This window comes from Panicum virgatum, chromosome 4K (assembly GCF_016808335.1).
Source record: "Panicum virgatum strain AP13 chromosome 4K, P.virgatum_v5, whole genome shotgun sequence".
Classification (NCBI taxonomy): Eukaryota; Viridiplantae; Streptophyta; class Magnoliopsida; order Poales; family Poaceae; genus Panicum; species Panicum virgatum.
Window position 1 is genome coordinate 30,433,519 of NC_053139.1, and position 72,089 is coordinate 30,505,607.

Genomic DNA, 72,089 nt, shown 5'->3' on the forward strand with positions numbered 1-72,089 from the left:
CTCCTAATCTGGCAGAAGTCATGGCCCTACAAACGGAGCTGATACGTCAACTAGTGCAGAGGCAACAAAATCAGCCACACTCTCAGCAGCGAGGACGTGAAGATCATGTTCCACCGGTAGCTGGATACCAGGAGTTCTTTGGTACCCAGCCCCCACTTTTCCACAAGACGGACGAGCCCCTGGACACAGATGCATGGCTTCGGACTATAGAGTCAAAGTTCGCCCTGTTGCCAGTACCATGCTCCGAAGCGAATAAGACCCTCTTCACCACCCAGCAGTTACGTGGCACTGCCCGTATCTGGTGGGACAATTATCGCGCCACGCTACCTGCTGACCATGTAGTTCTCTGGGACGGATTCAGGACCGCCTTCAGGGTGCATCATATTCCCGAAGGACTCATGGACCGGAGATGAATGAGTTCTTGGCACTGACACAAGGAACCCGCACGGTGCTACAATATGCACAGGTCTTTAATCACCTGTGCCAATACGCGGGCTATCATGCTGATAGTGATGCCAAGAAGCAGGATCATTTTCGTTGTGGTCTTAACACCAAGCTCAAGGAGCGTTTCAATCTTGTTCGCACCAACAGTTTCAATCAGCTGGTGAATATGGCCATCACTTAGGACAATTGCATTACTGCACATTGTGCTGAGAAAAAGAGAAAGGCATCGATTGGACCCTCTGGTGCGCAGTCACCGAGGTATCGTTTGATGCAGAATACAGTTCCCAGAGCCCCCCAGAGAAATCCTCCATCAGGCAGATGGGTTTTCAGGCCACCCCAGCAGCAAGGAGCCATTAGACCTCCTATGCCTCAACAGCAACAGTCTGGGCCAAGGCTAAGTTTTCCACAGCCCAATTGTTCAAATGGTAACAACTGTTGCTATACCTGCGGAAGTCCTACGCACTTCGCTAGGAATTGCCCCCGAAAACAGAAGCCTGCCGTAGGCCAGAATTCTAATCAGAACAACCAAGGCAAGGATAAGAAGCAAGTTATGCAAGTCAGGCAAGGGAAGATAAATTTTACTACTCTTGGTGAACTTTCGGAGGGCGCACCAATTATGACGGGTACATTCTCTATCAATCATAAACCTACAGTTATACTGTTTGATTCTGGTGCAACTCATAGTTTTATTAGTGCTAAATGTGGAGCAAGACTAGGATTGGATGCTAATTATGTTAAGGCACCATACATGATTACCACGCCTGGTGGTAAAATAGCTTCCAATCAAATCCTTAGATATGTGCCAATTCAATTGGGTAGCAAGTTGATTAAAACTTGATTTCTTTAAGTCTAGAAGGTATAGATGTTATCCTGGGTATGGACTGGATGACCAAACATAAAGTACTGTTAGATATCTCTTCCCGAGCTATTGAGATTGATTCACCATATCAAGGAGCCACTACCCTTTATCTTCCATCACAAGAGTACATCACTCCTTGTACCTTTGCCATGAACGATATCAAACTAGAAGACATTCCGGTAGTGTGTGAGTATGCGAATGTTTTTCTGGATGATTTGCCTGGATTGCCTCTGGATAGAGATATTGAGTTTGTGATTGAGCTAAACCAGGCACAGCTCCTGTCTCTAAAAGACCCTACTGGATGCCACCAAATGAGTTAGCAGAATTGAAGGTCCAGCTTCAAGACCTTCTGGACAAGGGTTATATTCGACAATGTGCTTCACCTTGGGGTTGCCCAGCTCTATTCGTGAAGAAAAAGGATGACAGCTTAAGGCTGTGTGTGGATTATAGACCCCTCAATGCGGTAACAATTAAGAATAAGTACCCTCTTCACCGCATTGACATTTTATTTGATCAGTTAGCCGGAGCTAGAGTTTTCTCCAAGATTGATCTTCTTTCCGGATACCATCAAATCAAAATTAAGCCATCTGACATACCGAAGACGGCCTTCTCTACCAGATATGAACTTTATGAGTATCTGGTGATGTCTATTGGCATTCCCAATGCACCGGCTTATTTCATGTATCTGATGAATTCGGTGTTTATGCCAGAACTAGACAAGTTTGTCGTTGTTTTTATTAATGACATTCTAATCTATTCCAAGAATGAATAAGATCATGCTAACCACTTGTGAGTTATTCTTCAATGACTATGAGATCATCGCTTATATGCTAAATTCTCAAAGTGCAAATTCTGGTTGGATAGTGTGAAATTTCTGGGACATACTATCTCCAGTGAAGGCATATCCGTTGATCCAAGCAAAGTTCAAGAAGTAATGGATTGGAAGCCCCCTACTTCAGTCCATCAAATCAGAAGTTTTCTTGGCTTAGCCGGATACTATCGCCGTTTCATCCCGGACTTCTCCAGAATAGCTAAACCTATGACAGAGTTATTAAAGAAAGGAGTTAAGTTTGTTCGGGATGACAAATGTGAAAAAGCATTCCACACTCTCCGAGCGGAACTAACCACTGACCCAGTGTTGGCTCATCTAGATAATACCAAGCCATTTGATGTGTACTGTGATGCTTCTGGCACCGAACTTGGATGCGTTCTTATGCAAAACAACCGGGTAATTGCTTATATCTTGAGCACTTCGAACTCATGAGAATAACTATCCCACTCACGATCTGGAGTTAGCAGCAGTTGTCCATGCTCTCAAGATATGGAGGCATCATCTTATGGGAACTCATTGCAATATCTACATTGACCATAAGAGTCTCAAATATATCTTCACACAAGCTAATTTGAACATGAGGCAAAGATGATGGTTAGACCTCATCAAAGATTATGATATTGAAGTCCATTATCATCCTGGCAAAGCAAATGTGGTTGTGGATGCACTTAGCCGCAAGTCACACTGCCATTGCTTAGAAGCGGAATCATACAACGAGACTCTATGCAATGAAATGAGGAAGCTGAACCTAGAAATGGTTCCACAAGGGAGCTTAAATCACATAGCTATTAAGCCTACGATTCAAGACAGTATTGTCTCGGCGCAACTGCGTGATAAAGGTGTCAAGATCATTAAACAAGAGTTAACCCAGGGCGAAGAAAAGTATAAGTGTTTTCATCTAGACCACAAGGGAGTTTTATGGTTCGACAATCACATTGTTGTTCCCAAAGACCATCAACTCCGAAGGCAAATTCTTGATGAAGCACACCTCTCAAAGTTTTCCATTTATCCCGGTAGCACAAAGATGTACCAGGATCTTAGATAGCATTATTAGTGGACCAGAATGAAAAGGGAAATAGCTAAATATGTTTCTGAGTGTGATGTTTGCCAGAGAATTAAAGCCAGCCATCTCAAGATTGCGGGAACACTCCAACCCTTGTCAATTCCATCCTGGAAATGGTAGGGCATTAGTATGGACTTCATCGTTGGCTTACCCAACTCATCCCAGAAGCATGACTCCATATGGGTGATCATTGACATACTAACTAAGACTACTCATTTTTTTTCCCCAGTACATACTACATACTCCGCTAAAAAGTATGCAGAAGTCTATCTTGATCAAATAGTTCGTCTTCATGGTGTACCCAAGACAATTATATCTGATCGAGGAGCACAATTTGTTGCACATTTCTAGGAGCAACTACAGGCTTCTCTTGGAACCAAGTTGATTCATAGCTCTGCATATCATCCTCAAATGGATGGACAAACCGAAAGGGTAAACCAAATCCTTGAGGATATGCTTAGAGCATGTGTTATCCAATATGATAAGAATGGGAATAAATGCCTAGCTCTAGCAGAATTCTCATACAACAATAGCTACCAGTCCAGTCTGAAGATGGCACCGTTTGAAGCACTATATGGCCGAAGATGCCAAACTCCTTTGAGTTGGTCACAGACGGGAGAACGCAAAATTTTTGGACCCGACTTAGTAGCCGAGGCAGAGAATAAGGTGAAAGTTCACTCAATCCAGACAAAAGAGTTATGCAGATAAAAGAAGAAATCCATTGCAATTCAAAGTTGGAGATCATGTATATTTGCGGGTATCTCCAACAAAAGGTGTTTAATGGTTCGGCTTAAAGGGAAAATTGGCACCTCGCTACATTGGATCCTTTGTGATCCTTGAAATATGTGGGCCCGTGGCTTACAGAATTCGACTTCCTTCTCGGCTAGCAGCTGTCCATGACGTATTCCACATCTCCCAGCTTAATAAATGCATTAAAGTTCCTGAAGAAATTATTGAACAACAAGACCTGGAAGTGGAACCAGATCTATCATATGTGGAGTACCCAATGAAAATCCTTGACAGCAAGGAAAGAAGTACCAGAAGGGAAAAAGTTAAAATGTATAAGATTCAGTGGAATCATCACACCGAGGAAGAAGCTACTTGGGAAACTAAGCACTATCTCCAACAAAACTTTCCCGATTTCCTTAGGACAAATCCAGGTTCCTAATATCCCAGACCATTCTTAATCTGGAATCTCGGGACGAGATTCTTTTTAGGGGGAAAGGTTGTGACACCTCAGGTGTCCCTTTTTGCAAAAGTTTTCAATTTAGGGAGCAAATTCAACTTTATGAAGGGCCTTCTTGCAAATATGCTAGTAATCATTACTTTGGACGCTTTATTGCAAATAAGTCCCACATTTGTTGAATTTTGCCATCAAAAAGTATTTTCTCTTTATTAATTCAAGTTCATTCAAACTTTTCAAAATATTTCAAAATTCTTTGATCTAATCAAAATTTGCACAACATGAAAGTTGTAGGTCTTGAAAAACTAAACAACTTTCATTTTGGGCACTTTTTCATTTGAGCCCTAGATCAGTGGGAAATTTTAGTTTATAGTTAGACCCCTGAACTTTTCTATATTTACAAAAGAACCCCTCCAACTCGTCTTCCACCTCCAGCTTCACCAGAGTCTCTGCGCCCGCACCGCCTCTGGCCTGCCACCTGGCCTCTCTAGCATCCCCTGGAACCACTTTCCCCCTCTGCTGGCTCCACGCGAGCAAGCCATGCCGCGCCGTCACTCGCCGCCCCTATTTCCCCACTCCAGCGAGCTCCCCGCCGCTGGATTCGCCTCCCCGAACCGCCTCGCCGCTTCCACGCGTCGCGCACACAGCTGCACCGCACCCAAACCGCCTCTACTTGGCCTCTTTTCCTCGCGCTACACCATCCCCGACGCCCCTCTGCACGCCACCTCGCCGGCCGCCGCGGAGAGGCTAGTGCCATCGCCGATCCGCCCTCCCCTTCTGTTAAACTTAATCCCCGGTCATTCCTTGTGCTCATCCTCCCCACTTTTGGCCTATAAAAGGCCAGACCGAGGCCCATCACTGGCAAACCCCACTCCGCCCCTTCTCCATTGCTAGCAAGCTCCTGCCTACCGTCGACCCGCTGCCACAGAGTTTCCCCGACCACCACAACCCTCGTGTGAGCTTCAGTGTGATCCAGTGAAGCTAAAACCCCACTCCCCGCCGCCAATCCCTCACCAGGAAACCAATCGCCGCCGTTCACCCCCGCCGCCGTCCGCACCTTCTCGCCGACGAGCTTCATCGTCGCCGGAATCGGCGGTCAACCCTTTCCCTCCCCTCTGACCCCGACCAAGGACCCAATTGCTGGGATTTAAAACTTCTTAGGGTCCTTTCTGCAAAAAGAACCTTTTTCTTTTATTCTTTTCTAGTGAACTTTGCAAAATCCTAGAAAAATATAGAAAAATCAGAAAAAATATCAAATTAATTTTGTTGTGTTCCTTTTAGTTAGCTCTATCATCTGATGTGATGAGTTTGAAAAATTTTCTTTTGTATCTAATTCTAAAAATAGGATTAGCATACAACTCTTTTTAATTACAACTTTGTTCTAGAAATAATCTTTGAATGAGCTTTGAACCATAGGTTCTAGAAAGTATTTCTAGCTCTTTAAAAATTTTGTAAACCCACCATCAAACTTTATCTTATGCTATTAAAATTTATTTTTGATGTATTGCTTATATTCTTCAGAAATGTTTTTAAAAATCCTTTTTGTGTTGGAAATAAAAACCCTTTTCCATGTTGTTTTATGAAATTCATTATGTTCACTTTTACTCTATAAACGATTGCCCAGTAAAATAAAATTATTAAGCTTAGTCTTAATATTTACTTTATTGGATTCCAACTTTATAGTGAAGGAAAGCTATACTCAAGCACTTCACTAATTTTCCAATCATTGCATTGCATATAGAAACGACATCGTTAGTCGACGGAACGTACGAGCTCATCCAGGAGCCTGACAGGGATTTCTCTGAAGCTCAAGTTAACACTGTTGAAATAACTGAAGTCCCGAACTCCGATTCGGAAGAACCCCAACATACTGACTCTATAGACACCTCTACAGGCAAGCTCCGGTGCATAAACCTATTATTTCAAATTATGCAACTTATTGTTATTATTTACTTGTGTATTTAAGTTATTGGAGTTGAATGAAAAACCTTAGATGCATAATTCTAGATTCCCATTGGTTGAACACTAGAACTTGAGTCCGAAATAGATGCTATGCTAATAGGACCGGTAAAAGTCGAGTGATTGCCTGTCACTCGCGAGCTTTATAGGAGTTGATTGTTTACTTCCTTGCCATCACTATATGGATCATGGATGGATTTGTTGAGGTCCGTTTGTGTTGATAATTTTGATAAGGCCGCAGTGTGTGGTAGTGTTGGTTAAGCATTTGAAAGTGATAGCCACATGCCGTAAATATGGTACACGGTAAGTCTAGTAACTGATCAGGTCCGGCAAATGGACATACCCCCCACTCTCTCTTAGAGATAAGAAAATAAATTATGTTGAAAGTTAAATTATGATGCATCACTACGTGTGCAGGGATGAGGGTTGTTCCCTGTAGTTGGGGAGAGTGGCACTGATCCATGAACCGGAATGACCAGCAAACGGTTGCTTGGGAGTGACTCAACAATGCTCCAAGCGTGTGTGTTAGGTTTACCTTGCAAGGATTGAAATTCAGTTCGAACTATTCTGCCGCTCACGGATATTGAGACTGCTTAATCTCTTTGCCACATAGAGTAAGAAGTAAAACAAAGATGATACTCAATTTTGTTGGACGAAATTAATTTCCTTCTACCATGTTTGTGTAGATAGGTGCTTATCTAGACTGGTTAATCCAACTAGAATCTGAAAGCTAAAATTTGAAAGTAAGGATCTACTCTTTGTTGCTTTTCAGCAAAAGAAACCCCAGAGCCTTCACAAACTTTGCATGTCTAGTTAAAGGGCTATGATATACCCTTAGATGAGTCAGTCTTGCTGAGTATTAGCATACTCAGTCTTGCTTGTGACCTTGTTTTCAGGAATGACTTGTGAGGAGTCAAACACTAGCTTGACTTGGCCTAGTGTGTTACCTACTGGTTGGTCCATGGAATGGGAACCGTCTCCGACCAGTAATGACTCGGCTGAATAATGTCATTCTTGGGCTTACGATGACATCTATCCTACGGCGGTTGTGTAATATCGTGTTTTACCTTTCCGCTGCAGAACATCTTCCTTATACTGAGTTTGTTAAACTTCTCTAGTTTCCTTTGAAATAAAACTTGTAAAAGCTAGAACTTCGGTTTACTAGCTTCAAAACTCTGATGTAAATTATACTACTTATCTATGTGATGTAACATATTGTTGAATTTTTGTATCTCTGACTCGCCTTCACGCGGGATGTATACTTGTGTTACGATCCGATATCAAGTGGTTTCATCGGGATTTTACCCGACAGACCAATGATTATACCGGTTGAAGTACGTTTAGTTGATTAGTGCATTCAAACTGGTGTAATTCAAATTAGTTCTGCCACAGAAACAAGCTCTCTCATCCTCCTTCTCCTTGTCAAGGTCAATACTCTCAACGAAGGTATTGCCATCAAACAGCTGGCTAACAGCCTCCATCTGCTCAGCATGAGACGGCACACCCTCGATGCAGACAAGAATGCTGTAGAACCAGTGGCAGAGCTAGCAAAAATTCCAAGGGGGGGGGGGGCGGAAGGCTAAGAGAAGGCGAGCTGATAGCCATGGCCGCAACGGCGACAGCGCGTGTGCACGGTGGTGTCGCTACCTCTGCACGCGGCACGCCTGAAGTAAGCCTCCGCGACCCTCCAGCTCCCCATTCCTGGGGCTGTCACAACCCGTGGTCACGTAAGCAGGGCATCGCCACCGAGCGAGACGGACCAACAGCTCATCGGAAAGATCCTTTGCGAAGAAGACGACCGAGAAAGGGGAAAACCCAATTATGGATAATTTCTGATCTGTTGTATCCTCGTGTTTTGTTGTTCCTCTAGTAGAGGTGGTTCTCTCTTGTTTGGGCCGTGGACTTGGTTATGAGTGGCATGATGGCCCATAGCACATACCCACCTAGATAGGCCGGGTGTTACAGGGGCCTTCTTCAATTTGCGGCTCCTATTGAAAAAGCTCTGACTGCAGTTTTTTTAACAGTAGTGAAGCCGGCAAGGAAGCTATGACAAACCGGCTCTCAGAATATTACTTCTTGCTTGCTTGTAGTTGTTGCCTCTTCAGCTATCTGTTGGAGTTTAACTGAAAGTCACGTGAACTATTAGACATTAGGCTTGCTGTAGAACTACTTAGCTAATTATTTACTACAAAGAAGAGAGGGGATTAAATTTTTTTTGGAGCGTTAGGGGGGGCCCTACTAGCCCCCCTTGGCTCCGCCGTTGGGTAGAACAATCTGCTGGAAGAAGCCCCAAAGTGCCTGGTGCAAGGCATGAGGTGCAGGCGTGAACGCCCAATGAGAAGCATCTGCCGCCCGAGAGCAGCGTTCCGCTGCGCCTCCTACTCCAGTGATACCTTGTTGGGCATGTTTAGTATTCATGTGGATAAATCACTGCTAGAAAAACTCTCATTAGTACAGGGCGGGAACCCCCGGTTAGTACCGGTTTTTCACCCGGTACTGCTCCTCCGGTACTAAGTGCGCATGCACTTAGTACCGGTCAGACCGCCCGGTACTAAACGGCCTGTTTAGTACCGGTTGGTAACACCAGCTGGTACTAAACTGCTGGTCACGCTAGCAGCTAGGCTGAGCAGTTTAGTACCAACTGGTACTAAAAGTAGTTTTTCTTCTTTTTGATCCTTAATATTTGTTCTCTTTTCCTTTCAATTTCAATTAATTAGTATTAGTAGTCATACTCGCAGTGGTTTGTGTATTCGTATTCATAATCGTATCTAGAATTCGTATTTGTATATGGAGCAAAGCAAATAAAAGAAATTATATACATACATGGATAAAAGAAATGTTAGAAATTATATACATACATGGATAAAAGACAATAATATTTACAAGTATGAATGCTCATAAGTTTTTTCTGACAAATTCTTCAATAATTCTAATCATCGTCATCGTCATCGGCACCGGCATCCTTCTTGCGGCGTTTCTTGAGTTCAGCTTGAGCCGCACTTATCCTTGGATCGGAATGAAATTCACCTTTTGGATTTATCACCTCATCCAATAGGAATCCACAGAGTCCTTCTTGAATTGCCCTGATTCTTTCCGGTTCGATGAGGTTCTCTTTCATATTCCAAATCTGTCAACAACAAATAAACACCAATATTTTAATTTAGTACCAGCATGGAATTAGATACAAGAAATTGTTACTAATGTTATACGTACTTCGAAGTTTTCTTGTGTCACCCTCTTGGTATCTCTGCAAAAAAAGTGCATGTGCTCACATACGTAGTATCCGCAGAGGTTGGTTTTTAGGTTCTGTCTCAAACACTATATACATATATACATGTTATGAAATATTCATGTTGTTTGAATAAATGAAAGTAGATGTGCGATATTTGTACCGGCTTGTTATGGTTGAATTCAAGTTCAGTCGGTGTTGACTGTGACTCCTAATTGTGTTTTGAGGAACCGAGACCATGCCCTTTGCATGATGTCTACGAGATTTTGATATAATTCTGGTGGCTTCTTCAAGGAGTCCCACACAGTAACTCAGGACCGATCGATTTCGATCACAAGTAGGATCCAGTAGAAACTGTTGATATATATATATATATATATATATGGATACAAGAAATGTTAGATATATACACTTATTGGCTAGTTGAAGTGACTCAAAAAGTCAAAGGACTCACTCGAAGTTATACGGAAACAGAATGAATGTGCGATCGTACTGCCCTTCCAAGGACATGAGTATATTATTCTCGGTCCGATTAGGATATTGGCGTACGCTCTCCTCATGTATAACATTCGGATCGATGAAGCCAACGTTGTAAATCCCGCTCTTCCGGCATTCTTGCATTTTCATCCTGCACGATTACAAATAAAAGGAGGGAATGAGAAATCTAAACGACTTAGTAGAGCTAGAGTATACAATTGACAGGAAATACTTACATATACCATACATTGACGAGGGACTTGTTTAGGGTGTCTTGATGGAATAGAAACAAAAAATGCTCAAAATCGATCTAAATGTCATCCACCCCCCGATAGAAATGGGTATGTTTAATTCGAGCGGCTATCATTATATACCCCTCTGCACATGCTTTCAAGTACCACTTATGGAACTCACGCATTCTTGTTGGTAGGGTGTCAATCAACTCTGGCCACATAAGAGGTTACCCAATTACAAATGGCTTTCTTCCTGCCCCTTGGTGAACCGGGATTTTTTTCATGACCTAGGAGCTGAGCTTTTGTGAGGTTTGTTTCCTTGACAAACTCAGCAGTAGCTTCATCCTCTTTTGAAAGCACTACTAGAGCGGGTACCATTTTTTTGGATTGTTCTCCGAGCTGGGGAACTCTCTGGTTCTCTTGCCGATTACTCTTCTTCTCCCATGACTTTATGGTCGAGCGGTCGTAGTCCGACATCAGTGGAGGCTTTGGTTGGCACATCATGGATAGAAAGAATTTCTTCGCTGCTGGATCCACTGGTTCCTTTGGCGGAGGCTTCTTTGGCTTCAACTACTTGCGCACATCTTCTTGCACCCAAGCAGTCAATTCCTCATTAGTCATTTCATAACCTGACTTCTCTGGCGCGGGCTTCTCTTTCTTCTTTTGTTCTTGGGTCTTCTTCGGCCTTGGAGGTGGCGGTGGTGGTACCCAAGTAGATTGTTTCTTCTTTACGGGGGGAGGAGATGGCGGAGGAGGACTAACACTAGGGGCCCGGGCAGCGGCCGGTGATGGCGATGGACTAACGCTGGGGTCCTGGGCAGCGGCCAATGACGGTGGATCCACGCTGAGGTACCCTTGAGCAGCTGGTGGTGACCTCGAAGACGGGCTAGGATCTCTTCCAGCAATTCTTATGTACTCTTTTTTCCAACAGATCCAAGTGTGGAGGGCCTGTCCTAGTTCCTCTTCTCCATCACCTCCAGGGATCTCGAGGTCGAGGTCTTCCCATCCTTTCTCGACACGGTCAACCATGACTCTAGCATATCCTTCTGGAATCGTCATGCCATGGATTGTCCCGCCTTGAACAAGGACTTCATCAACCCCGTGAGCGACTACTTTCAGTTTTTTCCTTAGCGGACATAGAAGCTCACAGGGGGTCCTCACGGCGATGTCATCCACAAGGTAGTGTTCCACAACCGTTTCCTCTTGACCTTGCGGCTGGGTGTTCCGTTGAAGCGACGCTGCGAGCCGACGGGGCTAGTCTCCAACTGAGCCGTTGATCTGGCTTCTGGTGGCTGCTGCTGGCTAGTTGCAAGTGCACCTTCGATCGAAGCAACCTGTTCTTCTAGGGCACGCATCTTCTCTGCTACTTCAGCCTTTCTTCCATGTTGTCTTCGATATGTCTCTATGTCGCCACTGAAGCCATGCTTCCATGGAACTATGCCCATGCCTCGCACACGTCTTGTGTGTTCCGGTGTGCTAAGAGTGTACGTCAGCTCGTCTTTCTCTCTGTCCGACTTGAAGCTGCCTTCGGACACGGCCTTTAATGCGACTTTGAGCATGTCGGCCACTTCCCTTATGGCATCGCTAGTGACGAACGACCCATCTTCCATATTCAATGAGCCTCCATGAGCGTAGAAGTAATGTTTTGCTTGCAACGGCTAGTTGAAAGTTGCTGGTACGATTCCTCTGGCATCGAGATCATCTTCCATCTTCTGCCATTTCGGAATCGCCGACGCATATCCTCCTTGCCCAAGATGATGGAAGTGCTTCTTTTTGCTCGCATTCTCTTTGGCTTGGGCTATCTTCTTCTCACTATCCTCGGACGACTTGTACTACAAGAATGCCTCCCAATAAGGATGTTGATTCTTGAAATCTTTCTCGAAGTCCGGCGTGAGTCCCTTTTTAACATAATCTTTGTTCAAATTTTTCTTGAACGTCTGAAAAGCAATAGCCATCTTCTTCATGACCCAATCCTTAAACAGTTGTTCTTTGTCCTCCGGAAAGCTGAAGTGCCGTTTCACATCTACCCATAACATTTCTTTCTCGGTCTCGGGGACGATGTTAGCATCAATATCTGTGGCTTTACTTTTCTTCCATAGCTTGAAGGTAATGGGAATGTGGTCCCTGACATAACATCCACATTGATTCACCACCGTCGTCTTCACACCCTTCGGAGACTTTGGTTCACCGTCAGGAATCAATGAAGTGATAATAATGTGCCCCTCCATGATTTTCTTCGATCCTAGTTTCTGTTTTGGTTTCCTAGTCGATCCGGATACCTAAAAAAATATGTATTTAGTATGCATTGTACTTACATACAGAATTAATGCGTATGTTTATATATATAAGCATGAATTGTATATACCTCTGTGCTGTCATCTTGCACAGTTGTTTGGTCTAGCTGGTTATCATCGCCATCGCCAGTATTGTTAAGGTATTGGCTGCCATCGTCCTCGGCAGCATCCTCTTCGTAGTGGTGCATGCCCGTACCAATTATGTCCTAAAAAAAGGCCTCGTCGTCATCACGGCGAAAGGGTTCCATTTCGTTTCCTATGTGAATCAACATATGTTTGATATGCAATTTTGTACTAATTGACAATGTATAAAAAAATTACAAGTGCACCTTCGATAAAGCCATACAACGCATACATGGACAAAATTTCTAAAATTTACATCATATACATCTTATATACAATGTGCCCTGGAATTTTATAAAATGTGCCCTGAATTTTCTAAGTTTTTCTAAGATTTTCTACTAATTACACTTGTTTATAGTATAGCAAACTAAAATTTACAAAGAAAATTAGAAATTCAATAGATAAAGCTGTACAAGACAAAATTTACATTATATACATTTCATAACATACACAATTCAACAATAACAAATAAAACAATAAATGTGAAGCTCGTAAAGACATGAAGTTTTCTACAATATACAAGATTTTTGTACAATATCCATACTTACTACAAGATATAAAGACATACTTTTGTACAATATACCTAAGCAATAATTTTCTATCGCTGAAGGTGTACAACACATACATGGAGACAATCTAAAATTATATATGTAGAAATTTTCTACAGAATTAACAAATTTCTACAATTTTCACTATTGCGTATCAATTCCTAACATTTTCCTACTATTTTCATTATTTCTACATATATATCTACCAAATTTTTTTACAAATATCTACAAATTTCAACAAATTTTCTACAATTTGAACAAATATCTATAATTTTCTACAAATGTTCTAAAATTTCTACAATTTTCACTATTGCGTATCAATTCCTAACATTTTTCTACTATTTTCATTATTTCTACGTATATACCTACCAATTTTTTACAAATTTCTACAAATTTTCTACAAATTTCAACAAATTTACTATAATTTGAAAAAATATCTATAATTTTCTACAAATTTTCTAAAATTTCTACAATTTTTCTTCAATTTTTAACAAATTATAATAATCCTTTAAACTAATTACAAAAAATGGCTGACATCAGCAAATAGTCGTGCTGACGTCAGCCCGAGGGCTCACGTCGGGGGCGACGATGGGGAGGAGGCAGGACTGTGGGAGGTGCTGCCGGAGGAGGATGCACAGCGAGCGCTGAAGGCGACGGCGCGGAGGAGGTTGTATGGCGGCGCAGCACAGAGGAGGGATGGGCGTGCGCGACGCTGTCGACGGAGGCGGCGACGGCGCCGTGGACGTACGGAGGGGCGGCGGCAGGGACGGAGGGCGGTGGCCGGGACAGAGGGCGGCGGATGCGACGGTGGACACCTCCGGAGGTGAATGCGCGGGGGAGGAGGCCGGCGCCGGAGGGGACGACGACGGGCGGCGGCGCGCGCGGGAGGGCGCGGGAGGGGGCAGCGAGGGGCCGATGGGAGCAGTGCAGGGCGGCGCAGAGGAGGTTGGCGCGGAGGATGGCACTGCAGAGGACCTCGGGCGACACGCGCGAAGGGGGCCTGACGGCGGTGGCGGCATTGGCGACCGGCGGCGCGGCTTCGATCGATCTCGCGTCGAGGGAAATGGCGATGAACGCTAAGTCCCCCCGATTATATAGAGGAGGCAGTTTAGTACCGGGCCATGGCTGCGCCCGGTACTAAACTATCAACTGCGTAGTTCAGTACCGGCTGGTGCCTCAGCTCGGTATTAAACTGCCCCGTTTAGTACCGGGCCATGGCACCAGCCGGTACTAAACGTTCCCAACAGGCGGGAAAATTTTGGGAGGCAGTTTAGTACCGGCTGCAACCATGGCCCGGTACTAAACGCCCGAAATGATTCTGCCTTTTCAGTTTTGTAATTATTTTGTAATTCATTTAAATATGTTTTATGTGCAATAAAATTTAACAAATGATTACAAAATAGATATATGTACTATTTTCACCATGCAAAATTATATTATTATTGTTAAACATACGTTAATCTTAATAAGTATTAGTCTTTGCATTAAATTCAAAGTATTGACACTAAATTTCAAATTTCAAATCGTTTAAATATGTTTTACTATTTAGGCACTTAATTTATCATATTGAGTTCAAAATTTGTTATATTAGTGTGTCAAATGTGTTTTTAGTGTGTAAAGTATTATACAAATGCATAAAAATGCATATATTTACTATTTAAGCACTTCATTTATCGTATTGAGTTCAAAATTTGTTATATTAGTGTGTCAAATGTGCTTTTAGTGTGTAAAGTATTATACAAATGCATAAAAATGCATATATTTATCATTTAAGCACTTAATTTACCGTATTGAGGTCAAAATTTGTTATATTAGTGTGTCAAATGTGTTTTAGTGTCTAAAGTATTATACAAATGCAAAAAAAATACTATTGTAACTATAAAAATTAATAGTTTTATACTTTACATCACAGCATAGGTTTACGCAGTGAACTCGTCATATTGAGTTCAAAATAAGTTTCAAATATATTACATCAATCACTTGGTCACATAAACATCAAAGTACAACATATTAATTACACATCATTGTTTAATGGAACATTGATAACCTTTCTTTTTGTGAATGTCCCTTGATCATGATCACGGCGCAAGTAAGGAGCGTCCTCTTTGGATAACAGGATGCTGGGGTCAACATCAACCGAGAATGGAGGACGGTCATCAAAATGATCAAAGTCTTCTGACTTTTCCGAAATGTTTTCAACTCCAATGATTTTTCTTTTTTCTGGAAGAACTATGTGGTGTTTTGGCTCGTCGTGCGACTTGCCTTGATTTTTCTTAGGTTTGCTTGCCATGTCCTTCACGTAGAACACCTGCGTCACATCCTTGGTGAGGACGAACGGTTCGTCTTTATATCCAATTTTTTTGAAGTCCACTATTGTCATCCCATACCGGTCTGTCGTTACGCCGCCTCCAACTCGATTCACCCATTGGCACCGAAACATAGGAATCTTCAAAGGCCCATAGTCTAGCTCCCATATTTCCTCTATGACACCAAAGTAGCCGTCCTTATTTCCATCATGGCCTATTGCATCAATATGCACACCACTATTTTGGTTCGTGCTCTTTTCATCTTGCGCTCTTGTATAAAATGTATATCCATTGATCTCATACCTTTGGTATTGGATGATTATGGCCGATGGCCCCCTAGCAAGCCATTGCAGTTGTACATCAATCGTGCTATCACCCATGAGTTTCCTTCTAAGCCAAACCGCAAAGCTATTTATATGATGACATGTAATCCAGGCCTCAGACTTCCCTATGTTTTCAGACCGGACAATATTCATATGCTCATCCATATATGGGGCCACGAGGGATGAATTCTGTAGAACGGTGAAATTTGCTTTGCGGATTTCACTTTCAGGGATGTGCATATTAGATTTCTTACCTAGTGTGCCCTTTCCTTTCAGTCGCCCATCATAGCATGATATGGGGACTCCAATCGGACTAAATTCATTAATGAAATCAACACAAAACTCAATGACCTCCTCTGTTCTGTAGCCCTTGGCGATACATCCTTCTGGCCGATAACGATTCCGAACGTACTTCTTTAAGACTGCCATGTATCTCTCGAAAGGGAACATGTTGTGTAGGAATACAGGGCCTAAAATGTTTATCTCTTTCACAATATGAATTAGGAGATGGGTCATAATATTAAAGAACGAAGGTGGAAAGACCAGCTCAAAACTGACAAGACATTGGACCACATCATTCTGTAGCCTTGTGAGCTTATTTGGATCGATTGCCTTCTGCGAAATTTCATTAAGAAAGGCACATAACTTCACCACTGCTAATCTTACATTTTCTGGTAGAATACCCCTCAGCACGACTGGAAGCAATTGGGTCATCAGAACATGGCAATCATTAGACTTTAAGTTTGTGAACTTTTTCTCTTTTATATTAATTCTTTCCTGCATATTTGAGGAGTAACTGGATGGTACTTTCATAGTGTTCAAGCAATCAAACATGCTTTCCTTCTCCTCTTTGCTGAGAGTGTAGCTAGCAGGATGTAAGTAGTGCTGTCCATTTTCTCTCTTCTCAGGACATAGGTCTTCTCGTTGTTTTATTTCTTTCAAATCATGTTTTGCTTCAAATGTATCTTTTGACTGCCCATACGTACCGAGGAATCCTAGCAGGTTCACGCAAATATTCTTCATCAACTGCATCACATCGATTGCGTTGCGGACCTCCAGGACTTCCCAATATGGACTTCTTCTTCCACATTGGGGCATGGCCATTTTCATCATTCGGAACTTGTTGGCTACCACGGCCCTTTCCAAACACGACATGGACATCCTTCACCATCGAGAAAACACGCTTCCCATTTCGGAACATAGGCTTAGCATGAGTTTCTGGTTCCCCTTTGGAATGTTTTCCTTTTCTTCTCAAGGGGTAGTTGAGGGGAAGGAATCGACGATGACCCATGTACATGACCTTCTTACAATTTTTTAGATACAAGCTGTTGGTTTCTTCTGGACAATGAGTGCATGCCTGGTATCCCTTATTCGACTGTCCGGATAGATTGCTAAGTGCAGGCCAATCGTTGATGGTAACGAAAAGCAATGCTCGCAGGTCAAAATTTTTCTGTTTGTACTCGTCCCAAACACATACACCTTCCTCCATCCACAGCAGCAATAGTATATCAACCAACGGTCTTAGGTACACATCAATATCATTTCCCGGTTGTTTTGGGCCTTGGATAAGCACCGGCATCATCATGTACTTCCGCTTCATGCATATCCAAGAAGGAACGTTGAACATACAGAGGGTCACGGGCCATGTACTGTGACTGCTGCCCCACTCGCCGAATGGATTCATTCCGTCCGTACTTAAACCGAACATTATGTTCCTTGGGTCGTTATTAAAATCTGGGAGTTCTCTATCCACATTTCTCCACTGGGACCCATCCGCAGGGTGTCTCAGCATCTGATCTTGCTTACGCTCTTCTTTGTACCACCGCATCAATATAGCATTGGATTTATTTCTGAAAAAACGCTTCAAACGTGGTATTACTGAGAAATACCACATCACCTTAGCAGGAACTTTTTCTTGACGGGCTCCCCGTCGACCTCACCAAGATCATTTTGCCTGATTGTGTACCGTTTTGCATCACAGACAGGACAAGCATCCAGTTTCTCATATTCTTCGCCTCGATAGAGAATACAATCTTTAGGACATGCGTGAATTTTTTGTACCTCCAATCCAAGAGGGCAAACAACCTTCTTTGCTTCATATGTTGTAGAGGGCAGTTCATTCTCCTCTGGAAGCATATTCTTTACGATTCCAAGTAGCTCCTCAAATCCCTTATCGGTGACACCATTAGCTGCCTTCCACTGCAGCATTTCAAGTGTGGTACCCAACTTTTTAAGCCCCTGCTTGCAATCTGGATACAATATTTTTTTGTGATCCTCCAACATCTTCTCAAACTTCTTTGACTCCTTCAAAGTTTCACAGTCTCTTTGTGAATCCACTAGAACCTGACCTAATTCATCAGGTGGTTGGTCTTCTGCTGCATTTTCTCTAGCCCCGTCCATTTCTTCAGCATTGTTCATGGGTTCATCTTCAAAGGCTCCCGCTTCATATAGATGAGCCCAGTCTGCAATATTATGATCATCACCTTCTTCACCATCTTGCATCACAACTCCAGGTTCACCGTGCTTGGTCCAAAGAGTATAGTTATCCATAAAACCCTTTTCATAAATGTGGGTGTGTAGAGTGCTTCTCTTACAGTATTCCTTTTTATTTTGGCAAACGCGGCACGGACAACACATAAAATCTTTCAATGACTTGTGGGCCTCCGAAGCATCGAGAAAAGACTATAGATCATTAATCCACGTCATGGTGCACCGGTCACCGTACATCCATTGTCGGTCCATCGATCTACAATTTTGAATTAAGTAATAACATTATTTTACTTGTATTCATATCATTTAATTTGGCACATAACATAATGAAATACAAAAGCCATTTTTGTGAATTTAACATTGAAATACAAAATTAATAGAAGTCCAAATTAATAGATACATTACACTACATGCTTAAATTACACAACATGATAAATAGATGTCCAAATTACACGACATGATAAATAGATGTCCAAATTAATATATACATTACACTACATGCTAGCTACCTAATACAAACTACTCATCATGAGATCTTTGAACCAATGCCTCGTGAACTGCCTCGCGAAGTCTTGACACGGAACGGTCATATTCCGCCAGCCCCGACTCTTCACGTCTTTCATTATATCAAGCCATCAACTCACGATCATCATCAGTACCATGCAACTCGACATTAAATTCACAATAAAATTTACGGCTTTCTTTGCCAAGGGAGAATATATGAAAAGCTTTATTAATCAAACGACGAATACGACCGCTAACAAGACCAACACGCTCTGCAGGATGGAACTCAAGCGAATGACCGATGCGCTCCAATTGATTGCGTATCGCCGCCCGAGCCGCAGCTCGACGCTCAAAGGCATCATGTTGCAAAGGCATTTCTAATAAGTAATATTAATAACATGTCAATTATATGTCTCATTAAGAAACAAAATCAATTTCAGTACACTAATCAAATAAATATAAAAATTTGAACAAATTATTAGAATTAAAATGAAAACATAAATTGTAAGCCATAATTATTTTGACACTCTTCAGTTCAACGCAAACACGTCGTTCCATGCCATAAGGGATGCGCAATCAATGTTCGCGGCTTTGTTTCAGGCTCACTTTCTCTAAAACCATCGAGAAGAAAAAATATTTGTTTCGAAACATGTCTATATTGTTAACCTTGATCCTGCGGTGATGATACTGACATTCGGGGCTAGTATTGACATCTACGACATAGTGCGGTACAATAGGACCCGATGAAGGAGTACGGCCTTGGTCCGGATAATTTCATTCTCAACTCGCTCAAAGGTGAGGATTTCATTATTGGGATCAAGACCGTACTCCTTCATCGCATCCTCATATATACCGCACCGCATCATGGATATTGATGCTAGCCCCGAATAGCAGTGTTTTCTCCGTAGGATCAAGGTTAATGACATATTCATGATCCGAAACATACATTTTTTAAACTTCTCGATGGTTTCCATATGAGCCCGAATAAATACATCATTAGAGTGCCAAAATAATGTAACTACATGCATAACAAATACCAAACTTAACCATGGCACTTGAAAAAATTTGAAAAAAATCCCTATAAATTATCCACATTGAATCTATCTAATACACCTTCTCCAAATTCAAGTAATGGGTTCTATACATCTCAAATCCATGCATAAATCAAAGAAATCGTGCTCATTCTTACTATTTATAATAATTAAAAATTTCTCTAACTATGGAGCATCAACTAAAGAATGAAGACCATCAAACAAGAGAGGATAAAGTTGTAAACCTTTGGTGCACTTGGATGAGTGAAATCCCCACAAAACTTGAGAAAATGGGCAGAACCTCCACTCTAGGTCGCCAAGGGGAAGAAGAACCTGAGCTCTCGGTCAAATGCTAGCTCGGGCTCGGGGAGGAAGAAGGGACCAGAATATATAGAAGAGAATTAGTACCGGCTAGAGCCACCAGCCGGTACTAAAGCTTCACTTTTAGTACCGGCTGGAGCCACCAGCCTATACCAAATGTCCTTGGAGCCATTTAGTACCGGCTGGTGGCTCGAGCCGGTACTAAATGGCCACTTAGCCATTGCACGCGGTGTCGGTGGAGTAGTTTAGTATCGGCTGGTGGCTCCAGCCGGTACTAAACAGCTCCCATGGCTACTGTTCCTTGCGCCCGGTACTAAATGTGTGCGTTAGTACCGGACGAAAGCGAGGCCGGTACTAACGCCCACGGATGAAAGAGCCATTTTCTGGCAGTGAATTATGGGCATCTTCCCTGTCATGACCCCAACTTTTAAACAGGATTAAAGTTTTGATAATTGCATCAGGAGCTACATTAGAGCCTAAGCAAGCATCCTCATTTTTGCTTGGGCAAGACCGGTCCGACCGACCGGTCAGACCAGTTGTAACCAAGCTGTTGTCCTTATCCTCTCCAAGTTGCTCTATTCCCCATTCTCTTCTCTTCTCACCGACCGGTCAGACCGGTTGTAACCAAGCTGTTGTCCTTATCCTCTCCATGTTGCTCTGTTCCCCATTCTCTTCTCTTCTCCAGCTCGATGAGCTGCGCCGAGCTCGCCCCCGTAGCTGTCTGGCCATCTCCGACCACCGTCCTTCGATTTTCTCCTCAAGCATCTTCCCCAACCTCTCCTCCATCTTCCCCAAACCCCGGCCTAGCTCCTCTCCGGCAGAATCGACACGGTCACCATTGGAACGGCCCGAAGCTCATGCTTGCTGTTGATCTGCTATCTCTGGCCCTCTTCCTCGCCTTCCAACCTTCAAAACCGATTCCCTAGAGAGTCCTTAACCTTCCCTACCCTTTTTCCCGCCCGTTCCCCTCGCCGGAGCACCGGCAATGGCAGCGCCGCGCGCTCTGGGCAGGGACAGGTCTGACCGGTTCCGTTGACCGGTCTGACTGGTGGTGCCGCCCGTCGTTCGTGACCGGTTTGACCGGTAGTTCCATCCGATTTGACCGGTGGTGGCAGATAGTCTAGCTTTGCTAGATGTTTAATTTCGTTGAACTATCTTCTTATGCATATCATTTTGTGCACAATCATGGCATCATGCTAATTCGTGCATCTTATTCATGCATTACAGCGACCGAACCATCGGAGACCGAACCCGTGGAGCCCGCCGAGTCCGTTGAGCCTGAACCCGGAGTCCAGTATGTGGTCGAGCCCGAAGCTAACCAAGGCAAGCAGCTAAACATGATTCCTTGCACCTATTTAATTGGTTTAGATTAGTTATCTCACCTGAATATTATTGGGTTATATATTATATATGTATTGCATTCCTGTACCAATTTTCCTGCATTATCCTTCCTTGAATTGTTATCCATGTCCTTGCCACTTGTTATCCAATTAATTACTCAACTTGACTAGTTCCTTAGCCCTGCTTAGAGTACTTATATTACTTGCTAGAAAGAATGGTTTGGAGTTATCACATTTACCGGTTATCTTTGATGGCACTTGAGCAACTGGGGTGAGGTTGGAGTGGTAGTATCGAGATTCGAGCGGAATGGTAGGGCCTAAAGAAAGAAGTCACATGGGCATTGTCCGCTTGGATCGTTTAAGGACCGTCCGTATGCCATCGGCTTTGAGCAACTTTCCGTGATACCACATATCCAAATAATGGTACAGATGAGCCAATTACCTTCTTTGACTTAATCATTGAGGCCCAGTCCTAGATGCGTAGCCAAGGGGCTATGTAGAGAGACCTAGGGGTGTCCCCGGTCGACCTAGATACTCTCCGCGCAAGCTAGACGTACCCTCAATGGTTGAGGCTTGTTGGGAATGGTTTACGTGAGTACCCCCTTCCCTGACGTGATCGGTAGGGTGAGACGCATGGTCCTTGCGTCATGTGGGTAAAGTAGTACACCCTTACAAGATTATAATCAATTCGAATTACCGCGCTCTCGAATATGAGCAAGCTCATTGTTCATCGAATTCCTCGTAGAAAGTTTCGGTTTTCTTGGAAATGGTTCATAGCACCTTTGTGAGTAATTATATTGTTCTCAGCATATTCAACTAAAACTTACTGGGGGTTTGGACAAGATCAATTAATTTTGCTAGAGAGGGTTAGAGAGATTATGCTTATGCAATAATTACTTAACCCTAAAGTCTCTTTTGATCCTTTTGCATAATCCTTGTCTATTTAATAGCGTAAGTCTTGCGAGTACCTTTGTACTCTGGTTGCTTTTTAGACTGAGTTGCAGGTGAGCCAGATGTGGTGTTCGGCCACTTCTAGCCCTCCGATCCTGGTGCGGAGGAGAAGTAGGTCATTGAGGCCGTGATGGTGTCCTTGAGCAAGATGCTATTGCTTTACTCTTTTGCTTAGTTATCGGCTGTGTAATCGAACTCTGTGAGAGCATGTAATAACAATAAACTTTAAGTTTCTGTATAATATGTCTTTCGTGAGCATAAGGCTTGTAATGAAGTTCGAAACCTCCTATATTGAACTTGTAATGTTAAGTGCAACTCTTGTAATGTTAAAACTGCTCTTTGCGGTTCGTCGGTGATGCATACGATTGTATAACGGTACGTGTGTTTAATCCTAGGCATGTGGCAAACACGTACCGGGACTACCGAATTTACTTTCGTTTTAGGTGAATTGTGTTGATTAAGTGCCTCTAAGATGTGGATTAGCACGCGGCGTGTCGAGAGACGGACACGTGCTAATCCTCACCTTAATAAATTAATCAATAATTTTACGTAAACCGAGTGCAAATTGGGCGGTTCTCACATTCCACACGGAACTCGTGTTGCCTTTGTAATCTGTCTTCGTTCGTCTACACTTTGCTTGCGTGCCTTTCATCTTTGACTGAGAACCAGTACTTGGACCTCTGGTGTGGTGCTGGGATAGTTTTTTACGCATCCAACTACGCTGGGAGAAAAATAAAACTATGATGTGCATGTGCTGTTGCAAATAAGACGAGCTTTCAGTCCAAAACAAAACTGAAACTAGGTGGGCACACCGAGTATCCAATGCGCTATCTGTACTGTACCATGTCTGAATCTGGGAGGCAAAAAAAAAAAAGAGAGGCCACTAGCCGTGTATGTTATCTGTCCTTTTGTACCTTGATACTCGCTTGCCAATCACAGACTTTCATGTTTGGACCGAAACACTGTACAATCTGTCTGAAGAACCAGAACAATGCCATGAAAACTTATCTCACACTATGCACTCTTTAACTTACATCAACAGGACTTCCAGGAGCCACCACTGCCAAGCCTCGCGAGTTGCACGCTTTGGCTGTGGTGTTGCAGCCCGGAAAGAACGTTGCAAAATGTAACTTGACAGGAAAAAACAAGGAACTAAACAAGTATGATTAGCTACACACAGCTGGATACACTCGCTGCCGGTGGTGACAAGGAGCGGGGGGTCCGTCTCTTCAACAGATCGCCTGTCTTCGTAGGGTCTTAGTCGAGTCCACCTAGATTTAGGGTTTGCTCGCTGTCGATGTTCGGCAGTGGAGTTAGGTTTTGCCGGAGGAGTGTGGCTCCTCTGTGGCTTGCTTTTCCTGGCGACGCCGGCGATGCAGAAGCGACGACGGCGCAGCGGAATAATTTCTCCCAGCCTCTTCCGTTCTCCGATGGCGATCTACTCCGACGTCAATGGAGAGGCTGGGGAGACCTGTCCAGGAGTCGAAGGGCCGGCGCATCGTCGTCTTCTTCAGGTGATGATGTTGTTGACCCTGTTAATCTCGAGGAAGATGATCTTTGTTGAAAATCTGAGCTTTGCTCGGGTTGCCGGCGGTGGAATCGAAGGATGCGTCGTGGGTACGGGAGTTGGCCGATGCGCCTGGGAGGCAGTGTACTCGGCTGATTCGCCTAGAAGTAAGCCCTCATCTGCGGCTTCCACCTTATGGAGATTGGCTCTGGTGCTCGACGACGATTGGGAAGCGGCTTCGGCGGCGGTGACGAACGGATCTCTAAAGACTTCGAGGAATATGAACAGGAGCTTTGGACTTCTTTGTAATTTTTCTTTTCTTTGGGAATTCTGTTTGTGAAAGGACCGGTGTAATGCGCTAAGATTAATACATTTTCCTTCTAAAAAAGCTGGATACACTCAGAATCCCGGGTCCGAACTCTGAGACTCGCTATCTCTGTACTGTCTCCACTTAATGTCTTCATCGCCTCGGAAGCACTGCACGGTCCTCTGCTCAGCAGATGGGCAGGGGCTCACCGTTCCACTCCTTGAGGCACTCGAGCACGGCGTCGATGTGCTTGCCCAGGTTCATGGCCACGAACACCTTGTCCACCTCCTCGCCGGGCGACCTCGCCTTCTCCCCGGTCAGGTACTCGGTGCCGAGCTCCTGGCGCACGAACCTGTAGAGCGGGTACGACCGGCACTCGGCGATCCTGTTCGGGATCGCGGCGGTGCCGTTCTCCACGGCCGCCCGGGCGGCCTCCACCTCCTGGGGCAGCGCCGCGCGGAGCTCCGCCTCGAACATGGCCACCTTGGCGAACACCGAGGTGTCCGGGTTGCGCTCGGCCTCGCCGTTGGCCAGCGCGTGCTCGATGAGCACCGACCGCATCTTCTGCATCAGCGGGTAGCTGGCGCTGCAGGGGTCGTCCGCGTACGCGAACACCGCCTCGCGGTCGATGGCCTGGAGCAGGTCCTTCTCGCAGAAGCGCGCGTTGTGGAGATCGCCCGTGGCGCTGGTGCTCAGGGTCTTCCTAGCCACCGTCGTCACGCAGCCCTTCACGGCGCTCTTGAGGTTCTCCTCGAGGTGGCGCAGGTCGATGGCCTAGCACAGCGCGATCAGGAACGTCGACGACATGAGCTTGAGGATCTCCACGGCCTCGGCGGTCTTCCTGGACGAGATGAGGCCGAGGGAGTTGACGTCCTGGTTGTGCTGCTCCGCGCTCTGGACATGATTGGTCACGGGGTTGGCCAGGAACTGGAGATCGGAGCAGTAGGAGGCCATGGCGATCTCGGCGCCCTTGAAGCCGTAGTCCAGGCTCGGGTTCCGCCCGCCGGACAGGTTGGAGGGCAGGCCGTTGTTGTAGAAGTCGTTCACGAGCTCAGAGAACTGCGCGAACATGAGCTTGCCGATCGCCGCGATGGCAAGCCTGGTGTTATCCATGGACACACCGATGGGGGTGCCCTGGAAGTTGCCGCCGTGGAGCGCCTTGCCGCGGGAGACGTCAATGAGCGGGTTGTCGTTGACGGAGTTGATCTCGCGCTCGATGGACTTGGTGGCGGCGCGGATGACCTCGATCTGGGGGCCGAGCCACTGCGGCGACGTGCGGAGGGCGTACCTGTCCTGGTTCGGCTTCATCAGCGGGTCGAGCTCGCCGAGCTTCTTGGCAAGCATCATGTAGGAGCTGCCCTCCAGGATGTGCTCCATGATGGCGGCGGCCTCGATCTGCCCCGGGTGGTGCTTCAGCTTGTGGGTGAGGCGGTCGGTGTACTCGGACTTGCCGTTCATGGCCTCGCAGAACACGGCGGACAGGACCTCGGCGAGCACGGCCAGGACGTTGGCCTCGAAGAGCATGATGGAGGCGAGCCCGGAGCCCACGGCGGTGCCGTTCACCATGGCGAGCCCCTCCTTGGGCTGCAGCTCGAAGAAGCCGTGCTGGATGCCGGCGATCCCGAACGCCTCCGCGGCGCCGACCTTCCGGCCGTCGGGTGCCACCGCGACGGAGTTGGGGCGGCCGGTGACGAGCCCCGCGATGTAGGAGAGCGGGACCAGGTCGCCCGACGCGGTGATGGTGCCCCTGAGCGGGAAGCACGGCGTGACGTTGGCATTGAGCAGCGCGGCGATCGCCTCGAGGATCTGGAAGCGGATGCCGGAGTAGCCCTGGAGCAGGGTGTTGATGCGGACGAGCATGGCGGCGTGCGTGGCGGCCGCCGGCAGCACGTGGCCGTCGTCGCCGGTGCCGAACGCGCCGGCGTTGAGGAATCTGCAGTGGCAGCAGACAGGAAACGCGCGAATCGCATCAGGCTCGCTCCCAGGATGCAGGAACCCATCATTTTCTTGCTCGTCGTTATACTATTAGCGTGGCTTTTTTTGCTTACCGGATGAGCTCCCGCTGGAGCGCGCTGCCCTCCTTGGTGCGGCGGTGGGAGGTGGCGCCGAAGCCGGAGGTGGCGCCGAAGCCGGTGGTGACGTTCATCAATCATCATGCTGTCCATGACCCAGCCGCTGCTGGCCTTCACGCGGGCGCGGGCGGACTCGTCGAGCTCGACCCGGGCGTCGCCGGCCGCGGCCACGGGGCAACTGGGAGAACTGTCCAATTTGCACTTGATTTAGGTAAAATTATTGATTAATCCATTAAGATGAGGGTTAGCAAGTGTTCGTCTCTCGATATGCCCCATGCTAATACACATCTTAGAGGTACTTAATCAACACAATTCACCTAAAACAAAAGCAAATCTAGTAGTCCCGGTACGTTTTTGCCACATGCCCAGAATTATGCACACATACCATTATACAATCGCATATATTACTGATGAACCATAAAGAGCAGTTTTACATTATTAGAATTCAACACATAATATTACAAGTTCAATATAGGAGGGTGCAAACCTCATTTACAAGTCTTGGGCTCACAAAGGCATATTAAACAGGAACTTAAAGTTTATAATCATTACATACTCTTACGGAGTTCTACTACGGTAAAAACAGACTAAGATAATGGTGTCTTGCTCAAGGAGACCTCGACGACCTACTCCCTGGCACCAGGATCGGCGTGGTAGAAGTGGCCGAACACCACTTTCGGTTCACCTGCAACTCAGTTTAAAAAGAAACATGAGTACAAAGGTACTTGCAAGGCTTACGCGATTAAATAAACAAGGATCATGCAAAGGCTCAAACAAATACTTTAAGGTTAAGTAATTATTGCATAAGCATGAGCTCTATAAACTATCATCTAGCAAAATTAATTAATATTGTCCAACCCCTAATAATTTTAGTTGGTTAAGAGTGTAATATAAAATATAACTTATCATAGAGGTGATAAGCACCAATTTCAACAAAACCGGAACTTTTTACGAAGAGTTCAACGGACAATGAGCTTGCTCATAACCGAGAGTGCGGCAATTTGAATTGATTATTACCTTGCAAGGGTGTACTACTTTACCCACACGACGCAAGGACCATGCGGCTCACCAAACCGATCACGTCGGACAAAGGGGTACTCGTGTCAACCATTCCCAACAAGTCTCGACCATTGAACATCACGCCTAGATTACGCGGAGAGTTACCTAGATCCACCGGGGACACCCCTAAGCCTCTCTACATAGCCCCTTGGTCACATATGTAGGACCGCGCATCAATGGTTAAGTCAAAGAAGCTAATTAGCTCATCTGTACCATTATTTTGGATATGTGGTAGCACGGAAAGTTGCTTAAAACCGACGTCATCCACGGACGGTCCTTAAACAATCCATGAGGACTATGCCCATGTGACTTCTTTCTCTAGGCCCTACCATTCCACTCGAATCTCGTTACTACCATTCCAATAACATCCAAGCCGAACAAGTGTGGTCAAGGATAACCGGTATGTGTGATGCTCCAAACCATTCCTTCCTAGCAAGTAATATAAGTACTCTAAGTAGGGCTAAGCATCTAGTCATGTTAAATAATTATTTGACTAACAGGTGACGAGGACATGGATAGCAATTCAAGGACCGATAATGCATGAAAGTAGGTACAACAATGCAATACATACATAATATATAACCCAACAATACCCAGGTGAGATAACTAAACTAAATCAAATTAGATAGGTGCAAGGAATCATGCTTAGCTGCTTGCCTTGGTTAGCTTCGGGCTCAACTACGAACTGGACTCCGGGTTCGGGCTCAATGGACTCGGTGGGCTCCACGGGTTCGGTCAGTACAATGCATGAATGAGATGCCAGAATTAGCATGATGCCATAATTATGCATAAACTGGCATGCATGAAATAATATGCATGAAAAGATATGCATGAAATCATATGATAGCTGAATTTATCATCTAGCAACATTAGGAAGGCTGTCACAACCGGTCAGACCGGTTGGAACTATCGGTCAGACCAATCACAGATGGCACGCGACCCCACCGGTCAGACCGGTCAAAGGGGCAATTAGACCGGTCTCCACCACCTATCAGACCGGTTAACGAAACCGGTCAGACCGATCTCTGCCCAGAGCAAAGGATAGCGACGGCGGCGCGGCCGGTGCCAGCGCTCCGGCGAGGGAACGGTCGGGGAAACAAGTGGAGAAGGTCGAGGGCTCACCGGAAAATCGATTTTGATGCTTTGAAGGCGAGGAAGAGGGCCGGAGGTAGCGGATCGACGGCGAATGTGAGCTCCAAGCGGACTCCAATGGTGGCTGGCCGGAGGACAGTCGATTCCGGTCGGGGTTGGGCTCGGCCGGACTCGATGAGGAGAGGGGCAGGCCCAGGTGCGCGGAATTAGAACGAGGTGCGGCGGGGGTGGTGGTAACGGCGACGGGGGCGAGCTCAGCTCGACTCGGCTCGAGGAGGAAGAAAGGAAAGGGAAACGGGTCAACTGAACGGGGTTTAGATCCATGGCTTGGACGCAGATAAGCACATGCGTGTGCGGTGAACGAGGATGGCCGGCGGCGAGGCTGACACGCGGCATGCCGCGATGCGCGCCACGGCAAGCTCAACCCGCGAACAACCGATCTGACCAGTCGATCTCATCGGTCAGATCGGTTCTGACCGGACAAACAAATTTGAGGCTGTGACAACTCTCCCCCCTAATGAAAATCTCATCCCGAGATTTAGATAGATAGAAAGGAAGGGACAAAACTCCGGGTGGATTGTGGTCATATTCACCTAGACAAGACAAACATCTAAAAGATGAGATACAAAGGCATGGGTGAGGTGGTGTGATGAGACATTCCTAGAGTTTCCTTGATGGTGATTGTGTCCACATATAACAATATCTAGAAAGATGAACTTCATTAAGAATGTGGGGTGTGGTAGATAGAAAACTTACTCATCGGAAAAGAATTCAGGGTATTCTTGACGTAATCGATCCTCACGCTCCCAAGTGGCTTCATCTTCGGAGTAATTGCTCCATTGAACTTTTACAAACTTCACCATGTTATGCTTCACTCTTCTTTCATCACGATCAAGAATGGCAATAGGGTGCTCCTAGTAGGTAAGGCTCGGTTGAAGATCAAGTGACTTGAGGTCGATGGCGTGGGTTGGAACACGAAGACACTTCTTTAATTGAGAGATATGAAAAACATTGTGCATGGTGGAGAGTGATTGAGGAAGTTCCTATTCATAAGCCATTGCTCCAACTCTCTTGGTGATCCGAAAGGGTCCCACATAGCGGGGCGCTAACTTTCCTCCTACTTAAAAATGACAAGTGCCCTTGAATGAAGAGACCTTGAGATAAACATAATCGCCAACCTTGAGGTGGAGTTCTCGGCGACGACAATCAGCATAAGTCTTTTGACGAGATTGAGCAATGTGAAGATTCTCACGAATGATCTTGACTTGATCCTCAGTATCTTTCACCAAATCTGGACCAAAGAAAGGCCTTTCCCCAGATTCAGACCAATTAATAGGAGTCCTATACCGTCGTCCATAGAGAGCTTCAAAGGGGGATATTTTAATACTTGCTTGATAACTATTGTTATAGGAGAACTCTGTGCATGGCAAGGAAGTAACCCATTTCTTCTGATATATGAGAGTACAAGCTTGAAGCATATCTTCTAAGATTTGATTGACCCTCTCGGCTTGACCGTCGGTTTGAGGATGATAAGCTGTGCTATAGGTGAGATCGGTTCCCATAGCTTCATGAAGACTCCTCCAAAAGTGAGCGACAAATTGAGGACCGCGATCAAAGATAATTTTTTTAGGAACACCATGAAGACATACAATGTAAGTAAGGTACAACTCCGCATATTACTTGGCAAAATAAGTAGTCTTGACTGGAAAGAAATGAGCCAATTTTGTCAAACGATCCACGATTACCCATATAGAATCATATCCTTGAGAAGACCTGGGTAATCCAGTGATAAAATTCATTCCAATTTCTTCCCACTTCCCAGATGGAATAGGTAAAGGTTGAAGGGTACCGGCCGGTTTGAGTTCCTCAGCTTTAACCCTTTGGCAAACATCTCACTCGGCGACATATCGCTCGATTTCTCGCTTCATGCAAGTCCACCAAAACCTTTACTTGAGATCTTGATATATTTTGATACTACCTGGATGAATAGAGAATTGAGAACTATAAGCTTCATCAAGAATAAGCCATATGAGATTATGATCCTTAGGCACCACAATACGCTTCTCAAAGAATAAAACTCCTTGATCATCAGTAGAGAAACATTGAGCTTTGTCCTCCTTCATTAATTCTCGAATTCGAGCCATACCATTATTCTTCTTTTGGGCCTCCTTAATTTGATCATAAAGATTAGATTTGACTGTGAGAGTAGCAAGAAAGCCTTCTTTGACCATAGAAATTTCAAGTTTCCGGAGATCATCACAAAGAGTACGTAGAGGAGGATTTATGGTCATGCAATTGCATTGAGCCTACCGGTATGATAGTGCACTTCAATGTCATAATCCTTGATTAATTCAAGCCACTGATGTTGCCTCATGTTGAGATCAGATTGAGTGAAAATATACTTGAGACTCTTGTGATTGTTGGCGTTTCTTATGCCCAATAGAATATATATTCCTCAAGCGCACAAAATCACCGCTGTAGCACTTCACCTTAGAGTATTCCAGGGTATCGTAATTTTCCTCAGGGAAGCACTATGGTAAAGAGTATCGTAAATCGAATGATAACCGTACTAGCTTAATCAACCGACTAACTTGACGGGGGTAAGCCAGATAGGTAGATATGATAAATGGCCAGTCAATGACCGAGTGACACACGGAGGCTCAACTCCTTAGAGAGGTAGCAGCTGGGAGGACAACGAGCGAGATAAGACACCTGATACACTTCTGAACTATCGAGCTAGCCTCTCTAGACCAGACAAAACACCTAACTAATCTTTGGGAAACCATAGCTTACTTCGGCAGTCTCAGGGAAGGACTCAGACTGGGATGAGAAGGGAGTCCAACGGCAGTCAGCACTACTGCTATGAAAGCACCCGAACGTGGTGGACTACAAGGGACGGACAGGGCTGTCACCACCTGCCACCTACCACAACGGTACCATGGGGTGGAACACACTTTCTAGTGAACACCAAACTCGGACACCACGTCCGTATTCGGTGTTAGGATTTATCTCAAGGCCTTCGAGAGAAATCCCCCTCAACCTAGAGAACTAACTTGAGTTACTCTAGTCCGGGCGAGAAAACCTGTAAGGTAAAATCCTGAACACTAGAAAGATAACTTAGCCTAATGATAAAGGTAAAAACTTCCGCACTCGAGCTGAACACTCAGACTCGAGAAGATAAAAGAATGCGGAGAGTAAAGCTGACTCAGAAAAGTAAAGAAGATAACTTATATTTATAAAGTCAAAAGAAGGATACAAGAGCTATACCAGTCTTCCGACGACTCTGGAATCCCGAGCAAGCTCGACTCGACTCTAACTCCCAAGCTACTAACCTACTCTAGAAAGTAAAGTAAAGAGAGAAGAGCTCCAATGGTGTGTGTTACAAGTGATGGATGGGGGTTCTATTTATAGCCTTCTAGGGTCGGTTCTGGGTCAGTGAAGCAGTTGGCGTCAGTGGTAAGCAGGTATGGCGGTTGTGCTTGTCTTCCACACGAAGGCTGAGCCTGAGTGGCTACCAAGTGGGGCCGGCCGGCCTCTCCCCAGATGGCCACAACCCTAGGCCGGCCGGCCTCTTCTAGGCCGCCCGGCCTGGGGATGTGGCCATCTGGCCACTGCCTTCTTCTGAATGCTCCTGATCTCTTCCTGGTGTCGGTGTGGGTTGCTTGGCTTCGACGTGTGCACGTGCTAGGCCGGCCGGCCTGAAGGAGGCCGGCCGGCCTCTCTCTGGCACATCTCGGCCCTTCTGTAAGGATCGATGGACCAAGAGGGGGGTGAATTTGGCCTTTTTCAAATTTCTAAAGCAATTAAAACAACCTTAACCTATGCAATGCTAGTAAGGCTCAATTCACCAACCGGCTAACTAAGCAAACTACACAAGCTACTAAAGAAAAGAAACTAAGCAAGGTAGAGCTAAGTTATGATCTCTAAGGTCAAGCACATGAAAAGTTGCATGAAAGTAAATGCTTGAAATGAAAGAGTGGGCAAGAGACAACCGGATTTTTTCCCGTGGTGTCGATGTGTTGGCACACACCCCTAATCCACGTTGTGACACTCACTAAGAGTCTTGTCACCTCCCATGTCACCGAGACTTGGGCGCTCACTAAGAGTCTCCGTTCACCATCCCGGCGTGGTGGAGCTCAAGCCACGTACAAACTTCTTCGGGCTCCCACAATCCTTGGCAAGCTCCGGAAGAAACACCTTCAATCACCAAGATCGTCTAGGTGCTGCCAAACACCAAGAGTAACAAGCTCCTAAGCCTTCACTTGACCTACACTCAGTTGGCCCTAGCTCAAGCACACTTGCTACACTTGCAAAGGATGAATTCTTCAAGGTTGAAGCACAAACAAAGCACTAGATCTTCTCTCTTTTGCTCAAAACACTTTCTCTTCTTCTCAAGGGTGGCCTCAGGTTTTCAAGGTGTCAAAGGCAACTGAAATGAGCTAGGGGGTACCCTTATATAGAGTGGAGGAGGTCACATAGCCGTTGGAAGTTTTCTGCAGAAAAACCGTGACCACCGGAAGAACCGACGGGATAGAAAGTATAAGCATCGGTTCAACCGGTCTCTCTGTCCAATTAGTAGCCGTTGGAGTTCTGACACAGTATCCACGCTTGCGTCATTGCACTGGTGCATGCTCCGTAGGGGCATCGGTTTAACCGGTGCTGAAGAGGTTCACTGATCAACTCAAACAAGCGTTCTGGAACAAGGTACATCCAATGCACTGGTGCTTTGATTCTGAAGCGTCGGTTCAACCGGTGCTGAAGAGAAGTTGAAGTCCACCAAAACATGCTCTCTGGAACAAAGTACATCTAATGCACCGGTGCTTTTCTTGGGACCATCGGTTCAACTGGTGCTATAGAGTTTTTGACTTGATTCCTGCCTGCTTCCAGAGAAAATAGACCGACAGGGCATCGGTCCTTCCGCCATGCATCGGATGCTCCAACGCTAGGGCACCGGTTCAACCGGTGCTGCTGTTTTTCTTTGTTTTCAGCTGAATTGACTTGGATTCGAATGTGAGTTTGATTGTTTCTTCTTGCAAGAGTTGTGTTAACTTCTATTGACCATCTTTTGCTGTTTTTGAGTGAGTGTGCAAGATTTCTAAGGCCAACTAAATTTTGATCAAGCTACTAACTCATGAACCCCTCTTAATAGTACGATCAAGAACCAGAAACTATAAAACCTAGCTAAATCAAGTGTCCTTCATCTCCTTGTGACACTTGAGACTAGAAAGGTCCTTAAGCTTTCAAATTGGGTCCTTGGTTCGCATGATTGTTTTGAATTGAGGGGTCTCCTTTCATATTTCATATGAGACTAATCCAGTCATTGAGTTTTCCTTTAAAACACACGTTAGTCGCATACGGTTGTCATGAATCACCGAAACTTACCATTAGCATCTATCGGCCTAGATGCGCTACAATCTCCCCCTTTTTGGTGATTGATGACAACACAAAGTAGAGAAACACAAGATATGAAATTGAAAGCGATAAACAGGCATGCATTACTCGAAATAAAGCACATGTAGGGACATGTCAACACAGAGCATACCCAATATCCAAATAACATGTCCATACACAAAAAACATGAAGATCCAATCACGCCACAAACCACCAAGCTCCCCCTATCTCGACTCCCCCTATCTATCTCCCCCTTTGGCAACAAAGCACCAAAAAGGAAGGCGATCTAATCCTGAGCTGGAGAAGGCGGGGACTTCAGACTTGGTCCGGTGGAAAACTGAGCGGCGGAGTCGTCGGCGTCGTCGTCCGTCCAGTCATCGTCGACCGAAGAGGACTTCTGCTCGACCGGAGTCGTCGGAGCAGCAGAAGTAGCTGGTGTAGCGGTAGTAACTGGCTCAGCGACGACCGTGGAGTCCGTCGGAGGAGCAGACATGACGGGAGTCAGGTCTGGCTGAGTGGGGCGCACGACGGACAGACGGAGCACCTCAGGCTGTGAAGGTGACTCGAAAGAGAGGGACTGAGCCGAGGGGTCCTGGAGCTGGTGTAGGATCTGCTGCTGCATAAGGAACTCTGCACGCTGCTCGGCAGTCCAAACACTAGGCTGTGGAGCAGGAGCCGGAGCAACAGTGGAAGTATGAGCAGGACTGGCAAACAACCCGGTCTGAAGAAGGGGTGACATCGGGAATGACGCCAAGGGTGTCTGCACAAAACCGCCAACAGGTGGAGCGGGAGCAGTGGGGTCGAACTGGAGCTGCTGGGGTGTAGGAAGCTGAGGCTCAGGCAGTCCAGTGTGACGGTACAGCTGACCGAAGCATCCCGAGAAGAAAGTGAACATCTGCTGCTGGATCTGGGACTGCTGCAGAAGCTGTAACCTCATGGCCTCCTGCTGCTGCCGAATCCCCTCAAGCACTAGAGTCTGGGCCTCCTGCTGGCGAGCCTGCTTGGGTTGCATACTCAGCTGAGCTGCAGCAAATCGGTCCTGCTGGTCAGATAGCCTCTGAAGATTAGTAGCGAGTGCATCGGGCTGAGTGACCTGAGCAGTGGTAACCGGAGGAGCAGGGGTGCGGGCTGCACTAGAGGATCCTGCCTCGTCGTCATGAGCTCCTCGAGGGACGGTAACAGTAGGTATGAAATCCTCGTCATCCTCCGAGTCCTCTGAGTCTGTGATCAGGTAGTGTGGGAGCTGGGCCTCTGCTGTTGCTAATGAAGCGTCCTCGACTGCTGTCGCATCATCTGCAACTTTGTCCTCAGCCAAGACACACTCATCAAGAATCCGCTGTGCCCTGCGCTGGCCTCTCGAGCCACGACGGCCGTCTCGAGGAGTAGTGGGTGAGTAAAAGCTGAAGTGCGTCCTCGACTACTCCAGCTCATCCATATGCTCATTCTGACTGAGCTGAGCAAGTATCCAACAGATCCAATGAGCAAAAGGATGGCGATGGTAAACTATCATCCCATCCAGAATCACGTCCTCTAGCTCGCAGATAAAGAAGTCAACGAGGTCAAAGTCACGACCTGTCATGATGTATAGTAGAAGCCACTGCTGCAGAGCTGTGATCCCCTCGTTGTATCCAATACGGAACAACAGACTCTTCCTCAAAGCTAGGTGGATAGAGTGTGCCACGGGAGTCAGCCTGTCCGGAGTCCTCGGTGTGCCAGGTAGGAACGGCTACTGAAAGAGAGTGCTGATCTCCTCGTCAGACGGGACGTGAGACTCATGAGGATGATGAGGAGGCACTGTGCTGCCATAAGCCTGATAGTGCACGAAGTGTGGCTCCTCGGCAATCTGAACTCCAAGCAGGGTAGCTAGTCGAGCTCGGGTCAAACGATAGTGCCTCTCCTGGAACATGAAGTCGATGAACTGTTGGTCCTCCTCAACAAATAGGGTGGCGTAGAAAACACGAACCCACTCTCTGATGTACCGAGACCTCTCATTCAGTAGAGCTGGTAAACCTTCATATCTCTCGAAGAGAGGAAGCACTGGAATCCCTCCTGCTGCCACACGCATAGCCACCCAGTGGAGCATCTTGTGCTCACTGATCTTGATATCCAACTGGCAGTAGGCGTGGTAAAAAGACTCCTGAAGCAGAGTGTGAAAGTGACGATCAACTCCAACGTCTCTCTGCTCGGGAAACCACTGCTCCGGGGTGACATATCTCAGTCGCTTGACCCTAGGTCCTGGAATACCCCTGAGATCAAATAACTCAACCTCGGGCAGCTCCTCACACTGTCCTGACCTCCTGTCTGAGTGCCACTGCCGGTGTTCTGCTGCTGTGCATGACCTGCTCCCCTCTGAGTACCACCACCTCGAGTCCGTGGACGTGAGCGGGACTCAGGTGTGGTCTGGGCTGTCTGAGTACGTCCTGAGCGACATAACTGCTACTGTGGCTCCCCCTGAGCTTGAGGATCTCTGATCCTGAGTGAACCCTGCCTGTCTGCTGCGTCTGCAACTGCCTCAGCTTGCTCTCGCTCGCGGTCCTCACGGGTGCGCTTCTTCTTCTGCACAACCATCTTACTCTTGCCCTTTTTGTCACCAGCCATCTGTCATAGAAGCATAGCATGGAATGATATGAGCCTAAGGCACGAGATCTAGTGGATATCCATCGAAACATCACACTAAAAAGGGATTTGCATAAACAAGAAAGGTGTGTGTGTATATGTGCATGTGTGCAAAGGATGATGTACAAAGGAACTTCACATGCCAAAGAGTGTGTAGGCCATACCCTTGCAAATTAGGGAAGAAATCGACGGAAAAAGCCTAAGAGGCAATTCCTCAAACACCTGGCATGCACTCGGGCAATGGGTGGAAGGAACTCAAATCGGGCTTGAAAGCTCGTGCGTGGGGAAGGAGTGGAGCAGGAGGAGCAACAGTGCAGGCGGCGTTGGACGACGATGACGGCGGCGCGCGGTCGGCGGCTTGCGGGCGGCGCAGGCGCGGAGCTGTCGTGGCGCGGGCGCGGTGCTTTTGAGGCTCGTGCGGGCGGCGGCGCAGAGGACCAGCGGCGGCGTGTGGAGCAACGGCGGCGTGTGGGCGCGCGGCGGCGGAGCGAAGGCGCGGGCGGCGGTAGAGCAGTGCCAGGTGCGGGGCAGCGGTTCGCGAGGTAGAAGAAGAGGCCGCAGTAACTGACGCGCGGGGCCCGCGGAGAGATTAAGTGAAATAGGTCGTGTGGGCCCGCCAACCCTAAGGCACCGGAAGGTCCGATGGTTCGGTGAAAAAGGTATCTGTGTATCTACCGGTGTAACTTTGACCAGATCTGATTGAGATGAAAACGTGGTCAACAGGGGCACCGGAAGAACCGCCACTGAGGCATCGGAACATCCGACGGGTGTCGGTGCAACGGCAGGAGTAAGGTCCAGAGACACTGCAAGGGCCAAAACTCCACGCAGTAGCACCGGTTGAACCGATGCTGAGGCGTCGGTTCATCCGCCAACCATCGGATGCACCGGTGGCCATCGGTGTAACGGTCGGAGGTTGTTCCAGAGACGATACAGAAACCGAGCCACGAAGACTTAAGCACCGGTTGAACCGATGCAGTGAAAAAACAAGGCGTCGGGTTAACCGGTGGTTAAGAAAATTTTCTGCTGAATTACAAACTCTACTTCTGATCCAAATTTTCAAAACCAAAGCCATAAACACTCAATTTGGACCATTTTCGAGAGACAACCTCACCCCTCAAACACCCATACTAAGTGCTCGCAAGCTTTTATATAAACATAGGCAAAATAAGAACCAAGCGAGGTTTAAACACAAAAACCAAATGTATGAGCCACTTTGCCTATGAACTTAGAGATTGAAACTTTAAGTTCGATAGAACGTGACTCAATAGGCATGAAAGCGCAACAGTGATCTTATCACCCTTGTAGAGATGATATATCATATTTAGCATGAATATCTTTCTTGAAGTGTGATTTGCTCCCTTGTGATGCTACTAACGTGATGCAATGCCAATGCAAAGCTAGAATTAAACATGGATGCATTCTATATGACAGGAACATGCATTGCACAAATTTAAATCTATCTTGTCAAGTTTGAACCCTTGGCAAGCTTCTTCATGATGAACCATTCTTCATGCCATGAGCGAAACGAAGGCCACCGGCTCATGCAAGACCCATGTTCATCACTATCTTGACAAGGTTAGACAAGTGTCCAATATGTATGCATTTTTCTATATGACAAGGCAACTTACATGACGTTTGCCGCACCTAATACATTAAGCTCATTCCTTAGCCTAACAAAAGTACTCTCGTCTAAAGGTTTTGTGAAAATATCCGCCAATTGCTCCTCGGATCTCACACCTTGAAGAGATATGTCTCCTTTAGCTTCGTGATCACGCAAGAAGTGATGGCGAATATCAATGTGCTTTGTGCGAGAGTGTTGAACAGGATTTTTGGCAATTTTTATGGCACTTTCATTGTCACAAAGGAGTGGGATCCTATCTAGTTTCACACCAAAGTCCAAAAGGGTTTGCTTCATATATAGGATTTGGGCACAACATGCACAGGCCGCTATATATTCCGCTTCCGCGGTGGACAAAGCCACGGAATTTTGCTTCTTACTCGACCAAGAAACTAGAGAATGCCCAAGCAAGTGGCAACCCCCGGAGGTACTCTTGCGATCCACCCGGCTTCCGGCAAAATCTGAATCCGAGTATCCCAAGAGATCTAAGCTAGCGGCTTTGGGGTACCACAAGCCTATGCTTGGGGTGTGCTTGAGATACCGAAGGATCCTATTCACAGCCGAGAGGTGTGATTCCTTTGGGTTTGCTTGAAAGCGGGCACACAGGCACACACTAAACATTATATCGGGCCTAGATGCGGTAAGGTAAAGCAAAGACCCTATCATAGAGCGATAGAGGGATTGGTCAACCGATTTACCGTCCACATCCAAGTCGAGATGCCCATTTGTTGCCATGGGTGTCTTGATTGGCTTGCACTCATCCATCTTGAACTTCTTAAAGATATCTTTAGTATTCTTTTCTTGATGGATGAATGTCCCTTCCTTCAATTGTTTGACTTGAAAACCAAGGAAGAAGGTCAATTCACCAATCATGGACATCTCGAATTCCCTAGACATCATGGTAGCAAACTCATGGCTTAGTGAATCGTTAGTTGAGCCAAAGATAATATCGTCAACATAAATTTGACAAATGAAAAGATCCCCGTTGACTTCTTTTGTGAACAATGTGGTGTCCACCCTCCCGATCTTGAAGCCTTGCATGATTAGGAAGTCACGAAGCCTCTCATACCAAGCCCTTGGAGCTTGTTTGAGCCCATAGAGTGCCTTGTGCAACCTATAAACATGGTTAGGATTCCTCGGATCTTCAAACCCGGGAGGTTGCTCAACATAAACAAGTTCGTTAATAACGCCATTTAAGAAAGCACTTTTCACATCCATTTGATATAACTTGATATTATGATGTGAAGAGTAAGCAAGAAGGATGCGGATAGCTTCAAGTCTTGCGACCGGAGCAAAAGTTTCACCAAAGTCCAAACCTTCGACTTGAGAAAACCATTTTGCCACAAGTCTTGCTTTGTTGCGTATCACCACCCCATGTTCATCTTGCTTGTTTCGAAAGACCCACTTGGTGCCGATGATGTTCTTGTCTTTCGGAGGAGCTTCGAGAACCCAAACTTCATTGCGGGTGAAGTTATTCAATTCTTCTTGCATGGCCATCACCCAATCCGAGTCCTCAAGTGCCTCCTCTATGCTAGTGGGTTCAATACAAGAAACAAACGAGTAATATTCGCAAAATGAAGCATGCTTAGAGCGAGTTCTTACTCCCTTAGAAGGACTACCAATGATTTGACCAATTGGATGATCCTTGGAGATGCGACCATGCTTCACTAGCGGTACTTGCGTGGATGCTTGTTGGGGTGGATCATGGGTGACTTGTGCTTGTGGTGGAACATTTTGCTCTTCTTGTTCTTGGACTTGGGGTGTTGGCGTTGGCACATTTTATTGAGGTTGTGGATCATCTTTTTCTTGATCTTCATCCACTTGGGGTGCCGTAGAGGTGCTTGATGGAGATGAGGAAGGTCCTCCCCCTTGATCATTGCCTTCATGCACCTCTTCCGGCTTTATATCCCCAATGGACATCTTCTTCAAAGCTTCATCAATCTCCTCATCACCTACATTTTCATAGCCAACAACCTCCTCTTGGGAGCCATTAGATTCATCAAACTCCACATCACATGTTTCTTCAACTAACCCGGAGGTTTGATTGAATACTCTATATGCTTTGGAGTTTGATGCATAACCAAGAAAGAAACCTTCATCACATCTACTCTCAAATTTACCGAGCCTTTTCTTCTTATAAATGAAGCATTTGCAACCAAAGACTCGAAAGTAGGATATATTTGGTTTCCTCCCGGTGATGAGCTCATACGGAGTTTTCTTGAGGAGTCGGTGAGGATACACTCAGTTGGATGCATGACACGCCATATTGATTGCTTCCGCCCAAAACTTCTCGGACGTGCCATAATCATCCAACATTGCTCTTGCTAGAGTGATGAGTGTCTTGTTCTTTCTTTCCACCACTCCATTTTGTTGAGGCGTGTAGGTGGCAAAGAACTCATGCTTGATGCCCTCTTCATCGCACCATTCTTCAATCTTCATATTTTTGAACTCAGTGCCGTTGTCACTCCGAATCTTCACAATTGGGGAGTTGTACTCCCTTTGAGCTCTTCTTGCAAATGTCTTGAAGACTTCCGGAGTTTCACCCTTATCGCCTAGAAACAATACCCAAGTATGGCGTGAAAAATCATCAACGATTACTAGGCAATAGAGATTACCACCAATGCTCTTGTATGTAGTTGGACCAAAGAGATCCATGTGTAGTAGCTCGAGCGGCTTGGAGGTAGACAACATCGTCTTGATGGGATGATGTGTTGCAACTTGCTTTCCGGCTTGACATGCTTTACATAGTTTGTTCTTGTCAAATGTGACATCCTTCAAACCGGTGATCATTCCTCTCTTGTGGGCTTTCTTGAGGTTGCTCATGCCAATATGAGCAATTTTTCTATGCCAAAGCCACCCAAGAGATGACTTGGTGAAGAGGCATGTCATGGAGCTTGTTTGCTTTGAAGAGAAATCCACCAAGTAAATGTTGCCATGCCTAAACCCCGTGAATACCAATGACTTGTCTTCTTCAAGAGTTACTACAACACCATTCTTGTCAAAGGTACACGTTAGTCCAAGATCACATAATTGAGCAATAGAAATGAGATTAAAACTAAGTGCTTCAACAAACAAGACATTAGAAATAGATAAATCTTTAGAGATTGTTATTCTACCCAAACCTAAAACTTTTCCCCTTGAGTTATCACCATAGGTGACATGTTCATGATCGTCGGGGTCTTCAAGAGAGGTGAACATGCTATCATTGCCGGTCATGTGTTGAGAGCAACCGCTATCAAGTACCCAATGTTTTCCACCGGCTTTGTAGTTCACCTACACACATGAGAATTCAATTTTGAGTTTTTGGAACCCAAACAAGCTTTGGGCCTTGTACATGTGTGACAATAGCTTTTGGGACCCAAAGTTGCTTGGGGAGCTTCTTCTTTGACTCCTTAGCAATTTTGCCAATGAAATTGGCCTTCACCTTGCCCTTCACTTTACTCAAGAGAAAATGGTTATTTTAAAACATTGATGAGTAATTCTTAGGTAAAGTAGGAAGAGGGCGTGATGGTAAGGTGCACTCCCTAGTGTGGTGCCCGGTGACTTGGCAATGTTGGCAATATGAACCAACTTCCTTGATGAAGCTAGTCTTGATCTCCGGAGAAAGAGTAGTGCCTTCATTTGGCTCCAGAAATGAACCAAGACCTCTCTTGCCATAGCCACGAGCATTATTGAAGAGAATTTCCTTATGGATGTATTCTCCTCTTGAGAGCTTCTCCACATTACTCTTGAGGCTTGCTACTTGATCCATCAATTCTTTTTCCCTAGAAGGAGCAAGCTCGGGCACAATATTAGTGGCATTTGCATTAATGAGTAGGTCATCACATGAAGTAGAAGCATTGACCTTTTCAATAGTTTCATGAACAAAGTTCTCAAGACTTGGGTCAATTGCTTTATAGGCAAATTCAAGTTCTTGATATTTGTGAGCCAACTCCCTATACTCTTGTTTAAGCTTTTTGTGGCTCTCTTCAACTTTCTTAGCAAGCACAAGTGACTCATTGTGCTTTTTGAGAAAGTCATTGTACTTGCAAAGCAAATCGGAGTGGGCAAGCTCTAACTTGGCATGAGTGCTCTCAAGAATCTTGACTTTGCCCTTTTCCCTCTTGATAACGGATGTATACCCATTAATGAGGTTAGTAAACTCAAAAGGGTCAAGCTCATCATCACTATTATTATCACTATCACTATCCTCCTCACATACCTTTGTTTTACCTTTTGCCATGAGGCACATGGGAGGTGGAGGTAGCGATGATTCTTCATTGGTGAGGGCGATGGTGACGATGTCTTCTTTCTCATCACTTGACTCTTCGTTTGATGAGACATCGGTCACCCACTCTTGTTTTTCTACCAAGAAGCTCCTCTTGGTGTTGCCCTTTTTCTTTGGGAAGAGCTTGGTCTTCTTGTCATGGCTCTTCTTCTTCCCAAATTTCTTGTTTTTATTCTTCTTTTCATCTTCATCATCATCATCGCTTAAATCATGGCGATGCTTGCTCTTGTTGTCCTTCTTTCTCTTATCCGGCTTGGGGCAATTTGGAGAGATGTGATCTTTTTCTCCACAATTGTAGCAAGTTTTGTTTTTGATATCTTCCCTTGGCTGGAACATTATTCTTTTAGGGTCAAAGTTGTAACCCTTCTTGTTGATCTTGTCACTCAAGCGTGTTAACTTTCTCATCATGAGAGCATGTTCTCCATCTTCTTCATCAACGGATGAGCTTTCATGATGATCTTCTTCTTCATTGCTTGAGCTTGATTCTTGCTTGATCATCTTGAGCTTGCGGGTCTTGTTGGCCTTGGTTTTGAGAGCGATTGACTTGCTTGTAGTTGGCACTTCGGACATACCAAGGATACCCATTTCATGAGCGCGAATTTTGCCCACAAGCTCTCACACTTCCATCGTATCAAGATTCTCCTTTTGAAGCATAGCATTGATGATGTTGTATTTGGGCTTCGGAAGGAGCATGAGAATCTTGTGGTTGATGGAGCCACTGTCAATTTTAGAAACTTCAAGAGCATTAATGTCCTTGACAATAACATTCAAGCGAGAATACATATCATTGCAATTTTTATGAGCTAGCATCTTAAAGGAATCATACTTAGCTCTAAACAAGTGATATTTTTGTTCACGAACTTTTGTAGAGCCTTCATGAATTTCAATTAGCTCTTTCCATATATCACTTGCTAAGTCCATGCCATTTACTCTAGCAAAGACTTCCTCACTAATGGCTTCAAAAATTGCATTTCTAGCCTTAACTTTCCATTTTAATTGCTCCGAGAAGGGAGTTCCGGTGAACCCGGTCTTTGTTGCCAACCACACTTCGGGGGCAATCGCATCAAGGTATGCGGCCATACGAACTTTCTAATAGGCAAAGCTTTTGCCCTCGAAGTGAGGCGGAGAACCTACCATCTAGGCCATAGCTCTAGGCGGTGAAGCCTAATGATCCAAATGAGCAATGAGGCTCTGATACCAATTGTAAGGATCGATGGACCAAGAGGGGGGGTGAATTCGGCCTTTTTCAAATTTCTAAAGCAATTAAAACAACCTTAACCTATGCAATGCTAGTAAGGCTTAATTCACCAACCGGCTAACTAAGCAAACTACACAAGCTACTAAAGAAAAGAAACTAAGCAAGGTAGAGCTAAGTTATGATCTCTAAGGTCAAGCACATGAAAAGTTACATGAAAGTAAATGCTTGAAATGAAAGAGTGGGCAAGAGACAACCGGATTTTTTCCCGTGGTGTCGATGTGTTGGCACACCCCCCTAATCCACGCTGTAACACTCACTAAGAGTCTTGTCACCTCCCATGTCACCGAGACTTGGGCGCTCACTAAGAGTCTCCGTTCACCATCCCGGCGTGGTGGAGCTCAAGCCACGTACAAACTTCTTCAGGCTCCCACAATCCTTGGCAAGCTCCGGAAGAAACACCTTCAATCACCAAGATCGTCTAGGTGCTGCCAAACACCAAGAGTAACATGCTTCTAAGCCTTCACTTGACCTACACTCAGTTGGCCCTAGCTCAAGCACACGTGCTACACTAGCAAAGGATGAATTCTTCAAGGTTGAAGCACAAACAAAGCACTAGATCTTCTCTCTTTTGCTTAAAACACTTTCTCTTCTTCTCAAGGGTGGCCTCAGGTTTTCAAGGTGTCAAAGGCAACTGAAATGAGCCTGAGGGTACCCTTATATAGAGTGGAGGAGGTCACATAGCCGTTGGAAGTTTTCTGCAGAAAAACCGTGACCACCGGAAGAACCGACGGGATAGAAAGTATAAGCATCGGTTCAACCGGTCTCTCTGTGTCCAATTAGTAGCCATTGGAGTTCTGACACAGTATCCACGCTTGCGTCATTGCACTGGTGCATGCTCCGTAGGGGCATCGGTTTAACCGGTGCTGAAGAGGTTCACTAATCAACTCAAACAAGCGTTCTGGAACAAGGTACATCCAATGCACCGGTGCTTTGATTCTGAAGCGTCGGTTCAACCGGTGCTGAAGAGAAGTTGAAGTCCATCAAAACATGCTCTCTGGAACAAAGTACATCTAATGCACCGGTGCTTTTCTTGGGACCATCGGTTCAACCGGTGCTATAGAGTTTTTGACTTGATTCCTGCCTGCTTCCAGAGAAGATAGACCGACAGGGCATCGGTCCTTCCGCCATGCATCGGATGCTCCGACGATAGGGCACTGGTTCAACCGATGCTATTGTTTTTCTTTGTTTTCAGCTGAATTGACTTGGATTCGAATGTGACTTTGATTGTTTCTTCTTCCAAGAGTTGTGTTAACTTCTATTGACCATCTTTTGCTGTTTTTGAGTGAGTGTGCAAGATTTCTAAGGCCAACTAAATTTTGATCAAGCTACTAACTCATGAACCCCTCTTAATAGTACGATCAAGAACCAGAAACTATAAAACCTAGCTAAATCAAGTGTCCTTCATCTCCTTGTGACACTTGAGACTAGAAAGGTCCTTAAGCTTTCAAATTGAGTCCTTGGTTCGCACGATTGTTTCAAATTGAGGGGTCTCCTTTCATATTTCATATGAGACTAATCCAGTCATTGAGTTTTCCTTTAAAACAAACGTTAGTCGCATACGGTTGTCATGAATCACCGAAACTTACCATTAGCATCTATCGGCCTAGATGCGCTACATCTTCGTTATGCCAACATTGCATTACACGCTTATGATTTGTCTAGGGAGGTGGATCAATCAAGTGCACTTTGGTTTGAGCTGACTTGTGGGTTCTTTGATCCATGCCAAATGCCTTTCGGTCCATTTGATCAAACTGACATCCAATCCACGACTCAGGGGCGTTGTACTTGTGTCACATTGCCCCTGGATCGAAGAGGAGGCAACTTGTGTAGGGGTGCCAGGCCGGTCGGCCTAGGAGAGGCCGGTCGGCCTGGGTTTTCACCCAAATCCGTCCATTTTTGGTATATATTCTCATGAAATCAAAACTCATCCAAAACTTGTGGAACTTATTAGAAATAAACAAAATACGAATGGAACATAGTGTAAAGCTCTATTTATTTCCGATAAGTTGATGGCCAAAATGTGAAATTATGGCCGTCAACAGTGATCAGTGTAGATGTTGTAATGATTCCCAAGAAGATAGTAACTCCATATCTTTACAGCATGGACAACGGCCGCAAGCTCTAAATCATGGGTAGGATAATTTTCTTCAGGTCGCTTGAGTTGATGAGAAGCATAGGCGACCACTCGACCTTCTCGCATAAGGACACAACCAAGGCCGGTGCGAGAAGCATCGCAATAGACATCGAAGCTCTTGGAAGTATTTGGCTGAGCAAGAATGGGAGCGGTAGTGAGACGATCCTTAAGGGTTTGGAAGGCTTCTTCACAAGCTTGGGACCACTTAAACTTGACTCTATTTTTCAGTAACTCGGTCATAGGCTTCATAATTTTAGAAAAGTTCTCGATGAACTGGTGGTAATATCCCGCAAGTCCAAGAAAACTCCAGATTTCGGTGACACTATGAGGTTGTTTCCAATTAAGAACATCTTGCACCTTACTAGGATCCAAAACAATACCATCCTTACAGAGAATATGACCCATAAAAGATACCTCTTCAAGCCAGAACTCACATTCGCTAAACTTGGCATAAGGATGATGTTCTCTATGCTTTTGGAGGACAATATGAATGTGACGAGCATGATCTTCTTGGGTCTTGAAATAAATAAGAATGTCATCAATGAAGATGATCACAAAGACATCAAGCTCCTCCATGAAGATACTATTCATCAAATACATAAAATAAGCCGGTGCATTGGTGAGGCCGAAGGATATGACAGTGAAATCGTAGAGACCATATCTAGTAGAGAAAGCTGTTTTTGGAATGTCTTCCTTCCGAATCTTGATTTGATGATAGCCTAGCCTTAAGTCAATCTTGGAGAAATAACGAGCTCCCAAGAGTTGATCAAAAAAATATCAATCCGAGGAAGATGATATTTATTCTTGATGGTGACCTCATTTAACATACGATAATCAATGCACATCCGTAAACTATCATCTTTCTTCTTCACAAAAAGAGCCGGGCATCACCAAGGAGAGGAGCTCGGATGAATGAAACCCTTGTCCAACAAGATCATGAGTTGTTTCTTCAATTCCCTCAACTCATTAGGGGGCATGCGGTAAGGCCGTTTAGAGATAAGAGCCGTCCCGGGCATGAGCTCTATGACAACTCAACCTCACGATCGGGAGGCATACCTGATAATTCTTCCGGAAAGACATCCGGAAACTCGCACACCACGGGAATATCTTCCAACGCAGTGGCCTTGTTACTCATTAGAGCATATAGACAAAATTCCATCTTGGCAAGAGAGAGTAGAACCCGATTCCCAGAGGGGTGCAAAAGATCGATGGTGTGGGCCCACATTTGATAACTCCATCATGCTTACCCAACCAATTCATCCCAAGAATCACATCCAACCCCATCTTATCTAGGATGAGAAGATTAGCGCAAAAAATAGCTCCCTCAATGAGAATTGGAACCGCATTAACAAAGTGTCTAGAGATGATCTCCCCACCTGGTGATTCTATTTGGTATGGTACTTGTAGGTTTTGCATCTCAAGCTTACTATGCAGCATGAATTTCTTATTGATGAAAGAAAGAGTTGCTCCAGAATCAAAAAGAACAATAGCAGGGCGGGAATTGATTAGGAGCGTACCCATGAGCACTTCGGCATCCTCCGGAATTTCTTCAGCGGTGGTGTAGTTGAGACGGCCACGCTTAGGAGCTTGTTGTGGCTTATCTTCTTGACGCGAGGCTTGAGGGGGAGGATTATTGGGCCTAGGTGCATTGATGGCACCACTTTGTCTTGGAGAGGGACAATTCCTGGAGATGTGGCCTATGCCACCACAATTGTAGTATGGACCCCTTGCGGCAACACCTGAGTTGCTCCAATAGGCATTGGCTGGCCTAGGAGCTTGTCCTTGAGGAGGTTGAGGGTGGCGCACAATCCACATATGACATGGAGGCTGAGCACCCGGTGCCCGAGGTGGAGGCCCCAAACGCAGACATGAGAAGCTACTGCCTGCCGAGGTAGGAGCATGATGCTTGTTCTTTGCTTCAAGATTCTTCATCTTCTGCTCGGCTCTGATGGCCATATTCACCAAGTTATGGAGAGCTAGTCTTGCAACTCTTTGGAGAGCCCATCATATAAACGTTCTTGCTTCTTGGCATCGATGGCCACTTCTTCAGGTCATATTGGGGGAGGGTGTTGAAAGCATTGACATAGACCATCACGTTGAGTAAGATTCAGAAATTCCTTCTGCTTGATGTCCATGATGCCCTTGGGAATATGGAAGGAGCGAAAAGCCGTCCGAAACTCCTCCCATGCAAAACGGTAGTTGGCAGGGTGTGAGGCCTTGAAGTTCCGCCACCAAGCCCCAGGGGCATCATGAAGTTGATGAGCAGCAAAAAGAACCTTCTCATGTGGCTAACATTCAATAAGACCAAGTTTTTCTTCAATAACATTGAGCCAGAAATCTGCATCAAGAGGATCCTTGGAGACACGAAAGATGGGCAGGTTGGTGCGGAAGAAATCCCCAAACCTGTTCACTTGAGGTTCGGCCCTTGGACCTTGATTGCCAGCATTGCCCATTTGATTGACAATGTGCGCCATAAGTCGAGTTTGTTGAGCTAGGACATCCGCGAGGGTTGGGTGAATGGTAGGGTCGGGAAGGGGAACATCGTTGTTGTTGTTGTTGCCACCCAAACCACTAGCACCATCCCTATCAGTTTCCTAACGCAACACCATCATGTTAATAAAAAAATGGTTAGCGATCGGGAATAAAAGATAGAGAATGATACACAAGGAAAGGAGGAAAGATAATGTGTCGATAAAAATCTAGCACACGATCAACACTGGGACAGCAATTCTAAGAGAAAAGATATAGTTGGCCCACTAAGAACAACGAGAATGAGAGGAACATAATCTGGACAGCAGCACAGTAGATTGAGGAGGTGCAGATTTGGAGACCAACAGAGAGAGTATGCATGCATGCGAGATATGAATGCAACATGACGTCTCCTCACATCGTGAGCATGCCTTAACGTTCTAACACTCACTCACGACCCGACACAACCTCATTGCCCCGCAGCGCTACAAACCTCCTATTAGCACTCAGGACAATGGGTGATTCCTACCCTCTCAACCCCGGTAGATGGCTCAAAAGGTTTCCAGTAGGTAAAAGGATTTTTCTACGCTCCCGCTACCCATAAAGACAAGAGGAGTTAAGCATATATTAGCAAACAAGTGAAGAAATAGAAACGAAATAGCTCTAAGATGAAGGAAGAAGGGTAGCAATAGACCTTAAGTTCAAATTTGATCAGGAATAAATCTTAGTGCAAGTGGTCAAATTTTATTTTGCCCTCAACCCACTAAGCAAATTTTAGGTTCACCTCATGGAACCTCGGTTCTGACACCCGTTGTGAGAACCGCCCAATTTGTACTCGGTTTAGGTGAAATTATTGATTAATCCATTGAGATGGGAGTTATCACGTGTCCGTCTCTCGACACGCCACATGCTAATCCACTTCTTAGAGGTACTTAATCAACACAATTCACCTAAAACGAAAGCAAATCTAGTAGTCCCGGTATGTATTTGCCACATGCCCAGGATTAAGCACACGTACCGTTATACAATCGCATACATTGCCGATAAACCATAAAGAGCAGTTTTACATTACCAGAGTTCAACACTTAATATTACCAGTTCAATATAGGAGGGTTCAAACCTCATTTACAAGCCTTGGGCTCAGGAAGGCATATTAAATAGGAACTTAAAGTTTATTATCATTATATACTCTTACGGAGTTCTACTATGATAAAAATAGACTAAGATAATGGTGTCTTGCTCAAGGATACCATCACGGCCTCGACGATCTACTCCTCAGCCGCACCAGGATTGGCGGGGTAGAAGTGGCCGAACACCACTTCCGGTTCACCTGCAACTCAGTTTAAAAAACAACCTGAGTACAAAGGTACTCGCAAGACTTACGCGATTAAATAAACAAGGATCATGCAAAGGCTCATACAAACGCTTTAATGTTAAGTAATTATTGCATAAGCATGAGCTATCTAAACTATCACCTAGCAAAATTAATTAATATTGCCCAACCCCAAATAATTTTAGTTGGTTAAGAGTGTAATATAAAATATAACTGATCATAGAGGCGATAAGCACCAACTTCAACAAAATCGGAACTTTCTATGAAGAGTTCAACGGACAATGATCTTGCTCAAAGTCGAGACTGCGGCAATTCAAATTGATTATAACCTTGCAAGGGTGTACTATTTTACCCACAAGACGCAAGGACCATGCGGCTCACCCAACCGATCACGTCGGGCAAGGGGGTACTCGCGTCAACCGTTTCCAACAAGCCTCGACCATTGAATTTCACGCCTAGCATACGCGGAGAGTTACCTAAATCCACCGGGGACACCCCTAAGCCTATCTACATAGCCCCTTGGCCATGTATGTAGGACCGTGCATCAATGGTCAAGTCAAAGAAGGTAATTGGCTCATCTGTACCATTATTTTGGATATGTGGTAGCACGGAAAGTTGCTTAAAACCGACATCATCCACGGACAGTCCTTAAACAATCCATGAGGACTATGCCAATGTGACTTCTTTCTCTAGGCCCTACCATTCCGCTCGAATCTCATTACTACCATTCCAATAACATCCAAGCCGAATAAGTGCGGTCAAGGATAACTGGTATGTGTGATGCTCCAAACCATTCCTTCCTCGCAAAGTAATATAAGTACTCTAAGCAGGGCTCAGCGTCTAGTCAAGTTAAGTAATTATTTGACTAACAGGTGACAAGGACATGGATAGCAATTCAAGGACGGATAATGTATGAAAGTAGGTACAACAATGCAATACATGCATAATATATAACCTAATAATACCCAGGTGAGATAACTAAACTAAATCAAATTAGATAGGTGCAAGGAATCATGCTTGGCTGCTTGCCTTGGTTAGCTTCAAGCTCAACTACGAACTGGACTCCGGGTTCGGGCTCAACAGACTCGGTGAGCTCCACGGGTTCGGTCTCCAACGGTTCGGTCGGTATAATGCATGAATGAGATGCCAGAATTACCATGATGCCATGATTATGCATAAAATGGCATGCATGAAATAATATGCATGAAAAGATATGATAGTTGAATTTATCATCTAGCAACATTAGGAAGGCTGTCACAACCGGTCAGACCGGTTGGAACTACCGGTCAGACCAGTCACAGACGGCGCGCGACACCACTGGTCAGACCGGTCAACGGGGCCGGTTAAACCGGTCTCCACCACCTGTCAGACCGGTTAACGAAATCGGTCAGACCGGTCTCTGCCCAGAGCAGAGGTCAGCGACGGCGGCGCGGCCGGCGCCGGCGCTCCGGCGAGGGAACGGGCGGGGAAACAAGTGGAGAAGGTCGAGGGCTCACCGGGAAATCGATTTTGACGGTTTGAAGGCGAGGAAGAGGGCCGGAGGTAGTGGATCGACGGTGAACGTGAGCTCCAAGCGGACTCCAATGGTGGCCGGCCTGAGGACAGTCGATTCCGGCCGGGTTTGGGCTCGGCCGGACTTGATGAGGAGCGGGGAAGATGGATGACAAGGTGGGGCAGGCCTAGGTGCGCCGAATCGGAGCGAGGTGCGGCGGGGGTGGTGGTAGCGGCGATGGGGGCGAGCTCAGCTCGACTCGGCTCGAGGAGGAAGAAAGGAAAGGGAAACAGGTAAACTAAACGGGGTTTAGATCCACGGCTTGGACGCGGATAAGCACGTGCACGTGCGGTGAACGAGGATGGGCGGCAGCGAGGCTGACACACGGCACACAGCGATGCGCACCACGGCGAGCTCAACCCGCGGACAACCGGTCTGACCGGTCGATCTCACCGATCAGAGCGGTCTTGACCGGACAAACAAATTTGAGGCTGTGATAGCTACCTGGGCAACCGTCAGGCTGGCGCCCTCGATCCTGACCATGGGCCTCCGATACTCCTCCACCATCCGCTTCACGGCCTCTAGGTGGCTCCCGGTGAGGTCCTCCGCGGCCTTGCCCCAGTTCAGGGGGTCGGCCCACGGAATCGCCAGGCACACACCGTTGCCGCTGCCATTGCCAGCCGCGACGTGTCCGTTCTCGCACTCCATTGGGTTGGAACGGCAAGGGTCAATAGAACCCGCTGGCACAAATGTAGTACTAGTACTTGTGAACCTGGTGGTGGTGATCGGCGTCGTCGATGTGGAGTGGTGGAGAAGAGCTCGGGTGGCAGAGGAGGCGGAGGAGCTCTTCTTGGAGGGGAATGGGGCATGGCGAGGCGTTTAAATAGGCAGGGGTAGGGTGAGCCGGGGAGGAGAGGAGGGGGTTGGTGTGGACGTGAGGGGTTAGTAGTGGGGGCCGAGTTGACGGCTGGATCGAGTCGGACGGAGGCGTGCGTGCGTGCGTACGTACTGACCAGATGGTGGCTACCGGCTACGTAGCGCTGCGTCGTGGCAGGCGGAACGGGGGTTGGTGCGGGCAAAGGCGCAGAGCGCTCGATAGGGACCGGTTGCGGCGTGCGTGGGTGCGGCCGCCTATGGCCCTCGTGTCTTCGGTTTCCTGCCTTCCGGGCCGTTTTTGCCGTTTTCGGGACATTTCGTGCCCGTATTGTGGCTACATTTCTTCTGGATGAATGGACGCTGGACATCGCCGATTTCTATTTGACGTATCGCGCAGCAGGAGGTCTTGCGCCGCGGTATAGTTGTGTTAGGTAGGGCGCCTCAGTGTTCTTGTGTCTGAGATTGTCTCAAGTAAATGTAAAACGGTTTGAGCTTGGACAGAACGATGTATAGAAGTTTTATTCGTTGCTACATAATCCCGTTTGCTGGCGCTCTGCTAATGGTGCCATGGTAGTTTAATTGGGCGTCAGCATGTGCATCATGCCTTAAGAAGCCAGAAATATGGAACGGTGGCACGTTCCTAGCTTGTCCCGGGAGCCATTTGTTCCTCATTCTGGGGATCTAGCTTCTAAGATCATGCCTCAGTCTTCGATTCAGCTTGCTTCACGTAGGAGACTGGCGCAAATTTTGTTTCCGCCTCCGTGCCTTTGTCACGCTAGTATAGTCGAACTGTCGAAGTACAGCCCCTGCAATTTGGATTCAAAACATGAAATTTGCATGGGACTTGCTCACAATTCATTATCCCGAAACGTGACACGTGCTTCAAAATTGGTGGATTGCGAAAACGGGAAATACATATGAAACTCTTTTTGAAAGATTTTTTTGACCGTAACCACGGCAGGCTTACACCAACCTAAACTTTGATGGAAATGATATGGGTAAGGTAGAAAAAAAGGACACGGGGAGTTCTCCATAGTCTCTCGACTCTTCTCCCCTTTGCTACTGTAGAGGCGTAAAGAGGGCGAGCGTTCTCGGGCGGCGGATCTGGCCGGCCCTCCTCCTCTGACGGCCTCGCCGGCGTTGGGGGAGGAGGGCGAGCGGGCCTCCGGCGGCCTGTCTAGTTTTCTACTAGGATAGCTCCCTTAGCGGTGCCCACGGCCCTAAGTCTTTGGCCGTGCGTGCTTTTGTTCCTCCGAGCGGTGTCCGGCGATGGGGCGGCGACAGTCTTCGGCGGCGAGCTCGTGAGGTGGCTTGCGGTGAAGGAGGCTCACCTCCTTCATCGGCTAATAATCTTCCCCCGGTGCGTCGGCGTCCTCGGTGGTGGCTTTAGCGTTTTTGGCGGCGGTGCCGACGTCCACAACGGCGGCGGCCTCGGCGTCACCTGCGGCGGCTTGGGCGTCACCTGCGGCGATGGAATTGGGAGGTTTGGCTCTTTGCTTCATCTTTGTGAAGGGATGGTAGCTTCCTGTCATCCCCATGGTGGGATGCGGATTCCGGCCGTCAGTTTCCATCCTGGCGGCGGCGGATGCCTCCGGCGGCTCTCGATGGAGGACATGCCGATGTTCGTTCAGAGGATTAGATGCGGCTTGGTGGTTCCAAGTCATTGGCTCTTGCGGCTTCACATGCGTGGGTCTTCGATCGAGATCTGCTGGGGAAGACGGTGGCCGGCGGCGAGCAGCTTCTGCGGCGAGGCGTCAGGAGAGTGGGAGAAGATCCTGGAAGAAGAGCAACTTTGCAAAGAAGTCCTTCTTGTCCTTGTTTGTAATTTTCTTTTCTTCCAAGGGTGTGGTTGTAACCTGGGGATGTACTGCTACTGTTCAATATAATCTATATCCCTTCGCAAAAAAAAAAGGAAAAAAGGACACGGATTAGCTCTGGGAAATGACAACTGTTTTTTTAGGAGACTGCAGGGGCAAACCCCACTGAGAATTAAATCAAAACTGCTATCTCTGGCTGGATCTGGACACGCTCTCAAGGCGATCCTTTTCATGTGCTGGAATCATTCGAAGAACAATTACGTGTGCCTTTCTTTATGGATATAACTGTTCTTATGGCCTGAAGTATCTGGATTACAAGGAATGGGGAAATCTTCAGAAATGAGGACGCACAAATACATAGATGTCTACAGAATTTCCAAAAAGAATTCGCAATGGTTATCCATTGTGCGAAAGAAGCATCAACTCCTCACAGCATGGCTTGAAGCTCTCCAGTTCTAGTTTTCCAGTTTTTTAGTTCACTGATTTTCCAGTTTTTTAGTTCACTGACTTTCTTGTTTTTTCCTCTTTTTGTAATATGTTTAACTGTCTAATTTTTTAATATAATCAGTAGGAGCTTCGGCTCCTCCTGTTCATTAAAAAAACATTTTCTGACGATTAAGTATTAATCATGCATCACATGTTTATCTTGTAAGGCGTGCATGTTTTTAAAAGAAAATCAAGCTTCCAGTTTATTTTGACTGACACTTTGTTGCAATATTCTAAGTATGTTTAGGGTACAAAATTATAGATTAGCCGCGTTTCAAAGTGCCTTTGCACTGTGTATTGGTGTAGAGTTGCTACAAGTTTTAAAAGAATACTATGATTCAAAAGTCAAACTTTAAAGATCCTTAAAATGTGACGTTCTTACTTGGACGGAGGGAATATAATTAAAGCGTACCCTACTTGCTAGTAAAACTTATGCTGACGGTGCTACCTAATTGATGCCAAAATGCTGCAGCCTCAAGTAATTAACGCGCAATCATACTGATGTAACCACATCACTTTGTCAGTACTCCCTCCGGGCTGTGTTTAGATGGAGGGAAAAGAGATGCGAAAAGTCACAACGGACACTGTAGTACACTGTAGCACTTTTCGTTTGTTTGTGGTAAATATTGTTATACCATGATCTAACTAGGCTCAAAAGATTCGTCACGCAACGTACATCAAAACTATGCAATTAGTTTTTTTATTTACCTACATTTAGTACTTCATTCATGGGTTATTTGCTATATTTAATGTTTCGATGTGATTTTGATGTGATGGAAAGTTTGAATGTGGGAGTTTTTTATCTAAACACACCCCCGGTTTTTTTATATGTCGCATTCTCCTTTGGCACACAGACCAAGGAAATGATAACAAAGCATGTACTCGCTCTGTCCCTTATTAAACATCATTTTGGATTTTCGTGCCACAAATTTAATTAGATTTATAAAAAATATGTGTAATATTTGTACCTCCAAATAAATTTGTTAAAAAACTAGATTTAAAGATCTATATAATGATATCAATTATGTATTATAAATATTAATATTATTTTATATAAAATTAGTCAAAATTATTTTTCAGGAAACCAGAAGGACAGTTATTTAGAGACGAGGAAGTAGCTCTTCTCTCCCATGAGTTAATTCTGCGTGGATTCTTCACCGCAGGCAAATCTGTGGGCCCTTGCACTAGCTGGTACACCTTGCATGCAGACTAAAGTCTCATCGCTCAAGTAACTAATACGACATGCTTTTCCGTCGTTTTTCAAGTGTAATTAAAATCTCAGCACAATCGAGGCACACTTTGCATGCGGATACTAATACGACATGCTTTTCCGTCGTTTTTCAAGTGTAATTATCTGAGAAATCCTACGCTGAGTGTAATTATCTGAGAAATCCTACGTTGAGTGTTCTTCGTTCAAGTGAACATTACGCCAAAGACTAGGATTGATCTGTAATGCACACGAGATTACGAAGTAACTAGCGCGGGACCTGCAGGTAGGGATGAAAACGGTCGGGAATGGTCGGGAAAACCTGTTAACCATTCCCACAACTGTATTTTTTAGCCGGTAACGGGAGCGGGAACGGGAAAGATGGACGGGAAAACGAAAACGATATTGCAGGATATCGGGAACGGAATATTTCGGTCGGGAACATACCGGTTACGATCGGGAATCGATAACTCAAAACGGGAACACCACACATGTTACCACTTCAAAGATTTAGTTCGATGAAATAATTACAACTATACATAACTTATATGCAAACAAGTAGATGCACCCCATACACACTAGCAAATACACACATAAAAAAGAGTTCGAGAATGGTAGAATTTGACACACACTGCACGCCGCAGCTACATTTCCAGTTCGGCAGTTCCAGTGACCAATCCAAATAAAAAAATCCAATTCGGGCAGCAGTACAGTCTGCAACTTCTCCATCCTACAAGTCACAGAAGGTATTCCTAGTTACATTTGTAATTGGACAATCTAAGCTAGCTGAGTTGGAATTCGAACATACAGTGAGTTGTTAACTATTGAACTAGCAGTTTTGTACATCAATTGAGCCAACATGATTTATCATACATACTACCTCACAATTCTGTCTCGAAGCAAGCGCCTCTATAACTTTAAGATACCCATAATTAAGCCCACCTTCTTATCTGAAAAAAGAACAACGGAGACATATAAATCAGCAAGCAAGATAGTGATCAATTCTTGTAAAACAATCAAAACTAGTTCTCTCGCCCGTCTGCATGGGTGCTTGGGCACGGGCAAAGAGCCCACAAGGGAGTGCCACCTGCCGCACTGCCGGCACTGGGAGGGAGCCAGGGAGGGAGAGGCGGAAGTGCTGCAGCATCATGGCGAGCACCATCTTGGCCTCGACGAGCGCGTGCACCTGGCCGACGCAGTTGCGCGGGCCCGACGCGAACGGTTGCAATGCCGGATGCCGGCCCGCCGCGAAGCACTCCGGCTTGAACTCGTAGTGGTGGATGGCGAGCATCGGGATCCCTACCAAATGGCCGGCCGACGGGTGCAGGCCGACGGCGAGCCAGATGTCCTCAAACACCATCGGCGGCGGCGGCGGCGCCGGCGGGTAAAGTCAGCGGGAGTTGCGTTCTCTCGGAGAGGGGAGCGATAAGTGAGGAATCCATGGGGCAAGGCGGCGGCGGCTTGGACTGTGGGAGTGCGTGCGGGGGGCGGGGGGTGGGGGCTGCGGGGAAGGGATTAGGGTTCGCCCGTTTTGGTGTCGGGTTGGGCCGAGTAACATTCGTGGGTTGTGGGCTGAAATGAAGTTTTGTCTCTTAATGCGGCAAAATACCGCGGAATTTTCCCGGCCCAAATACGGGAACCGGCAATACGGTCAGGAAAATGCCTGAACCGCTTCCGCTCCCGGTTTCGCCGGATTTTCCCGTATTTTTCCTGTTTTCCTGTTTTTCCTGCAAAAACGATATCTGGACGGGATAAGCGGTATATGGTGCCGGTCGGGACGGGATTTTCCCGTCCCGTTTTCAACCCTAACTGCAGGCTTTAAAGTCCGGTATTCAAATTTTCAAAAGGTAAGTGACATAATTCTTTCTCGCATGCAACTAATGATTGTAATATTTTTCATCGACAGATTCAATCGGCTGCAGATGAAAGACGATTGGTACTTTTTGAGATGCAAGTAAACAAGACCCCCTTCCCTGTTCACACTTTGGAACTGAACAATCCAAAGGTCCTCCTTCGGCCGGAACAAGCCGAAGGGGCAAAAGGGAAGAATGTTGTGATTAGTGATCCAAGGCCGATGAATGATAATGACAAGATTCTGGCCAGGGAGGTTGTTGTGCAGAAAACCCCTGATGGGAAATCAACGCTGAAGATCAATGTTAATGCTCCCAAGCCTGGAGGGCAAGAAGATTTCACCAGTCAGCCTGATGTCCAGGCGCGACCAGTCAGACCGGGTCTAGCAACCGGTCAGACCGGCCCAGCGACCAGCCCCGGAGCTTCAAGCCAAAGCGCTCGGAAGTGGGTACTTGGAAGACGAACAAGCCAAAGGTACAGGGAAGATCTGCAAATCAGGGACCTATATTTAGGCAGCTACTACACAAGTACACAAAGGCCGTTCAACAAGATCGGACATTAAAAAAGAGACCATACTTGCCACCGCATCAAGGCAATGCTCCATCTCCAAGAAGGGAATCCAGCAGGCGCCGAGGTGATTTTTCACAGTTCCCTCCACAGAAGGTGTATGCTACCATGCCATGGGCTCCACCGGCGTCAAATGCTATTAATTCGGTGTGGGAGCATGAGGGAATTTGGATGCAGTGCTTCCCAATGTCATATCCACCTTGTACATGACCGATTGGGGCCACGCCAATTTGGCCCGGTGCAGCAGGCTTCACCGGTCAGATCGGTCCCCTATGACCGGTTAGACCGGTCCCAGCAGAGACCGGCGTAGTTTGCTCCTCCATGGTTGGAGTATCGTGTGAAGGAGAAGAAACCCGAAGTGCATCCTACTACTGACCCAAAAAAGACTCAAGCCAATCCTTTTATTCAGATCGGCGATATTAAAGTGGTTGTGCAAGACAAGGGTAAAGAGCCGATGGTGTTTGGCAAATCGGCTACTCCTCCTGTTCAAGAGCCTATCATGACCAATGGTCATGAGGCCAGCAGCAGCAAGGCAGTGAACAAGTATCATCAACCCCATTGGTGTCCAAAGGGGTTGATGCATACACAGAAGAGAAAGCTGCAGCGCCTTCGCAACAAAGAAAAGAGGGAGCAGGAGGCAGAGAAGATGAGGGACAAGCACTTCAACAAGTATAGGCCCATGGTCCCTCAAGGCAAGGTATGGAAGGTCAAAACAATTGACCAGCCAACAGCAGGACCGGTCGAACTGACCCCGGCGACCGGTCGGATTGGTACAGCCGACCGGTCAGACCGCCATGAGCAACCGGCCAGACCGGTCGAGCCCTATGCAGAGTCTATAGCCAAATCAGCAGCGCCTGTTTTGGCTTCTCATGTTGATGAAGCACCACTGGTTACTCCAGCAAGGGAGGATGAGAAATTGGTGGATTATGAAGCATCTCCGGAGCGCAATAATTTGGAAATCAATGTTGTGCATATATCTTCGAATTACTTCATAATTCCAGAAGAGGAGGTGGCTCATTAACAGTTTGGGCCTCGCGATGTTGTGTTTCAGAAGCCCAAGGAATCGGAGAACCATTTGAAAACGCTCTACATGAGGGGGCATGTTAATGGAAAGCCGATTTCTTGCATGCTCGTGGATGGAGGGGCTATTATAAATCTTATGCCCTACTCTTTGTACAAGAAGCTTGGCGGGAAGGATGAGGAGCTGATCAAGATGAACATGGCGGTCAGCGGCGTGGGTGGAGGCGATCCCATTGGTGCCAAGGGGGTTGCTTCCATGGAGTTGACCGTTGGAAGCAAGACACTCGCCACAGCCTTTTTTGTTGTAGAGGTGCAAGGTAACTTTAGCTTAATACTTGGGCATGATTGGATTCATTCCAATCAATGTGTTTCGTTTACCTTGCATCAGTTTCTTATTTAGTGGATCGGCGATGAGGTTGAGGTGGTGCACGGTGACACTTCATCTTTTATTGCTACTGCCGATTCCAACTCCATTGGTGCTAACAACAATATCAAGTGCTTATCGGGCTTGGATCTGTCCAATTATGAACTTATTAGTTGCACCAAGGTTGGCTTCGTCCCTGCTACTCTAAAGCTAATGGAGAATCAGCTAAATCATTTAATGTGATCAAGATGAATCGAGCAGGCAACTCAGGCACCACCGGTCAGACCGGGTCGCACGACCGGTCAGACCGGTCCTCTTCAGATCGGCAACTAGAGCCGAGACCGTTTCTCTTTGGATCGGCCACCAGAGCCGACCGATCAGACCGGTAGGTCAGACCGGTCCAACGCAGACTGGCTGCAGCAACGCATTGAACACTATCGGGCACATACGAACGATATGTGTGAAACTATTGAAGAGTCAGAAGACATGGACAAGCTGGGCCAAGGTTTTACGTCAGCTGATCCTTTAGAAAAAGTAGATCTAGGAGATGGTACTATACCTAGGATGACTTTTGTAAACAAAAATTTATTGACTGAATATAAAGCCAATTTAGTTAAGTTATTAAAAGAATATATCGATTTTTTTGTTTGGGAGTATTCTGAAATGCCTGGTTTAAGTTGTGATCTTGTTGAGCATCGTTTATCAATCAAAGCCGATTTTAAACCTTATAAACAACCGGCTAGGCGTTTCAATCCTAGTATTTATGACCGAATTAAAGAAGAGATTAATCGATTGCTAGATGCTGGTTTTATTTGGTCTTATGCGGATTGGATCTCTAATATTGTGCCCGTTGAAAAGAAAGATTCGGGCAAAATTCGAGTTTGCATTGATTTTAGAGATCTCAATAAAACTACTCCCAAGGACGAATATCCTATGCCTATAGCTGATATGTTAATTAATGAGGCTTTCGGACTTTATATGTCCTAAATTTGTTGGACGAATATCCTATGACTTTATATGTTAATTCTTGATGGTAACGCCGGTTACAATCAAATATTCACGGCCGAAGAGGATACGTCTAAAACGGCCTTTATATGTCCTAAATTTGTTGGTCTATTTGAGTGGGTTGTTATGACTTTTGGGTTAAAAAATGATGGTGCAACTTATCAAAGAGCGATGAATTTGATTTTTCATGATTTGCTTGGTGTCATCTTATTGACGCAAAAATCAACACACTAGAATCCGAGGGCAAGTGTTCGCCAAGCTCCGGAAAGTCAACCAAGCGTGCCCGTCAATTTGACCTGCAATTGATAAGGGATAAAACAAAATTAAATTCGAGAGCGTATCGGCTGGGATTCCGAATATCTCTCACACCAATGTATCGGCAACTTCTGCCGATAGGGAAAATGACAAAAGAATATTAAATACAGGTGCGGGATGAACGAGCGCGTCGGCAGATTTCAGCCGATGCGGAAAACGACAAAACCAGCTTAGAACAGCCGATCACACGTGTATAACAAGATCTAAGCTACGAATGTGTAACTCAGATGATGTAGCTTGAAATAGATCTAAACCGGCCTTTATAATAATGAGATATTACTGCAAATTCTATAGCCGATCTAATATGTTTCTAAGCGGATAGATGTGATAATGGCAAAAAACATAGGAAAAACCTACAAATCTAGCCGATATCGATAGATTGTGAATAAATCTAGATGAGAAAACAGCGATGTGCCTGAGATCAAAGCCAAGATAAACTAGATAACTTTTGAAGAGATTTGAACGAAGCTACAGCGATGCGCCCGGTAGCTAAAGTTCAAATATACTCGGTAAAATGAAAACTCACCAACAAATCAAGTCACTCGAATGTGAGATGTCCTTGATCAACTTGAAAGAACTCGCCGAAAAGAAAATAGCGAAGCCGCCAACAGGAAAAGTAAAGTGCAAGGAAATTGTAAAAGGTTTGTTGTATTGGATGTGTATCTAGCATTGCCATCCATAAAACTAATCACTTTATGTCCAGCAGCAGCGTCCACCAACATATCAGCTATCGGCATAGGATAACCATCCATCGGCATGGCCTTGTTAAGATTCCTGAAATCAATGCATACTCGCAATTTTCTATTTTTCTTGTAAACAGGAACCACATTAGAAATCCACTCGGCATAGCGACACTGCCGAATAAATTTGGCTTAAATTAACCGTGTGATCTCAGCCTTTATATCTGGCAAAACCTTGGGATTGCACCGTCTTGCTCCTTGCTGATATGGCCGATATCCTGGCTTTATAGGTAAACGATGTTCAACAATAGATCTGTCCAAACTAGGCATCTCATAATATTCCCAAGTAAAGCAATCTTTGTATTCTTTTAATAAATTCTTCAATTCCTGCTTGTATTCGGCATCCAAATTAGTACTAATAAACGTCGGCCTTGGTTTATCACCATCTCCAATATCAATTTCTTCTAGCATATCGGCCGACGTGAACCCATGCCCCAATTTTCCTTCTTCTTCTAGGAACTCATCCATTAAGAACTTTCTGAAGAACCGACTGCTTGGATCGGTGTAGACTCGTCATCAGCCAACGAACCATCATCATGTTCACCATTGGCTTTGGTCTTGACACGCCAAACTTGCGACTTTACTCCTTTCTCACTCAGAGTCTGCTCTTGTTCTTCTTCTATGATCTCTAGTTGGTGCAATCTCTGAACACGTCTCTTCTGTGACCTGGTCAAACAACCTGGACACCACTAAGGTTGACTAGTGCGATCTGTATATGGCTCTCTCTCTGGATCCCTACGCATCGGCAGATCATCTTGTACCCTATCATCGGCCATCTGTTCCAGCCGATCACGTACAGGTACCCTTCTTCCAGCAAGATCACGTAGCATGGTCCTGCCCCCCAGTCGATCTTGCATCGATACCTTTTTTCCTAGCCGATCATGCACAGGAATACGCTCACGTCTGTAAGACTCGTCATCATGATGTGGCTTCTTATATGATCGGCTGCCTTGACCATTGCACTCGGGACAATCATATGCTGATGGCAATGTCAACCCTTCTTCCCAGCAATAAACGAAGAAAGGACATCTCCAATGTTCCTTTTCACGACGTGTCTCTTCTTCTCTACGCTGTTGTCTTTCACGGTCACGCTGGAACTTGTTCAACAGCATTTGAGATGTGACACGCCTCCGTGGTGCCGAAGAATGTTTGGCCTCTTCTTGTGGATCCTTTCCTTTGACTTCATCGGCCGCTATCTGCGCTTTGGGATCAATAGCTCCAGACTTTTTGGCCGATGATGACGTTAGGATCTTGGCTTGAGGAGGACTCTTGTCTTTGGCCATGTCCACCATGTTGGCAGCAAACGGATGCTGATCAATCTTCATCGTCCTCTTGGGAGTTTCAAATTTCAGCTTCCCTTGCTCAAAGGCTAATTGAATCTGCTGTCAGAAAACTTTGCACTCATTTGTATCATGCGACGTGGCGTTGTGCAGTACTTCATATTCTTGAGTTCTTCTTCCGACGGGATCTTGTGATATGGTTTTAACTTGATCAACCCTTCCTGCAATAGTAAGTCAAAAAATCTTGTCGGCTTTGGTGATGTCAAACCCATACGACTCGGGTTCCTTCTTTCCAAACAGACACGTCACCTGCTTTTTGTTGTTCTGAATCCACTCAGCCAATGCGACCGTTTCTTGCTCTTCATCAGAATCATGATCAGTAGAATATTCTACAAAGTTCACCTTCTTCTGAAAAGGCTTCTTAGATTTGTATGACTGAGTCTCTCCTATCATCCGACTCGTAATCTGACTGATGCTCTCAAATTCTTGTGATGCATATTTATCCTTGATGTGTGGCAAGAGTCCATTGAATGCTGCATCGGCCAACTGCTGATCTGACAGAACTAAACTATAGCATCGGTTCTTGACATCTCTGAATCTCTGAATGAAGGCAGCTACCGATTCATCATTCCTTTGCCTCAAACTGGTCAAATCTGTGAGCTTCAATTCCGTTATTCCAGAGAAGAAGAACTGATGGAATTGTTTTTTTCTAAATCAGCCCAATATAATATGAAATTTGCTGGCAGTGTAGTAAACCAAGCAAAGGACGATCCAGACAAAGACAAAGAGAAAAATCGGACTCTGAGCGGGTACTGATTTGCTGCTTCTCCACACTGCAAGATGAATCTGTTGACATTATCAACTGTAGAAACATCCCCTTGCCCTGAAAATTTGGTGAAATTAGGGATCTTGTATTTATGAGAGAGAGGAATTTGATCATAAGCCGGAGGATAGGGAGTCCTGTACATAACAGACTGTTGCATTGGCCTTAATCCAAATTGCTCCCTCATCACTTCAGCTATCATGGAAGCCCAATCAACCTGCTGGTCAACTGCCGGTGTCTGCTGAGGAGAGACCGGAACTGTTGGTCTTGTAGCTGCTGCAGGTTGTGGTGTCAAAGGGGTCATCGGCTGGTTTGCCGATGCCATCTGTGGTAACTGCTAAGCCATCTGGTTAGACGGCTGTGGGTATAGCGCCAATGCAGATGTAGCTGTCGGCTGTGGAGCCGATGGACTAGCTGACTGCTGTGCCGTTGGATCCATGTACAGCACATTGACATGACATAATGCTCATGTCATGGAATCGTGGAATATCCAAGTCACTCCACCCTGATGAGGAGATCTTGAAATCAGAACTTCTGTAGGAGTCTTGGGCTTAAGAAGCAATGCAAGATTTTGCTGCGGAGTCATTGGTGGTGGCGCCGATGCATTGAATTGTGTAGCCATCTGAGACATCCATGCATTCTGAGCAGCCGGCTGTGTTGCCGACGTGCTTGGTCGAGGACTCATCGGCTGGGTAGCCGATGCACTGAACTGTGCCGTGGATGATGGAATAAAGAACTCAGGCGGCATGCCAAGTCCAGTAGCCGGATCCCATCCGAATGGGAATCCCGAGGCAGATCCACCTTGAATCTCTGTTGTAACTGGTGGCGTAGTCAAGAAAACAGGATTTGTTTGGGGCAATAATGTCACACTAGTAGCCTGTGAAGACACCTGACCACTGTTTTCTTCTAATCGGCCAGTTGAGGCCGATGGAGCAGTTGCTGTAGTTGACCCCATGGGAGCAAAACCCATCTGATTAGGCTGCATGTAGCATGGTCCTAGGTATCCTTGGGTTGCCCCTACCATTTTGAGCACTGCATTATGCATGGTTTTTGTCATGACGGGTGCACTGTTGGCGAATGCTTGACCCACGGCTTGATACACCATGTCTATAATCTTGTTGTCATGTTGTGCTTCTGTCAATGGTTGAAGAGCTGGGAAGTCAAACTTCTTGATCACATCGCCAGATCTGGTGGCACTAAATGACTTGAGACATTCACGTTTGTATCTTTCCACAGCTTCACGCAACTCCTTTTGCTGATCTTCTTTAAGCTTGTCCCGATCAACAGGGATGTAGTTATCATCATTGACACCAGCTCCATCTACGGGTTTTGTCATGTTGAAGCTTCTGGTCCCACCAGGCGTGTCAAAAGATGTGTTGACGTGAAAATCAACACACTGGAATCCGAGGGCAAGTGTTCGCCAAGCTTTGGAAAGTCAACCAAGCGTGTCAGTCAATTTGACCTACAATTGACAAGGGATAAAACAAAATTAAATTTGAGAGCGTATCGGCTGGGATTCCGAATATCTCTCACAACAACGTATCGGCAAGTTCTGCCGATAGGGAAAATGACAAAAAAATATTAAATACAGGTGCGGGATGAACGAGCGCGTCGGCAGATTTCAGCCGATGCGGAAAATGACAAAACCAACTTAGAACAGCTGATCACACGTGTGTAACAAGATCTAAGTTACGAATGTGCAACTTAGATGATGTAGCTTGAATCAGATATAAACCGGCCTTTATAATAATGAGATATTACTGCAAATTCTATAGCCGATCTAATATATTTCTAAGTGGATAGATGTGATAATAGCCAAAAACATAGGAGAAAACCTACAAATCTCACCGATATCGATAGATTGTGAATAAATCTAGATGAGAAAACAGCGATGCGCCCAAGATCAAAGCCTAGATAAACTCGATAACTTTTGAATAGATTTGAACAAAGCTACAGCGATGCGCCAGGTAGCTAACGCTCAAATATACTCGGTAAAATGAAAATTCACCAGCAAATAAAGTCGCTCGAATGTGAGACGTCCTTGATCAACTTGAAAGAACTCGCCGAAAAGAAAATAGCGAAGCCGCCGACAGGAAAAGTAAAGTGCAAGGAAATTATAAAGGGTTTGTTGTATTGGATGTGTATCAACTTTTTCCGGTCCCGTACAAATAATATTTATAGTCTATGCTAACAAGTCTTAGCCGATTACGGCAAACACATTACTTAACCTAAAAGCTAAAGACTTCCTAATTTAAACTATATTAAAGATTACAACCGAATCATTAGAATCCTCGTAGAGTTCGGGCTTCCTTCTTCCTTCCTGACTTCATCGGCAACTACCTCATCGGCCGATCACCAAACCGCACGGATCAACATCTTTATGGAATATTCCTCTGGCCCATCGGCTGCACCTTATCGGCCGGCTCTGATCCTGTGCATATTTTGGTTTCTTTCAAATCGGCAACCTTCTCTTCACAAAATCACCATCCTTGACACGTTTCAAAAAATGGTGTCAACACATCTTGGAAGTATACATTGATGATATTGTTATTAAAACGGCCGGTTTGAATCATCATTTAGCCGATTTAAGATTAGCTCTTGAAAGGATGCGTCGGTATGGGTTGAAGATGAATCCACTCAAATGTGCTTTCGGTGTATCGGCTGGGAAGTTTCTTGGTTTCATTATTCATGAGAAGGGCATAAAGATTGTTCCTAAAAGAATAGAAGCCATGAAGAGAGTTGAGGCTCCTACCTACAAGAAGGACTTGCAAAAGTTTCTAGACATGGTAAATTATTTGAGAAGGTTTATTTCTAACTTGTCTGGAAAGATAGATGCTTTTACTCCTATTCTTCGGTTAAAGAATGAAGCCAAATTTATTTGGGGGGCAAAACAGTAAGAAGCGTTTGAAAAGATTAAATAATATTTTCCTTCACCACCGGTTCTCAAGGCACCTAGGATAGGTGTTACTTTTAAGCTTTATGTGGCAGCGGAAGATAAAGTTATTGGAGCTATTTTGACTCAAAAAACCAAAGGTAAGGAGTATATTATCACTTACATAAGCTGACGACTTATTGATGCGGAGACAAGGTATACTTTTATTGAAAAGTTGTGTTTGTCTCTATATTATGCTTGTACCAAGTTGAGACATTATCTACTTTCTAGTACTTACATAGTAGTATATCAAACCAATGTGATCAAACATATGTTGCAAAAGCCGATTTTAAGTGGTAGAATCGGCAAGTGGGCATATGCATTAGTGGAATATGATTTGGCTTGTGAACCTTTGAAATCAATGAAAGGCCAAATTGTAGTGGATTTCATTGTTGAGCATCGGATTAGTGATGAGCATGATTTAGAAGTCGGCTATATTGTTTGCACACCATGGAAGCTATACTTTGATGGATCGGTTTGTGATGATGGGAGATGAATTGGCGCTGTTCTTATATCTCCAAGTGGTGCTGCTTTTGAGTTTTCAAACTGATTAGAGGAATATTGTACAAATAACCAAGTTGAATATGAGGCACTTCTATTTGGCTTGGGGATTTTGCAATCCAGGGGCGTGAAGCATGTTGAAGCTTTTGGTGATTCGCTTCTCGTTGTGCAGCAAGTGTTCAAGGTATGCTAATGTTACAATAGTTCATTAAACGCATATCTTGATAAAGGCCTAGACATTATTTCTTCTTTTGATGAATTTTTTCTAAGACATATGCCAAGAGAAGAGAATGAACGGGCTAATGCTCTGGCTCAACAAGCATCTGGTTACAGGAGTTGGAAAGAAAAATTTTAATATTAGAAAACCGATGCAAATTAAAGCCGAGCTACAAGTTCTGTACGAACCGGTCCGACCGGTCGACTCAACCGGTCTGACCGCTCAGACCAGTCTGATCGGTCTAGAGACCGGTCTAACCGCCCAGACAGATGGAAGCACTGATTCAGCTGCAAAGAAGGCCGAAGATCGGGATTGGAGGACTCCTATAATCTCCTATCTCAAAGATTCTGGTCATGGTGCAGAGAGGAATACTCAGCGTGCAGCGTTCAAATATGTTTTAATTGACGATGAGCTTAATCGTTGAACCCCCGAAGATTTACTTCTCAAGTGTTTAGATTCGAATCAGGCCAAAGTTGCTATGGGTGAAGCTCATGAAGGCATTTGTGGTACTCATCAATCGGCTCCTAAAATGAAGTGGTTGCTTAGGAGAGCCGGTTTTTATTGGCCTTCCATGATCTCGGATTGCTTTAGATATTATAAAGAATGCGAAGAGTGTTAGCGGTTTGGTGATTTGCAATTGGTACCTGCTGCATTGATGCATCCTATTATCAAACCATGGCCGTTCAGAGGTTGGGGGTTGGATTTCATTGGGCAAATTAATCCTCCATCTTCAAAGGGGCATCGCTTCGTGTTGGTTGCTACGGATTATTTTACCAAGTGGACCGAAGCAGTTCCTTTGAAGAATATGACACATCGAGAGGTGATTGAGTTTATAACTGAGCACATTATCCATAGATTCGGTATTCCTCAAACTTTGACTACGGATTAAGATTCTTCATTTATATCAAAGGAGGTGCCTACATTTATCGAATCTTACAAGATTAAGTTACTCAATTCATCTCCATATTATGCTCAGGCCAATGGACAGGCCGAGTCAAGTAATAAAATATTGATTAAGTTTATCAAGAAGAAAATAGAAGAAAATCCTAAGAGGTGGCATGAAGTGTTATCCGAAGCATTATGGGCTTATCGTATAATCCCATCATGGTGCTACTAAGGTTACTCCTTTTGAACTTGTGTATGGTCAAGAGGCTGTTTTACCCGTTGAGGTAAATCTGGACACTTATAGATTGGCTAAACTAAATGACCTTTCCGCTGTTGATTACTATAACTTGAAGTAACTGACAAGCGAATGAGGGCTTTAAAGGAGATTGAGAAATACAAGCTTCGGGTTGCTAGAGCTTACAACAAGAAGGTAAAAGGTAAATCTTTTCAAGTTGGAGATCTAGTTTGGAAGACCATATTGCCTCTTGGGATGAAAAGCAATAAGTTTGGTAAGTGGTTGCCAAGTTGGGAAGGTCCGTACAAGGTTGTCAAAGTTATCTTCGGTTATTCATATATATTAGAGACGCTGGAAGGAGATCGTTTACCAAGAGCAACTAATAAAAGATACTTGAAGAATTACTACCCCAGCGTGTGGAAAGATGCATGAAGATAAAGATGGCGGATTTGTGAAGATCGCCCTTAGTAGTATTTTTTAGGCCCTAGTATTGTATAGCATGATTTTGTTTTGCTTTTTAGCTTGTAAACTCACTAAAAAGCAGGGGAGCAAATGTTGACAGCCAAATTTAGCACATACCGAGGACGACCGGTCTGACCGGTCGGGCCAACCGGTCAGACCGGTCTAAGTCTGTAATCCGAGTAGATTTAGATTTAGAGATAAATTTCCTTTTGTAAATCGACTCGTGAAGGGGTATGTCTTCCCGGGTCTGTATATATGAAGGCTACGGCCGATTGAGACTATTCCCAATCGAATCAATCAAAAAATCACATTACTTTTGTCTCTCAAACCCTTGCCCTTTTCCAAACCCTAATTGCGTTCTTCCTTCGTCTCGACGGCATTTGAAGACGTTCTGAGTGGCCTGCCGATCTCAGAGCAACCCTAGCTTGACAAGCTCCGACGGGATCCCTCCCGAGCTCGCCGTTCTAGGTCTACGCGAGGTCCCTACTTGCACCGGTCAGACCGGTCGGCACAACCGGTCAGACCGGTTCAGCCCAGGGTTTCGCTGGTGTTGATTGTTTTGTCGATTGTCGCGTGTTCTAGCGCATTCAGATGTGTTTGGCGCGATTGTGTATCAAGAGGCATCACCCGTTGTCCGGCCATTTCTACCGGGACCAAATCGAGCCAAGCATTACCCTGCCATGTGGCCGTGAGCCCCTGCCTGTCGTGTTGCACGGCAAGCAGGACACGGTCACACGAGTGGACGACGGTGATCTGGTGGTCCACACCACACCTCTCCCTCCCTAGTCCCTAGTCTCCGGTCTCGGAGTCCTGAGCCCTGACCCTGACAGCTTCACACGAACAAGGAACAAACACGAAAGGGGAAAGGGACGAGGGACATCTTCTCTTCTTCAGGTCTTGCGCCTGGTCGGTCATCTGCGTGCACACCCGCCATGCATGTATATGGAAGTTGCATCACAATTATGCTGGTGCCACCACTTCTTTTGGAGGGAATTACGCACCTCCTGGCTCTAGCTTATGCGTAATGCAGTGCGTATGGAAGTTACATCAAAATGTTGACTAGAACTGACTAGACTTGAGTGGTCAAGTCACCAGTGACTTATCTGGTTCAAGTCACTCTCGTTGGCGCATGCAGGCGCATATGCTACTTTACGGCCCAGTTTCTGAAGAAGTTCCCCTGATTTTTTTTCCTTTTTAAAAAGCTGACCTGTAGCTTGTGGCATCGTAGTTGCATGCAGAAACTCTTTGGAATAAAAGGAAAACCAGAAGTCTTTTTTCTTTAAGTTTCCTTTGACCTTTCCCTTTGTAATTCATGCGGAGTCACCATGCAATGGTGCAGTTTATTGGAAATTGGGCCCAGTTTCTTAAGAAGTTCCCATGATTTTTTTTCTTTTAAAAAAGCTGACCTGAGCGGCTCCTCCAAGCGCAGCAGCTTTCCAAGAAGTACTACGACGCCTCTCACCGTGAGCTGGAGTTCGCGGTGGATGACTGGGTGTGGCTACGCCTTCTTCATCGGACGGCACAGTCTTTGGAGCCACACGCCAAGGGCAAACTCGGCCCTCGCTTTGCTGACCCCTTTCGTGTTGGAGCGCATCGGGTCGGTGGCCTACCGACTCAAGCTGCCGGAGGGCGCCCGCCTGCATGACGTCTTCCACGTCGGCCTCCTCAAGCCGCACAAAGGTGCAACGCCGACGACATCGCCTCCTCTCCCACCTGTGCAGGACGGCCGCCTACTTCCAGCGCCCGACCATGTCCTGCGTGCTCAGCTTCGCTGGGGTGTTTAGAAGAGATGGAATCGCTAGGTGATGATGATGGCCTAGATCATATTCCTTTATGTCATTTCTGTACTAAGGTTGTGGTTGATAGCTTGACCGAAGATAATAGTCACCAAGGTGATATTTATCAACTCGAGTCTAAGAAAAAACCAGCAGCTAGAAAGTTAAAAACTTTCCGGTTAGCAAAAGATAGATACAAAACAAAAATAAGAAGACTGTCTCAACGACTTTTGAGCAAGCAAAAGGAAAAAAGGGACAGAAGAAAATTCTAAAACCTATTAGTGAAAAATGAAAGGCATTTTCTGGAATAGCGGAGGTCTTCAAGACTTGGCTAAATTTCAGTTTTTGTCGGATATAACAAAGGAACAACAACTTGACTTCATTGCTCTTTTAGAAACTCATAGATCTGAATACACAGACACAGAACTGAACAATATTTGTGGGGGAAAACAATTCCTATGGAGTTGGATGGGCCCAAGGGACACTCTGGTGGAATCCTTTTGGGAATCAATCCAACAGTTTTTGACATAGGTTTCATCTCCCAAGGGGATTTTCATATCAAATTTCGTTTAAGAAATAAAATTGATGGCTTTCATTGGAACCTAATTGCAGTTTATGGAGCTGCTCGAATTGAGCAAAAAGATAGCTTTTTAACTGAGTTGGTCCAATGTTGCCAATATGATTCCTTGCCCCTTCTGGTTGGAGGGGATTTTAACATTATCAGAAGTCCTACTGAAAAAAATAATGACCACTATAACGATAAATGGCCTTTTCTCTTCAACGCGGTTATAAACAATTTGGATTAGAGCTAACAGGTCGGCAATTCACGTGGGCTAATTCACTACCCGAACCTACTTTCAAAAGGATGGATAGGGTCTTGGTTTCTACGGATTGGGGATTAAAATTTCCTCATGCCATGGTCTGGGCTCTAACAAGAGAAATCGCATCGGACCATACGCCATTGCTTTTATCCTTTGGAGATCATTCTCTAAGTACAGTACAACCTATGTTCAGATTTGAATTAGGTTGGTTGACTAGGGATGATTTTTACGAGGTGGCTAAGGTTTGGATGGAACAAAGAAAGTGCAAAACCTCAATGGAAACTTGGAAAAATAAGATCAGAAGATTGCGTCAATTCTTAAAAGGTTGGGCTAAAAATAAAAGTGGTCATTATAAAAAAAGCAACTTACTACAAAATTAGATTTGTTAGATAAAAAAGCTGAAAAAGAAGTTTTACAACCTTGGGAGATAGATCTCAAACAAATGCTCAAAACAAGGTTGATCCAACTCCTTGCAAGGATCAAAGACCACAAATCTCTTGCAAGGAGATAGCAATACAAAATACTTCCAATTAGTAGCCAATGGAAAACATAGGAAAACAAGGATTTTCTAGTTGGAAGAAGAAGGAAAAATTATTAAAGGCGATGAAGAGTTAAAGAAATATATCACTGATTATTATCATGGGTTGTTCGGACCTTCTGAAACTAGTCTTTTAACTTTGGACTAAAGTCGAAGGGATGACATAACACAAGTTTCACAAAATGAAAATGAAATTTTAACTGCTGAGTTCTCCTTTAATGAGGTTAAAGAGGCTATTTTCCAAATG

The 72,089-nt window shown here is 45.5% G+C and overlaps 1 protein-coding gene and 1 pseudogene across 2 annotated transcripts; both read right to left on the reverse strand.

Moving 5' to 3' along the window:
* Window positions 1-24,510: 24,510 nt before the first annotated feature.
* Window positions 24,511-51,945, reverse strand: LOC120705165 (annotated as a pseudogene).
* Window positions 51,946-56,043: 4,098 nt separating this feature from the next.
* On the reverse strand, window positions 56,044-56,896 carry LOC120705166 (cytokinin hydroxylase-like). 2 transcript variants are annotated; one of them, XR_005687817.1, is made up of 3 exons: window positions 56,599-56,896; window positions 56,392-56,461; window positions 56,044-56,241 (listed from the first exon to the last, which is right to left on the reverse strand). XR_005687817.1 is itself a non-coding variant. In XM_039989654.1 (2 exons), exons 1-2 carry the CDS (start codon window positions 56,869-56,871, stop codon window positions 56,444-56,446), a joined length of 291 nt encoding a protein of 96 aa, XP_039845588.1. In that variant the 5' UTR covers window positions 56,872-56,896; the 3' UTR covers window positions 56,303-56,443. The 2 variants fall into 2 exon arrangements, 1 of the variants encoding a protein (XP_039845588.1); XM_039989654.1 differs by lacking the exon at window positions 56,044-56,241 and having other exon boundaries at window positions 56,303-56,461.
* Window positions 56,897-72,089: the final 15,193 nt, after the last annotated feature.

What these genes read in the sequence shown, in the direction of transcription:
- LOC120705166 (XM_039989654.1), bottom strand. Translation starts at nt 56,871, where the DNA reads ATGGTGTTTGAGGACATCTGGCTCGCCGTCGGCCTGCACCCGTCGGCC.